The sequence below is a fragment of the Equus asinus genome, chromosome 23 (genome assembly GCF_041296235.1).
Source record: "Equus asinus isolate D_3611 breed Donkey chromosome 23, EquAss-T2T_v2, whole genome shotgun sequence".
NCBI classification, from domain to species: Eukaryota; Metazoa; Chordata; class Mammalia; order Perissodactyla; family Equidae; genus Equus; species Equus asinus.
Genome location: NC_091812.1, coordinates 66,465,319 through 66,536,984, shown reverse-complemented (window position 1 = coordinate 66,536,984; position 71,666 = coordinate 66,465,319). Strand labels below are relative to the sequence as shown.

General features: G+C 49.9%; 1 long non-coding RNA gene across 3 annotated transcripts; it reads right to left on the bottom strand.

The window, feature by feature from the left end:
• Nucleotides 1–37,802: 37,802 nt before the first annotated feature.
• LOC123280177 (uncharacterized) lies at nt 37,803–70,258 on the bottom strand. 3 transcript variants are annotated; one of them, XR_006518846.2, is made up of 7 exons: nt 50,015–70,258; nt 49,513–49,695; nt 41,055–49,406; nt 39,698–39,759; nt 39,202–39,493; nt 38,685–38,829; nt 37,803–38,581 (listed from the first exon to the last, which is right to left on the bottom strand). It is a non-coding gene; the product is annotated as an uncharacterized lncRNA (long non-coding RNA). The 3 variants fall into 3 exon arrangements; XR_006518845.2 differs by having other exon boundaries at nt 49,513–70,258; XR_011497371.1 differs by having other exon boundaries at nt 49,518–70,258.
• Between the last annotated feature and the right edge of the window lie 1,408 nt (nt 70,259–71,666).

Below are 71,666 nucleotides of genomic sequence, written 5' to 3'. Positions count from 1 at the left end.
TGGTTATATACCCCCAAAGAGCATGTTTCACATGTGATTGAAATGTCCCTTTTACAATAGTCACGAGACTGCTCTGTTGGCACAGCAATGGATGGACACAGCAGGTAGCAGGTCTGCTGTCTCAAGCTGGGTGGTCACAGGTGACACAGCCATCGGTTCATAGCCTAAGGAAAGATGCTTATCCTTAAAGAAATGCCAATGTGGGGGAAGATGCCCTTTATCTTAAGGGCATTTGTTCTTGTCTTTGGGACACAGCAAATGCTTAAGCAGATATACAATGCATGCTCAATGGCCGTGTCAGGCCCTTTTGGAAAATACAAAGTCAGGCTGAATTAGGTTTACACCAAATGGCCTCCTCATATACTCCAATATATCCTATTGTTGCCATTTCTATTTGTCAGATCCTAAGTATTTGTTTTAAGCATTATTCGGAGATGGGGTCCTGAAGCAGCTGCCATCAGTGTAGCCTGTATTCCTGGACCTCACCGTCCAATTGGGTGACAGCATCCCATGGAGCCCTGAGAGGCCACTGGCCTGTGAGGACAGATGGGCACAAAGCATGGGACTGAAGCGTCTACCCCCAGGAGCCCCACCCAACCACCGGGCCTGTTGTAGGCGGTCGGCTCCCTCACCTCAGCTCTTGGGTGGGTTTCCCCCAGGACTCACTCCAGTCCTCCCCAGTGGGAGTGGGCTTCACAGCACCCCCGGCTGCCCCTGTCCCTGGTCTGCTTCCCCACCTTGGTGGGTGCTCCCAGCGCCTCCCAAATAAACCACCTGTTCTCCACTTTTTGTCTCTGAGTCCACTTCTGGGAGGACGCAGGCTTAGTGCACGGGCTGCACCAAGCTACAGAGGGGTTTAGGCCCCCAAATAGGTCAAGGACCCCAAGCTGCAGGTCCCCTACCCCTGCCAGTTAGCCTAAAACCCTACCTTCCTCCAGGCAAGTCCCAGGTGCATTTCCCCAATGGGGTGGGGAGGACATAAGCTCAGAGTCACAGGTTCTCCAGAAGGACTTTTAAAATTTATGTCATCATTTAAATGATAACCTTTGAAAAACGTATGTCATACACACATTTTGAATCATTTACTCGGCCCCTTGTAACCTGTCCCATCAGGAGATTTCAGTGCCACATGCATGTGCGTTTATGATAGAGTTGTCACCAAGCAATATTCCTTGAACTATCGCAAGAAAAAAACAGAGACAGATGTAACATGCAAATGATATGTTCTGGCCAAAAGAAGACCAAGTAAAATGTCAGCAGGTTTGGAGAAGTTAAAAAAAATGAATAAAAATGAATAAACGATGGAGCCATCCCATGACCATCACGGCTGAGGTGTGCAGGCTCAAGAGACCGGCGCCGCAGCTGTGTGGACCACAGTGGCTCTAGAGCCAGGGCGAGCCAGAAGAAACATTCTGCCCAGCAAACAAAACTAACATTGTTAATTTACAGCTTACTCTTCTCCTTTGGTTTCTATTCAGTTTGCACATTCTGTAGGGCTTCGTAAGAACTGGAAGCATGAGATGTCCTGTCACACTTGTGTATCTTTGTTCCAGCTGTCAGTGCTGTGTAATGAATCACCTAACACTTGGGGGCCCACAACAACCGTTCTCTTTTGTTCTTGATTCTCCGGGTCAGGAACTCAGGAAAAGCTCAGCTGGGCAGCTTTCGCTGGGAGCTGGAGTCAGCTGAGTGGGACATCCACAGCAGCGCACTCAGGGCACCGGCTGTCAGCTGGGAGTTGACTTGGGGCTGCAAACAGGAACCCCAACAGGTGGCCTTCCCGGCCTGCAGACTCAGGGAGATCTGACGTCACCACATCAGCTTCCCCAGAAACCTGCATCCATGTGGATGGCACCACTTCCACCCACCCAGACTTGAGGGAGAGGCGCAGAGTCCACCACTGACAGGATGAGTATCACAGAGGTCAGAGGCATGTTTGCAAAGCCACAATATTTAATATTATAGTGAAGGGGTTCAGGGCAGGATGCCTCAAGATGCGCCACTCTGGTATATGGACTATTTCTAGCTGAAGACAACTGTAGGGGAGGAAGACATTTCCTCCACCTGCTGTGGGTTCTTCTGGCCAGAGAACAAATTAAATTTGCATGAGACAGAATAACAGGAGAAAATTAAACACAGCTTTATAACATGCATACATGGGAAAGGCTCAGGCAAGCTGAGCAACTCCCCAAAATGGCTGAAGCCGCCACCACCTTAAATATCATCTTCAGCTAAAGACAAAGGAGGATGTTGGGGGTGGGGGAGTCAGTTAGGGGAGGTTACCAGACAAGCACAGTGAACAAGAGTAAGGTTATTAAGCAGATTTAAGTCCTTGCCTTCTGCATTGATAAAGGGCTTCTAGAGATAAGGTCATCCCCTCTTCCTCCTGGTGCAGAGAGGGAGACACCTTTACAGATGGAGATTTCCCTTACAATGTAAATGTCTCTTAACAAAGGGTAAGTAAATTCTACTTTTCAGAATTGCTTTCCTGTCTGCAGTTTTTTAAAGTAACCAGCCCAAAATAATCCTCATGCCAAAGAGGCCTATCTTGGGGTGGCCAATTCCAGTCCCCCACACAATAAAGGCTCAAAGACTCAGGAAGAGCATCCGACCTCCCCCCCAGACTGCCTAAAAGACTTTAACACAGAAGGCCTGTCCCAGGAAGGAGCCCATACCATGCGACAGCTACAGTGCGATGGAAAATAGGTGTGATGAAAGGACACTGACAGGCCCATTTTTTTTGGCCTAGCAAACCCTGTTCCACAAACATTTGCATTCCATCTCTATGTAAATTGTCTTCCTCCCTTTGAAGCACCACATCGCTGTTCCCAATGTCCTCCTTGTCTGTAGCTGAACATTCTTAAACAGGCGGACTCAGCCAGGTGGCTGAGTTACTCAGTTTCTTCTGGGTTTCTCCCATGTATACATGCTATTGAGTTTTGTTTTATTTTCTCTTGCTAACCTGCCTCTTTGATTATTGACCAGCCGTAAGAACCTTAAGGGGACAGGAATCCTGCTGTCTCCCAAACCTGGGTCTCCCCCAGCGCAGTCCAGCTGCAGATCAACGCGAGGACCGCTCCTCCCAGCGGCTCTGCTAACCCTCTTCAACCTGGCAGCATGGACGGAGCAGAGAGGAGCTGTGTGAAAACAAACTGAAGGGACATGGTTCAGAGGAACCACAGACGCCAACAGTTACCTAAAACTCTACAGTTTATGCAACGCTTTCGCTAGATCTGCCTCATCCGGTTGCATGTCATATATGACTAACTGTACCAGCAAAAGCAGGTTAAGATGGGCGTGGAAAGCTCTAGGCAGAAATTTCCTCCCCTCATACGTAAGAAAACCGGGGGGAGGAAAATTAATCAGAAAAAAGAGAAAATTCACCAAGTGGCAAACAAGAAAGTATCGTAACTAATGCACCAACCCTGGGAACCAGAGATCAAGTGGGACTGAAGGATTTGGGCCCCACCAGGACAGAGGCTGGCGAGCACGGTCCGTGAAGGGGCGGACACGAATAGTTCAGGCTCTAGACATTGCCTGCACGGGGGAGTCCTCGAGTCACAGAGCTGGCAGGAATGGGTGCAATCGGTTATTTAAAGGAAGAAAATGCATCGCCCGCCTCCTGCCTGCCATGCACGGGGTGGGGGGCAGCGGTGGGTGGGCGTCCCCTTCTAACCGGGAAGACAGAAGAGGACAAGGTCACAGGAGGTCTGCTGAGGCAGCTACTTCATTCCGAGGGGCTGGAGGCCTGGGAGCTGGGGGATGGGCAGCACTCACGGGCACGTGGGGAGCAGAGCGGGCCTGGGACCGGAGGGGAGATGGCCAAGAATTCCGGGTTTTCTGCCGGGTCAGATAGGGGCTTTGAAGAGAAGGGGGGAATAAAAGACGGCTCCAGTGTTGGTGGCCTCAGCCCTGGAAGGTGGAGGGAACGTTTGCTGAGCAGGGGTTTGCTGGAACCCCTGAGGAGCAGGTGCGGAGTCTGGCGAGGCTGCTGGAGAAGGCTGGGCCCAAAGACCCGGATCTGCCCTCGGGCAGGCTGAGGGGGCACGAGTCAGTCGTCCAAGCTGGATGTCCACCAGGCCCCCTGTGTGCGGCTGAGGGCGCCTGCAGGAGGACGTGGGTGGCCTTGAGGACATGAACTCTGATGAGCTCGCAGGGACAAGTAGGGGCCACAGGGTGGTGGGCACTGAGTCCCAGAGCGCCCACATGGCCTGGAGGCAGGGCCACCAGCAAAACGGGACCAAGGAGGATGATCTCTGATGGAAGTATGAGAGCAAGAGGACGGTGGCTGACGGTCCAGCAGGAGCAGGGCTGCGGCTGCCGTGGCCTCAGCAACGAGGATGTGACCGGGCAGCGTGAGGGGGCGCACAGAGCAGCAGCAGGCCTGGTGGGAGAGAGAGACTGAGAACCAGAGACAGGGAGGAAGATGGGGGCAGCAGCCGGGGGGTCGATCTGGGAAGGAGGGTGAGGGGATGATGATGTGCAAGGGGGCCATTTCAGGAGAAAGGCTCTGGGAAGGCTCGAGGGCTCAGACCCAGCACCCCTGGAGGAGTCAGCCCTGGTGGGGACTTGGAAAGTTCCAGAAGACTAATGGGAGGGGAGGCAGAGGGAGCTGTCTTCCACTGTGCCTGGGTCCTCAGTGAGGCAGAAAGTGAGGTCATGGGCTGGAAGTGAGGAGGGGCGGTGTTGGAGGTTTGAGGAGAGGATAAGGGATGGAACAGGGAGTGAACAGGCTCCTGTATGTAGTGGGGCGCAATAGGGCCATGCAGTTCCTGACCACAACTTTACTGAGGCTGGACGGTGAGCGGTGCGTTTCCTATCTGGGGCGGCAGGATGAGAGCTGGCCAGCCAGGTGGGGGTCTGCAGGAGAGGATGACAAACGAGAGATGAGGGAGAGTGAGGTCAGGACCGAAGGACTCCAGGCTGGGTAGGAGGTGACGTCACAGGCCATGCTCAGTCTCCAAGTCTGGGTGGGGATCAGGAGAGGATGTCAGGCCATCTCTGCAAATTCTGAAACTGCAGGAATCAGGGCAGGAGTGGTCCCGGGATGGGAGAACCACCCAGGGGTCTGAAGACAGCTGCAGCGAGGAGGGGCTGCACCCCATCTTGGTGACGAGATACTCAAACTGGAGGTTTCAGAGAGAAAGGGGAGAGAATGATCTAGAAGCAGCACCGAGGAGCACACCCAACCCCGCATCCAGGCCCGTGACGAGAGCGGAGGGGAGGGGAGACGTGGGGCAGAGCAGCCTTCCTTAGGAGGAGCTGGAGGGGAAGGAGCTCGTCAGAGAAAGGGCAAGGTAGGGTTTGCACTGGCGCTGTAGTAAGTGCATTCAAAGAATTATTATGGTGCTATATAAACCCGGAAAAACGCCTTCACAAATAGGCACTGGTCATGTTGTCTGTTGCTGTGACTGAAAAATAACTTGACCCAGAAATTTCTTTAGGTTTACAATTGGCCGGTGGGATCTAATCAGATCCTGTGTCTTCCCATTCCATTAAATTTGTTGGGTCAGTGCCTGGTTTTATGCTGTGAAGTGTGCTGTCCCGTTGGCCACCACCAGGAGTCGGTCTGCTGTGGAAATTACCGGTCCAAATGAACTAGGCACAGGAGGCAAAAGTCAATAATAAAATACACTTTTTTTCTTTTTTTTTTTTTGAGGAAGATTAGCCCTGAGCTAACATCTGCTGCCACTCCTCCTCTTTTTGCTGAGGAAGACTGGCCCTGAGCTACCATCCGTGCCCATCTTCCTCTACTTTATACATGGGACGCCTACCACAGCATGGCTTGACAAGCGGTGCCATGTCTGCACCCGGGATCCGAACTGGCGAACCCCGCGCCGCTGAAGCAGAATGTGTGCACTTATTCGCTGCACCACCGGGCCGGCCCCTGAAATATACTTTGAAGATGAAGGCGGGCTGGCTTCCAGAAAGCATACTATTTGTGAGACAGTCTTGAAGCAAACAACATTTGTTCTCAAGTTTTGTATTTTGAGTTCGACCAAACATGTTTTTATTGACAAACTATTCCACACCAGCATATAGGTGCAGCTCTGGAGGAATGCGTAGTCACATGTGAAGAATCAAGACACAATGCGATAATTCCAACACTTGGGATATGAACGAAGTGTTGGAGGAACACGGGAGAAGCCAGGAAAGGGGGAGGGCAGAGAACTCCTAAGTCCTTGGAAAGACCTAGAAAGGTGTGCTAGTCAGTTTCGGCTTCACAACAAAGCACCACGGACTGAGTGGTTTAAACAACAAAATTTTATTTTTTCACAGTTCTGGAAGCTGGAAGTCCAAGATCAAGGTGGGAGCAGGGCTGGTTGCTCCTGAGGCTTCTCTCTGTGGCAGGTAGATGGTCATCTTCTCCCTGTGTCCTCACATGGTCGCCCCTCTGTGTGTGTCTGTGTCCTGATTCCTCCTTATGAGAACATCAGTCATCGCGTTAGGACCACCCTGAAGACCTCATTTTACCTTGGTCACCTCTGTAAAGGCCCAGCCTGCAGACATTCTCCTTCCCAGGTGCTGGAGATTAGAGCTTCAACACATGAATTTGGGGAACATAACTCAGCGCATAACAGAGTGTGCCCAGGAAAGGCGACATTAAAGTGAAACACTGACAGTGTTGGTGCTTGCACGTGCCCAGACTTACAGAGAAGCCCAAGTCCAGGGCTTTAGCAGATCACATGAGCTTCTGCTGGACGTGTCCACTGATCTCCACGTGCTAGGAAGGAACACATCGTGGGGGCGGGAGCTTGCTCAAACTGGTACCCACGGAATCGAGCCACTTCCAGTCCCGGCTGTCCGGCTGTTTCTCTTCTATTCCTCAGTGCACAAACCTGGAGCCCTCGCAGTAAGGGCTTCTCGTCAAGGGACACACACAAACCTCCCCAAGTTTCTATCGTGACAAAACTATATTAGCACTCTAAACGATCCCCAGGTGCGAGGAGAGGATCTGCAGCAGGTGAAAGAGAAGGATGGAGACAAATATGTGACCCGGGAGGATGTGGAGAGGCCAGGGGAGAGAGCCACAAAGAAAAGACCTGCCAGCCACCCGTGCACCCAGGACCTGAGCAGACACCCTAGTGAGCATCGTCAGAGGTGTGTGGGACCCATCTCTCCCGAGAACAGGAAACCCTACCCTGACACGAGGAAGGAGCTCTCGGAAAGTGAGACTGCAGCTGCCGACATGTAAAAAATAATAACGAAGGAAGAAAGTTGAAGAATCTTCGAGAACACACGGCCGAAAGGTTAACAGTTGGAAAACTTGAAAAAAGGTTAGATGGAGAGAGGAACAAAATCGAATGGGAACTTCAAGAAAAGACCAGAGAAAATTATTTTTCAAATTAAAAAATAATAAAATAAAAATGAGCAAATAATGAAAATTGTTAAATTAAAATAAATTATTTTAAAACATTTTTAAAGAAAGAAAGCAGAAAATTTGCAACCTCAGCTCAAAAACTCAACTGCATATTTCGCAAATGAGTGGAAGACCTCACTTACAGAAGTGTCTCCATGACGTGTCAGAACAGGAGGGACAGAGAGCAGGCTCCATGTGCCCAGAGAGAGATGAGATGGCAGGAGGTGTGAGCTGGCTGGCTCAGCAACGCTCAGGTCTAGAAAACAGGGTGCAGCGCCTTCAAAGTTCCAAACCCGCTTTGAAGCTAGGATCTGATGTTCAGTGAATTTCCATCATCCAGTGAGGTTAGAAACTGTGCAACAGAGCGGGCAAGTCTCAACAAAACAAGACAAAATGATAAACAAAAGATGCCAGGGGGCTGGCCCCGTGGCTGAGTGGTTAAGTTTGCACGCTCCACTTCGGTGGCCCAGGGTTTTGCCAGTTCGAATCCTGGGCGTGGACATGGCACCACTTGTCAAGCCATGCTGAGGCGGCATCCCACATACCACAACTGGAAGGACCCACAACTGAAAATACACAATTATTTACTGGGGGGCTTTGGGGAGAAAAAGGAAAAATTTAAAAAAATAAAAAAGATGCCAGAGGAGTGTGTCCTGCAGCTTCTGTTTACATGATATGCCAGGAAAGCGGGTCTGCAGTGACAGACGTCATAACGGTGTCTCCCAGGGGGAAGGGGGACTGACTGAGCAAGGTCATGGGGGTTCTGGGGTGAAGGCAATCAGAACACGCTGTCCCAAATAAGCCACTTTGGCATGAGGATTGTTTTGAGCTAAAGGCAGCTGAGAAACAGCAGATACAGGAAGAGCTCTCTGCTCGCCCCATCTGCCTAAAAGCGGGACGTAAATTCCCTTTGTGAGGTGTCCCCTCCCCCCAGCTCCTGCACCAGGAGAAGAAAACAACCATTACCACGGGAGACAGAAGGTCGGGGCCGAGATGGGTCTGCACAACAAACCTTACTAACTAACCCTCACTTTCCGGTAGTTTCTCCACGTATCTACCTCCCCACAGTTTACTGCCCCTAGAAGCCCACACCCTTTCTCCTGTGTCCTGTCATCTCTCCCTGATTTATCACCCTTTGTTAAGATGGTATAAAAGCCCCCGATTCTAACCAGCCTTCTAAATTACTCGTCACTGAGTTCTCCAGTGTGTACATACATTGCACACGTAAATAAATTGTTTTCTCTCCTGTCAGTCTGCCTTTTGTCAGTTTAATTTGCATGCTTTGGTCTCTGAACCTAAGAGGGTAGAAGAAAAAGTGTTTTTTTTATGCCCTCCAGGGTGAAGGTTATGTGCTGTGTCTTAATCTGGGTGGTGGTCACACGGACGTACACGTGTTGAATTCTTCAAGCTCTGCGTTCAAGATTCGTGCACTTTACTCTGGAGGCTGTGCAACTTCACAAAATGGGTGAGGCCAGGATGACAGGCTGCCCCTTTCCCTTCTGACTCTGGCCACATGACAGTCTCTAGTAAGCCCACAGTCTGTGGGGGACCCCTCCTCACTGCTGTGGGGGCATGAATGAGGCCACGGCTGTCACACCTCACACAGGCCTATGCAGGCATCCTATTTTTCAGGGAGGGAAAATGAGGCACAAGCAAACGATACCTGGTGTGTGGTCATGAAGATTATTTACATTAAAGCTGAATTTCCTTGACTCCAGGTCTGAATTCTCTCCATTGCACCCAGCCCCTCCTGTGTAAATGAGATTCTGCCAGCTTGCCACAATCAAATTGCTGTCACTTGAGTGCGGTGGAGCTGGAAATGCCATTCATGAGCTAACGTGCGGGGCAAACACCCGATTTACATCTGCTCAGAGCAGTGGGGCTCCTATGCTGAGAAAACACAAAGACAAGAGAGAGTCCGGCATCCACGGGGGCGCTGGGGCCTCCGGGGCAGCCCTGGTGTCCAGTGCCAGCCAGAACGCCTCCCTCAGTGCCTCCTGTCCGCTTGGTCCTCGGGGCCCAAGGAGGTCTCACCTGAAGGCTCTCGAAGCATCTTGATGTCGTGGAGAGTTAGGAAGCCGTCCCACTGCAACACTGCCTGGGACACGCCCTGGCCAGGAGGGCCGGGCCTGGGGGTGACAGGGACCCAGAGAGAGGTATGAGTGGGGCTATGGCCTGTGGCCAGTGTCCCCGGGGGCTCTGTAAAGGAGGGAGAGGAAGGTGGATGGCCAGGGCCAGCCCAGCACCCCTGGGCGCCTGACTCCACAGCTCCTGTCCCGCCAGCCTTGGTGCCCGGACCTGGCGTCCCGTGTGCTTGTCATCTCCCCGCAGTGTGTGAAGGATCGCCGTACAAGACAACGGGATGGAGGGTAGACATTTTCACCCGAGGTGTCCCTACAACGGGACCCCAGTTTGACCGGTCGTGCAGATGGAGACCCTCAGGGGGCCCTGGACGCGTCCCCCTCGGGCCGCATGGTCACACGTCTCGGTCCCTTCCTACGTTTCCTGAGAGGCAGGCTCACGCGCCCTCTCTGCTTTGGCGACGCGAGCCACAGACTGGAGAACGGGCTCCTCTGTGCCTGGCCGCTGTGCTCTTCTTCCGAGGTCACAGCGCTGCTGGGCGTGGGAAACCCACTCTCGGGCGGGGCTCGGGGACAGTTGCTTTCCTAATGCTGACTCTGCATTTCCTCTCAAAACTGAGCTCTCAGCTGTGAGCAGACCCCCTGAAACCTGATTGGGCGAGCGGGTCCCTGAGGCTCAGGAAGGGGCTGGGGACCTGGCTCGCCTCCCCCATCCTCTGCGGGCGGGTGGACAGTGCTGAGGCCACCGCGCTGGGCTGGTGGGGCCACGGCACAGCCTTTGGACACTAACAGCAAATATGTGCCTCACGGGAAAACATTTTGGAAGCCAGGTTTTAATCAACAGTGTTAAACAAATCATGGATTGTCAAAGGCTGGGGAGTTCCAGTGGCAGCTGGCGAAACTGTCTAGATTTGTTTTAAAAGTTAAAACGTGAGTTTTGCTTGTGAAATGAGATACCCTAAAATGCCAGCATGAAAGACAAAGCAAGTCCAATCTTAATTATAGCAACCACAAAAGGTAAAAATTGTTAAAAATAAATAAAACACTTCATGTTTTCCTTTGGCAAAACTGTATTTTAAAAAAAGCTCCTCTATAACTGCTCAGCATCCTGCCCGGGAAGGTGGGTCTCAGCTCCCAGGACAGCCTCTGGCCGGTGCCACTTGGCCCCTCTCCCGGGACAGCGGCCACGGGAGTGAGAATCGGTCTGCAGAGCAGAGCTCTTGTGGGTCCATGCTGCAGCGTCTTCCCTGTCACAGAGGGCAGCTGCGTCGTCCCCAGCTGTGGAGCTGGGGTGAGGGGCACCATGACATAACCACTTCCCCTCCAAAACCCCCAGTTCTCTGATGGGCGTCAAGTTTGAGCACTAGCACGTGGTCCCAATGCCCCCACGATGCTGTCCCCAGACCCTTACTGGTACATTGTTTTTGTTAATAGACTTTTTTAGAGCAGTTTTAGGTTCACAGCAAAACTGAAGGGAAGTACAGAGATTCCCCATATGGCCCTTCCACCCCGCAGGCACAACCTCCCCCACTATCAACACCCCCACCAGAGGGGATGAACCTACACTGACACGTCATTGTCGCCCAGAGTCCAGAGTCGACACTAGGGTTCATTCTTGTCGTTGGACAGTCTATGAGTTTGGACAAATGTAGAATGACATGGTGGTGGTGGTGGTGCCATTGAGTTGATTCTGACTCCTAGTGACCCTGTGGACAGCAGAGCGGAACCCTGCCCGGTCTCTCTGCACCATCATCTCACCTTCTGGCGGCTGCTCTTCCTAGGGTCTTCATGGCCACTTTTTTTTGGAAGTGAGTGGCCAGGTCCTTCTTCCTAGCCTGCCCTCGTCTGGAAGCCCTGCTGAGACCTGCCCACCGTGGGTGGCCGGGCTGGTATTTGGAACACTGGTGGCACAGCTTTCAGCATCACAGCAGTGGGCCACAGCATGGCACCCAACAAACGTAATGACACGCATTCATCCTTATAGTATCACACAGAGCAGTTTCACTGCCCTAAACATCCTCTGTGCTCCACCTTTTCATCCCCTCTTCCCCCCGACCTCTAGCAACCACTGAACTACTGTCCCGGTGGTTGTGCCTTTTCCGGAACGTCATAGGGTTGGAATCATAGCCTTCTCAGACTGGCTTCTTTCACTCAGTAATAGGTGCATTGCTTTTTTCAGTCCATATTTCTATCTCCTGGTTAAAGAGGAGGACGAGCCGTGCAATTTGTGTGGCCCGGGGCAAGGTGAAAATGCAGGTCCCCTTGTTCCAATTATTAAGAATTTCAGCAGCAGGGCTGTCATCCAGGCGTGGGGCCCCGTGAAACTGTGCAGGCTCCCGCCCGTGGAGCCGGCCCCGTTGAACAGCAAGGATGTGAAGTACATGCCCAGTGCGTGAGTGAGTCTTGGTCTTATTCAGATTCCAAAAGCTGGCGAATGTAAACAAGAGTTTTCACAACGCTTCCTCAGTCGCCCGTGTCCTCGATGTGCCAATGCTTTCTCCAGCTACACAGCTCAAAGGACGAGAGGGATGAGGCAGGGTCCACAGTTTCCTTTCTCAACCTCGTCAAAATGACTCAGGTGTCAACAACTGGCTCATCAGAATGGAGCCCACGGTGGCACTGGGCCCCCTCCATGCCCATTAACTGTCAAGAGACCATTTTTACTGGTACAAAGAAAACAGGCACCCATTTGACGACAGCATCCTGAAGTGTCTGATGGATGACCGGGCAGGCTCATGCACTTCCCGGCAGCCTGGCGTTAAGTTAGAGATACTGCAGCTGAGTGGGTGGCACGGGCGGTGAGCCAGTCTCCTGCTCACACAAATGAAGCTTTCCAGGAGACAGGGGAACAAGGGCCGAGGGAGACACGCTGCAGCCTGGGGATGAATTGCTCCATCTAGGAGCAGACGTTTGTGCTGATTCCACATTATTATTGTAAAAATGAAATGCCAGCGCTGTAAAACTCAAGCAGCGGCGCAGAAGCCTGAGGCAGAAGGTTCCGTCTCAGCAGTGCTGGCCAGAACCGGTGCATCTGCCTGGGGCAGGTGAGGGCTGTAGACAGGGCAAGGAGACTAAACAAAGTGTCTGCAGGTGGCTCTGCAGTCAACAGGGTACATGGACGCAACGTGTGTCAGTCAGCTCGGGCTGCATAACAAACATCACAGACTGGTGGCTCAAACAACAGGAATTTCCTGTCCCAGCCCTGGAGCCTGGAGTCCAAGATTAAGGGGTGGGCAGGGCTGCTTTCCTCCGAATCCTCTCTCCTGGGCGTGTAGTCAGCCGTCCCCTCCCTGTGTCCTCACACGGTCATCCCTCTGTGTGTGTCTGTGCCCACTCCCTTCTTCTTATAGGGACCCCAGTCCTGTTGGATTAGGGCCCTACCATTTTAACTTAATTACTTCTTTAAAGACCTCTCTCTTCCAATCAGCCACATTTTGAGGATCTGGGAGTGAGGACTCCAATATAGGAATTTTGGGGAAAGGACACAATTCAGCCCATAATGGTTGGAAGGGCAGCCTCTGGTAAGACCTGCTCCAGGCCAATAGGACCCAGATAGAGGCCACTTCCTTACACGAGGAACTGTTTGTCTATTGTGGAAAAAGATCTCCTAAATGAGGATGTGGAAGGCTGCTTCTTCAGGGCTTGCTGTGCGATGTTACCCTAAGAACTAGCAAAAATGCATCTAGATATTCTCCTGCTGATTTTTAAAAAATGCAACACACAATCTTCTTCTTGAACAATTTTAAATCTCTGTAACAGTCTATAAATTTAATACAACTTCACGAGGACATTTTATGAAGCTCGACAAGATAATTCTAAATTTCATTAGGAAAAGAAAATGCAAGGAAGTAGCCAAGAAAGTTTTCAAAAGAAGAAATGAAGGAGAAAATGTTCCTGCCAGATAGAAAAGCATGAATAACCATGCACACATTACATGATACGTTACACGCTTCCCAGCAGTTCCAACACTGGCGCCGAGCTGGACTCAGGAGACAATGGAATGAAATCGAGGATCCTGGCCCTGTTACAAGGGGAAGTCAGATCCTTATCTCACGTTGGACAGGAATAAATTCCTCGTGGAGTGAACGCGTAGACTTAGAGAAAATATTTTAAAGGTACAGAAGCACAATTTACAGAACTGGGGTAGAAAGACCTTCTTGAGAAAAATATAAAGCACAAAAATGACAGGAGTATGACACTGACCACATAAAAACTGAAACTTCCATCCAATGAAAGACTATAAACAAAGTAAAAAGATGAGAGAATAAATATACGCATAAATCTGTAAAGGGTTTATACGCAGAGTATGTATTTAACTCCTATAAGCCAATTTTTAAAGACAAACAAACAACACAACAGGTAATTAGACAAAGGTACGGACAGTCACACACATGACCTCTAAACATAAAAACGTTTTTACCTTCACTAATAATCACAGGAATTAGTTCAAACTATGATGTCACACGTTATCTTTCTCAGGTTGACTTTCTCTGTTTGATAATACATTACGGAAAAGAGAGTAAATCAGTGCAGCCTCTTTCAAAGGGCATTTTCGTGAGCATCTCTTGCTGTTTTAATTGCAAAGCTGGAGTAGAATGCACTGTCGCTTGTCAGCATTCCCCCCGACTTTCTGTAATAGGAGCCTCTTGTCTGTCCACTGCCACAAGACTTCCAGGCCCTTCCCTCAGGCAAACAGTACATCCTGTATTGCAAGGTCTGACATTTCAAGTGCTGCCTTGACATCTTTGAGCCTCACAGGGCCCCAAAGGCTAACGGTGAGTTCCTCTGCTCTCACCAGATGAGGCCCCAACCAGCAGGAAAGGGCCTCGACTCGACTAGTTGCACTATCAGCCAGAGCAGGTGCAACACCCCCCCACCCCGGGGGCTCAGCCTGATGGGTTTCACTTCCCTGCCAGCCCATGGAATTATTTAAACAAGCCAGTCACATCACTGCCCTCCTGGTTTACTCTGCTCCCACGCGCACCCCCATGTGGCCCTGCAGAGCGTGTGGTGTTTTCCCTCCTCCAGCTATGAGTACATGTGACCCGTGAACCCCTGTCCATCTCATCTGTCCAGATTGGGCACTGTGGGCTTGGCCACCTGAGACTCCTTAGGGTGGGGGAATCCCTCCTTCAGGAACAAGGTGAACAGGAGGCGATCAGAACACATCCCAGACCCAAAGGCGTTGGGCTGGGCCATCGGTGTTCGTCACATCCAAGCAGGGGAATGCGCTTTGCCCTCACCCGGTATCCTGATAGGTCAGAGGTTTTACACAAGAAGAAGAAAGCCAAGAAGACCAGCCCAGTGCCTGATCACACAGCAGGGGGTCAGCCTGAGAGAAGTGGGCTGCTGATCCAGCCACAAGGTCCAGAATGGGGCCTCAGAGGGACTTCCTGGAGCAGAGGTATGCTATGAGTAGAGGACTCTGTAACTGTCCCCAAGGGGACAGACCTTATTTAGGAAAGTGCATGGGGTGGGGGCTGGCCCCATGGGATAATGGTTAAGTTTGGTGTGTTCTGCTTTGGCAACCCAGGTTTGAGGTTCATTTCCTGGGTGCAGACCTACACCACTTGTCAGTGGCCGTGCTGAGGCAGCGTCCCACATACAAAGTAAAGGAAGATCAGCACAGATGTTAGCTCAGGGTGAAACTTGCTCAAGCAAAAAAAAAAAACAAAAAGAAAGAAAGAAAAGCACATGGGAAGGTTCAAGCATCAAGGCACCGTGAAAAAAGGAGAATGTGGTGGTAAGCAGTTACGAGGAGACTGGGACCTCTAAGTAGCAGTGAGTGAAATTACACTCAGTGCTGTTAGGAGTTTAACAAAGAGAACAAGGAAAGAGACAGCTGAGAACTGTCCTGGGTCTGAACGAGCTTTAAAGACTGGCCCCAAGACCACTCCTTTGAAGAGGCCTAACTTTAACTGGATCAGACTGTGGAGCAATTTATGCCTCAGGGTGTTGCTGAAAACAACACAGCAGGGGCCGGCCCTGTGGCCCAGCCGTTAAGTTCGCACACTCCGCTTCGGCAGCCCAGGATTTCACCAGTTTGGATCCTGGGTGCAGACACGGCACTGCTTATCAGGCCATGCTGAGGCAGAGTCCACATGGCACAACCAGAGGTACTCACAAGTAGAATATACAACCATGTCCTGGGGGGCTTTGGGGGAAGAAGAAGAAGAAGAAAAAACAACAACAATACAGCACTCAGCTTGTCAGTGGAGACAAACAGCTGGTCCCCACAGCATGCCTGGCTTAATGACAAGGATGCATTCTGAACATCTAGGCTGTGTGGTCCTAATGTTATGGGACCGCCATTGTATCTGCAGTCTGCTGTTGACAGCAAAGTCGTCGTGCAGCACATGACTGTGGTGATCCCAGTAAAGGCAGACCAGCCAGCAGCTTAAAAGTGGGATCACAGAAAGAGACAAAGAGAGCCAGCTAAAGCCACTGCCCCTGCGGGGCGGTGTGACTGTGAGCGTGAGGAGCCAGGTCACAGGACGCACACTGCAGGGCATGCACTGCACTGAACTGGTCCAGCCAGATCACCGAACACACCGACAAGCAAGCAAACAACAGGCTTGGGGGCGGGCGTGGGGATCAGTACGCAGAGCCGCTGGAATATGTTATCTAAACTGTCCAGGTTTCAACAAAAAATTATGAGACATGCAAGGACACAGGAAAATGTGACCTGTACACAGACAAAAGGGGAGGTTCCAGAAATTGCCTTCGAGAGGGCAAGCTTGGGTCCCAGCAGACAAAGACCTCAATGCAGCTACTGCAAATACTTTTGTAAGATGAATTGTGCTCCCCAAAAATTCATGTTAAATGTCAATGCCCAGTAAATCAGAATATGACCATATTTGGAGATAGGATCTTTACAGAGGTGATTAAGGTAAAAGGAGGTCGTTAGGGTGGTCCCCAATCCAATAGGACTGGTGTCCTTATCGGAAGGGGAGATTGAGACACACAGAGGGAAGTCAACATGAAGACACAGGGAGAAGATAGCCAACAGCAAGCCAAGGAGAGCGGCCTGGAACAGATGCCTGCCTCGTGCCCCTCAGAGTGCGTGAGGGGCACATGGAATTCTCTGTATTATTTTTGCAATTTATCTGTAAATCTAAAATCATTACAAAATAAAAGTTTATCTTTTAAAAAGTGAATGGATTAAATAATTCTAATCAAGAGGCAGAGATTATCAGACTGGATAAAAAGCAAGATCCAATAATATGCTGTCTACAGGAGACACACTTTAATTCAAAGATAAAAATAAGCTGATGGGGCTGGCCCGGTGGTGCAGCAGTTAAGTTCACACGTTCCGATTCTCGGCAGCCCGGGATTCGCCAGTTCGGATCCCGGGTGTGGACATGGTACCACTTGGCAAAAGTCATGCTGTGGTGGGTGTCGCATATATAAAGTAGAGGAAGATGGGCATGGATGTTAGCTCAGGGCTAGTCTTCCTCAGCAAAAAGAGGAAGATTGGCAGCAGTTAGCTCAGGGCTAATCTTCCTCAAAAAAAAAAAAAGCTGAAAGATGACGTGGTCTTGTCTATAGAAAATCCTGATGGATCCATTAAAAAATTATTAGAACTATAAATGAATATAGCAAATTTGCAGGCTATAGATCCATATTAAAAAAGCCTATTGTATTTCTGTTTAGGAACAATGAGCATACAGAAAACGATGTTAAGAAAACACTCCCATTTACAATAGCATTAATCTTTTACAATAGCATTAATTAATTAATTAATTAATTAAAGTAATTAATCTTTACAATAGCAAAATCTTTAGGAATAAATTTAACCAAAAAACGCAAAATTTGTATTCTTACAACTACAAAACATTGCTGAGAGAAATTAAAGAAGACCTAAATAAATGGAAAGATGTCCCATGTTCATGGATTGAAAGACTTAATATTGTTAAGATGGCAATATCCTCCAAACTGATTGGCAGATTTAACATGATTGCTATCAAATCCCAGCTGAGGGGCCGGCCCAGTGGCGCAGGGGTTAAGTGCGCACATTCCACTTTGGCCACCCGGGGTTCGCCAGTTCGGATCCGTGTGCGGATGTGGCACCGCTTGGCAAGCTGTGCTGTGGTAGGCGTCCCACATATAAAGTAGTGGAAGATGGGCACGAGTGTTAGCTCAGGACCAGTTTTCCTCAGCAAAAAGAGGAGGATTGGCAGCAGATGTTAGCTCAGGGCTGAGCTTCCTCAAAAAAAAAAAAAAAAAAAAAAATCCCAGCTGACTTCTTTGCAGAAATTAACAAACTGATACTAAAACTTACCTGGAAATTCAAAGGACCCAAAATACGCAAGGCAGGCTCTTGAAAAAGAAGAGCAACATTGGAGGACTCACACTTCACAATTTCGGACTTACCACACACCTGCAGCAATCAGGACAGTGTTATGCTGGAGAAAGGGTGGACACGCAGGTCAACAGAGGAGCACTGAGAAACGGAAATAAATCCTCACAATCACAGTCTGTTGACTTTCAATAAGGGGCCGAGATGACTCAGCGGGGAAGAAATAGTCTTTCTAACAACTAGACGTCCACGTGCAAAAGAGTGAGGTTGGACCCTTACCTCATACTATATACAAAAATTAACTCAAAATAGATCAAAGATCACAATGCAAGACCTAAAACTGTGAAACTCTTAGAAGACAACGTAGAGGTAAATCTTTATGGACTTGGATTAGGAACCAAAACTACACGCGAAAAGGGGAAATGGACAAACAGGGCATCATCGAAATGAAAAACTTGTGTGTTTCGAAGGACACTATTAAGAAAGTAAAAAGACGACTCATAGAATAAAGGAAAACTGCAAATAATGCATCTGATAAAGGATTTTTACCTAGATTATACGAAGAACCCCTACAACTCAATAATAAAAAGACAAAAAACCCAAAAGATGTTTCTCCAAAGGTGATATAAAAGTGGCCAAAAAGTGGAGAAATTGGAACCCTCAGGCACTGCTGGTGGGAATGGAAGATGGTGCAGCTGCCTTGGAAAACCATCTCGTAGTTCCACGAAAGATTAAATGGGAGTTACCACAACCCAGCCACTCCACTCCTAGCCAGACACGTGGGAGAGAGGAAAACAAGACCACACAAACACCTGCACGCGTATGTGCTGGGCCGTTTCAAGGGGTCCACGAGGTCACGACTGTTTTCACAGTAATAGGAAGGTGTTACGTGCCTTTTACACAGCGTCAATATTCCACTGACGGTGCAAAAGCAGGGCAGGGTCAAACCGCAGGTGGTCCTCACGAACGAAGGCCCCAGCCTGAGTCTCCCGCCGTCACGGTACTTCTCAGTGCCACAGCTCACAGGAGAAGTGCCATCGTCACCTAAGGATAACTTTAATAAACTGGCAAAACTATCACTTTGTTACATCTCAGCCTTCAAGCACCTGTCTTCAGGATCCTGGCAGGTGAGCCAGGAGCGGCGCCCGGCACCTGCGGTGGCCTTGAGGACGGGCGGCTCCCACTCGGGAGAGCCCGGGACTTCCGACCTGGGCATCTGACAGACATTTCTCGGAAATTAGAGTGAGCTTGCCATGGGCGTGAAGAAAACGGACAGTATTTGTTACCAAACATAAAAATTCAAGCTTTCAGGCAAATCTTAGAATTTTGAAAAACCTGTATCTGCCACTGTGAGCCTGGCAGCTTCCCAAAACTTAAAGACTTTTCTGGTGAGAGATGGGTGGTGGTGTTAACCAATGGGACTTTTTTTCATGTGGCGTAATGAAATGTGTCAACCTCTGGAAGATCTGCTGACCTCAGGAAGCCATATTTTCCACATGCCTGATGCACACATTATAAAATCCTGCCTGGAAAAAGCTCCTTCAGGTGCAAGACGCCCCGGGGATTTCTTGGGTGGAGCTGCACAGCCCGGTTTGGGGGCCCTGTTCTCTGCCTAAACTGTGTCATCCTGAGCTTGTTACTGAGCATTTGACCACCTCAGCGTCCCCATCCGTACCCCGGGAACGTCAACAGGCCCACCCCGCGGGGTGGCTGTGCGGCTTGATGAGCTGACGTAGGTCAGCGCACCCAGACCAGGGCCCGGACGCGGCTGGCGCCACAGAAGCGTCAGCCACTGGGGTCAGCACCATTCTCAAAACTCTCAGAAGTTCTCCCACGAGGATTGGCTTTTGAAGAACAGAACTACTTATTGAAATGATCAGGATTATTTAGTTGAAAATCTAAATCCCTGAATCAGTAAATTAATTTAGATATAAACAAGTTTTGGGAGGGTTACACTAAAAAAATGCAATTTTACAGTAGTTGAGATTAAGGTGTTTTCCTATTATTAATTTATTTTTGATAGGCAATACTTGTACACAGTACAAAGTTCAAATGGAACAAAGAATAAAAGTAAGCGTCCCTCTGCCCCCTGGGGCCAGGCACCCACTTCCTCTCCGGGTCAGCAACCACTGTTACGGGGGTCTCTTTCCTCCTTAGCCATTCACAGCAGTAACATTTAATAAGAGAACTAGGGGTCCATCAAGGCCATTCCTCATTCCTGGTGACAAAAACACAAAAGCACATCAACCATCAAATGAGCATGAGTTCTGACGATCAGTCGAGGCAGGAGAAACCCCACCTCGCTGAGTGAAAACGGCAGCACCGCTGCAGCCAGGGTCCCTGTGTGTGGGTCCACACCGCCGGCACCTGCAGTCCCAGAGAGCACTGCTCTTTCCGCATGCTCATGGCAGAGTCAGGAGGCAAGTCTGCATAGACATCTCTGCTGAATGTCTCTGTTTGGCTCAGCAGCTCAAGCCACAGCCTGTTCCTGACCGTGGAGTCTGAAGTTGTAAGGGCAATCAAAGCAATGCACCATTTTATATATTTTTTGACACTTGAATGTGACAACAGTCAAAAGTTCCAAATGTCTGAGATTCACCTGCTGCTTGGGCCGTTTTGACCAGACGCCCTGACCGGGAGGCTGTCGGGGAGGTGACTTCAGAATAGGGTGACCACATAATCCATCATCCAAGCTTGGGCACCAGCCAGATGAGATGCAGGGCCAAGATGCAGAGCGCTCCTCCTGGGTCCAGGGCATCTGTGTGGCTGGATGTAGAGGAAACGTTAGGAAATGGGAGAGCTCTGCCGAGAGCTGTGGAGGGGCTCCTGTTCACAAGTTTGTATTAGTTTTCTAGTGCCACGTAACAAGCCACCATAAATTTGTGACGTCAAACCCCACCCGTGTATCAGCTCGCGGTTCTTTGGGTCAGAGTCTGGCACAGCGTGACTGGGTTCTCCGTTCAGGCTCCCACAAGGTTAACATCGTGTTGACTGACGGCTCTCTTACCTGCAGCTCAGGGTCCTCTTCCAAGCTCTCATGGTTGTAGCAGAATCCGGTTCCTGGTGGGTACAGGATGGAGGTCACCATTTCCTTGCTGGCTGTCAGCCAGGGCCACTCAGCTCCTAGAGGTCACTCATTCCCTGGCACAGGGTCCCTTCCATCCTCAAAGCCAGCAGTGGAGAACCTTCCACTCACTGAGTCCCCCTCACCCTTCAAATCTCATTCTCCAAGAAGAGTCCTGTCCCTTTCAAGGGCTTGCCTGATGAGATCAGGCCCACCAAGGACAATCTCCTTCTTAGGGTCATCGATTCGGGACCTTAACTGTATCTGAAAAATCCATTCATACTTAGGTTAGTGTTTGATCGAATAACTGAAAGGTGGCACATGTCCACCAGGGGCCGGGAATCCCAATGGGCGTTTCGGACTCTTCCTACCACACAGTTAATTAGGGTAAAAAATGGGTACAAAATTGGCACTCACTAGAAGACCAGGCTTTGAAGAATCTGACTACGAGAAATTCCTTATCTGGTATTCCCCTGAAGCAAAGTCTTCATTCAGACCAGATGTTACTCATTACTTAGGGGCCTCACCACTAGGTGCTTATCACGATTGCGTCATCTCAAAACTCCGTTCTGTTGGAAGCCTAAGGAAGCTTAAACCCCGGGCTCAGGGCGTCCCCCCGGACCACAGCACCGAGGAGGCAGGCTGGTTAGCCTGGTTAGCCTGGCCACCCTTCGTCTGCCCCAGACTGAGCCTCAGGGAAGCCCAGCCCACACCGGCACCACCGGGGCTCCCTCGCCTGCTGGCTTCCAGCTGGGCTCAGCCAGGGAAAGGCCTGGGGTGGGAAGACGGAGCCAGCGAGTTCTCGCTCTCACCTCTCTCCTCCCCTGCAATCCACCCGGATTGTGCTCTGTGTGGCCCCTTGTCACCGTTCCATGTCCTCTCCGGGCTCTGTCATCAGCACACATTCTTGGTCCTTCAGGCCAGGGGGCAACTCTCGCTGGTCGCTGGTGCCTCCACCCCTTGTTGGTTTCTTTACCCAGATCGGCAAAGAGTCTCTTCATTAAGCTCTTTTCAGATAAACAGTCTCGAGTGTGTCCTGCCAGGACCCTGACAGCTGTAGCTGGACAAGGACACTCCACTGCTCTCCCTCTGTCTTTGGATTCCTGGATGTCATTTACGTTTACATTTTCTTTTTCTTTTTCTTTTTTTGAGGAAGATTAGCCCTGAGCTAACTACTGCCAATCTCCCTCTTTGTGCCGAGGAAGACTGGCCCTGAGCTAACATCCATGCCCATCTTCCTCCACTCTATATGTGGGACGCCTACCACAGCATGGCTTTTGCCAAGCGGTGCCATGTCTGCACCCGGGATCCGAACCGGCAGACCCCGGGCCACCGAGAAGCGGAACGTGCGAACCGCTGTGCCACTGGTCCCGCCCTGCCATTTACATTTTCATGTGTTAAGAACAAACATACAAACATACACATACACAAAGAGCCTTAAAATTCAAACAACAGGACTGGCCCCGTGGCTGAGTGGTTAAGTTGCGCACCCCGCTTTGGCAGCCCAGGGTTTGCTGGTTCAGATCCTGGGCATGGACATGGCGCTGCTTGTCAGGCCAAGCTGAGGCTGCGTTCCACATGCCACAACTAGAAGGACGCACAATTAGGATATACAACTATGTACTGGGGGGATTTGGGGAGAAAAAGCAGAAAAGAAAAAAAAAAGACTGGCAACAGATGTTGGCTTAGGTGCCAATCTTAAAAACAAACCTCAAAAAACAAAATGACCTGACCCAAAGGCCCAGGGTCTTGCTGGGGCATTCTAGAAGGTTTAGAAACCAGACACACTGAGGTTGATGCTGGGGAGGAACATGAGCCTGCAGCTCCTCTTTGGTGCTCTCTCGTGCCCGGTCTCTAACACACCCGGAAAGGAGAGTGTCTGAGAAGCTACGCACAGATGCCCCCAGTTCCCTGCAGCTGTATGACAAACCTCGCCACACTCAGAGATCTCAAAGGACAGCCAGCATTCATCCGGCTCACGAATCTGCAGTGTGGCAGGCTTGCTGGGGCCGGCGCGTCGCTGCTCCACGTGGGCGTCCGGGACAGCTGCTCCAGCGGAACCAGATCCCTCAACGGTGGCTCAGGGCTCCCAGGGCAGGGGTCCCGAGAGAGGCCCAGGCGGAGGCCGGGTCACCTTTCCTGACCCAGCCTCATCGACCACACAGGTCACTCCTGCAGCAGTCACAAGCTCTCCAGGTCCAAGGGGAGAGGAGAGAGATACAACTTCTTGGTGGGCAGGGACCAGGCTCTGGAAGAGCCCGTGGGACCAGAATGCAGCTGTGGTCAGCATGAGGAAACAGACTGTGTGACCGAGACATGAAGGAACTGGAGAGAGAAGTGAGAGCATCAACACTGCCCCCCGGATTGCCTCGTGTGATGGCATAGGCCGCCTCCCCACCCAGCCCCGCAGCAGCAGCTAGAAGGCGACCTCATGCCCAAGGCGCCTTTGAGACCTAGTCACCTTTGGGCTGTCACATGAAGGCATTTCTGCGTCATCCCGCACTAAACCCCGGATGTCACATAAATCACTGACGACCACCTGTTGAATTGCTTCTCGAAGAACGCTACTCAGAGCTTCCTTGTTTTTCTTTGTTGGCTGCAAATAATTTTCCTTTGAACCCTGCTTTGAAATATGGTATTTCATTTTCAAAACCTTACAGAGCAATAAAAAAAACCAAATGAATAAAGGCAGGATTCCCAGCATCCATGTCCTGGAGGCTGGCTCTGCATTCAATTTCATAGTTTCCAGGATTCAGATGTGCTCATGAATACACATGAGATCCCATGTGACTGTCACTCTAAGGGCATCTTCCTCCTCTGATTCTGTGAGTCTTCACCAGACAAGCGTTTCTGGAGTAACCTCTTCTCCATTCGTTCAGGAGCGCCCCTGGAGGGCATGCCGACCTGCAAGCAGTGGTGAGCAAGGCAGAGGGTGCTGGCAGCGGCCTGCCCGGAGCCGAGAGTCGCAGGCCCAGCAGATCCACCCCTGTTGGACAGGAAGGCCGTCCATCCTCACCCCTCTTTCATACTCAGACTTCCCTCCGAGTTGCCGCCCTCCCCTCAGGGCCCCTCTGGGGTTCCCAGCTCCTTGACTCTTGATGGGCACACGTGGTAGGTCATCTCTCCCCTGTACAGTTCAGCCCCACTAAGTGGCCCTGCCGGGTGTCTCCTACTCCTTCCTGTGCCCTCTGCTGCCGTCGTTCCTTCTAGTCACCTCTGTATTCTCTCTGATCTATTCATGGACAAACAAATCTCCATTGTCTGGACGGGGAAAGAAAAACTCTTCCCAAGTCCTCCTGTAGGGGAAGAAAAAACTTTTTCTTCTACCCATCTTAGGTTCCTTGCCTGGGGCCTGCAAATTAACTGACCAAAGACAGATCAGCAAGAGAAGCAACCAGATTTTGTTAACGCACACAGTGCACACTCACGGGAAAACTCGTGATGAGTTACCCAAAGGGGTGGTTCCAATGTGGGGGCTTCCATAGCATCTTAACAGAAGAACACAGATTGTAGAGAAGTGACAAGACAAAGCAGAAGGGTGTGGCTATGGCAGGGTAAATCTATGGGGGCACGAAGGGAGGAAGGTCTGTTTGTGCAGGCCCATCTTCCCGTCTTTATGGGCATAAGGCTTCCTCGGGAGAGGAGATTTATGGCACTCTCATTTCTCAGAAGTTTCTGGTTTTATTCAGATAAGAAAAGCTCCGGGAAGGCGTCTTTCTGCATCTGTTGATTCTCATTTGTCTCCAGCTCAAAACAATCCTTATGCTACATGGCACATTTGGAGTGATGAGCTCCAGTCCCCTAAACTCCTATGATGCAAACTGGTTTCCTTAACCCTGCCCCTAACCTGGACGCCATCTCTAAGAGACCACCACCTCCCCCACCCCTCATCAGCCATGGGCCAGGAAGGGCCATCCCATCCTTCTGTCCACTGTCACCTCTACTCAGATGATCTTGCCTCCTCTTGGAAGTCCTGTGTCGTTACTGACGCCACCTCCTGGCCATGTGCCCTCCACCTCCCTTTGGACTCACCCCAGACATTGGTGCTTTGAGCGTTCTCAATGATAATCCTTCTGAAAGCTTGTATCAAAAAAGCCCTTTCCTCCTCTTGGGGGCCCTTCCGGGCCTGTTGGGCAGGTATCAGGTAGCTATGACTGACCCATTTAGGGGACACATCTGACATCATCAGAGGTCCCTCCAGCTCTGCTCCCAAACCACTGCCTTTGCAGTGCCTCCATCTCTGCTCCACGATGCTGTGGAAATCTCCTCCACCACTTGGTGAAACCCTAATGGTCCACTCACTTGTACTGGCACTTATACTGAAGTTTGTTCTCGTTGACAAGAATAAATTCTATGGGCTGACCCAGTTGGCACAGTGGTTGAGTTCGCACATTCCGCTTCAGCGGCCCGGGGTTCGCTGGTTTGGATCCCGGGTGTAGACATGGCACTGCTCGGCGGGCCATGCTGTGGTAGGCGTCCCACATATAAAGTAGAGGAAGATGGGCACGGATGTTAGCTCAGGACCAGTCTTCCTCAGCAAGAAGAGGAGGATTGGCGGCAGATGTTAGCTCAGGGCTGATCTTCCCCCAAAAAAGAAAAAATAAAATAAATTTTAGTGCGTGGTTTTCACACACAGCATCGTTTTGCCTCTGCGAGATGATAACAGAGAAGAGCACTTGCTAAAAATGTTCTGCATAAATTGGGGGCTGGGAAGGAGGCAAGAGGAGTCAGCAGCTGAGACTGGTCGTAAGCAATGCCTCTGAGGACCGAGGGACCTTGTTACTTGAAGTGGCTGCTCCTGGGAGCTTGCTAGAAATGCAGAGTTTCAGGCCCCACCCTGCTCTGCTGGATCAAAACCTCCACTTGCAACAAGACCCCCAGGCGGTCTGCGCAGACGTTCCTGTCTGAGGAGGGCTGAGCTGCATAAAGGAGAAGGTGAGTGGGGGACCCACGGAGGAGGGAGCGTCTGCTGTCTGGAGGGCTGCAAGTCGTGCCTGCACTGAGTCCTCTGAGGGGCGCCCACCTGTCCACCCACCCTCACACAGGCTGAGGAAAGCTGTGGGGACCTGAGCGGGGTCTCCCTCACAATGCTTCTGACGTCAGATGCGTGGTGTCCTTTCCATCTCTCTCACCCCAGCGGGGCTTCCTGGAGTTGGTGCACACCCTGCAGGTTAAGGGCTCAGCCCCACAGGACTGCTCCCACTTCTGACACCAGTTGCAAGTCCCAGGTTGTCACCTGTACTGACCAACTGGCTATAGATTCACGGGGTTCCCACAATCCCCTGCCTCAGGTTCAATAATTTGCTAGAAAGACTCCCAGAACTCAGGAAAGTGCTTTCCCTACTGTTTCTAGTTTATTATAAAGGAAACAACTCAGGAACAGCCAGACGGAAGGGAGGCCGAGGACAAGGCCTTCTCTGGGTGCCCCCGCCCGCACCGCCTTTGAAGACAGCTGTTCTGACAGGTGTGGGGGGGCATCTCCTGTGGACTGACTTTCACTTCCCTGATGATCAGCGATGCTGAGCACCTTTCGGGCACCTGTCGGCCACCTGCATGTCTTCTTTAGAAAAATCTCTTTTCAGATCCTCCACCTGTTTTTTAATTGGATTATTAGGTTTCTGCTTTTCAGTTGAAGGAGTCTATGTATTTTGGATATTAACCTCTTATCAGTTACAGGATTTGCAAATATTTTTTTCCCATTCGGCAGCTGCCTTTTCATTTTGTGGACGATTTCCTTTGACGTGGAGAAGCTTTTTAGTTGGATATAGTCCCACTTGTTTATTTTTGCTTTTGCTGCCTAAGAATATCTTAAAAGTCCCTTTTTTTTTTTTTTTTGGCTTGAGGAACTTTTCCAAATATAACCCCTCAGTCAATCCTGCACATTCAGATGTGATGTGTGATTAACAGGGCCACCAAAGCAAGTTGTAAAACTTGGTTGTGAAATCACTGAAACCTCCTACGCTCTATACTATTGTCCTAAGCTCTTTGACTCTAAGCATATGTGTTATAAGGATTCGTTCTGGAGCTTCGCATGTGCACGAACCTTAACGTGATAATTAATGATAGTAACCAGGTGCTTTTGCGCGTGGCTGGCTGCTCTAGTCTGGGACAAACGTTTACTCCTAAGTGCGTCTTTGGCATCCTTTCATCTCTCTTTCGGGAACTGGTGCCCTTCCTGGGAAGAGGCGAGGATCTGCGGCCTGGGACCCCCCCACGCTGCCTCTTTCCCTTCAGGACGCCCTGGCAGGCTTCCTCCAACGGCCACACTACCCACCAGACCACACGCACTTCCACGACCTGACCTGACCGTCCCTGCGGGAGAGCGCTGGCCTATCTCTGCTCCCCCTGGACAGGCAGTTGGCCCAGGACATTCCTGGTTTTAGCGGGGAAAGTCCCACACCCAGCAAATGGCCCTAGGGTGGTCGGTCACCAGACCCTGAACCCGGGTGGGTTTGAGACAGTTTCAACCCAAAAAGCGTGCTGAAAGAGACCCGGTTTGAGCCCCAAATGAGATCATAAAGGAGACGGGGCTTCATCCAGACTCTCCTGTGGGTTCATTGTGGTTTTTATTTTCTGTGTCTTAGGGCGTTTTGGCAGCTTAAACAGCTTGCTGACCAGGGAGAGGTTACCCCCCAGGACTAGCCCGTTCCTAGAGACAGCAGAAGATTCCGCCGGGAGCACGCCCTTCTCATGCACGCCTACCAGTCCTGAGTCTGTACCCCCATGGCCTCTTTCTCTGACTCTCACACACCTAGCCAATCTTCCCTGGGGCCTGAATCACCCCGGGGCCAGGTACCCCTGCAGCCCTGTGCGGAATTATTCCAACTGGCCACTCCTGAGCTGTTTCCTCTGCCCAGCCCTGCCTTCCCGTGGAAACCCCAACAGAGGCCATGGCCCAAGCTCTCCCCTCGCTCCTGCTCCTGCCTCCTGACCCTGCGGCCCTGCGTGGCATGCCCGGCGTGGCCTGCTCCCTCCTCTTGGGAAATGCGCATAATAAATTCTTCTTTCAGCGGCACTGGGCTCTCTGTGTCATCGCTTGGTCACCTCCATAAATTAAAATCCCTCAGGTTCAAATGAGACATCCTGGGACAATAGACCCGAGAAAGGCGGCCACCATGTAAGATGGCCCCGAAACCACCATGCTGAAGAGACTGTCGGCACCGCAGGTGACAGTGCTGCCGGGTCCCAGCCTCCACGTCCCCGCTGAGGCACAGACACGGGAGGGGAGAGATTGTGCATCCTCCAGACCAGCCAACCTGCCAGCCAAGCCCCACTGAGCGAACTCCACTGAGGAAGCGCGAGAACTGCCGTGCGGAGCCCGGACCGACTCCCGCCCGCCGACCTGTGAGTGGCCCTGGTGAGGCGGGCTCTCGGGAGGTTGGCCACAGGCAGCAGCAATGGGAGCAACGTGCAGCCGGGGCATCTGGAGAAGCCAATTCTGCTCACACCGTCCCGGGGTTTCAGGTTCCACTTTCTTGGGCACTGGTCCTTCTTCTGGCACTCAGGGCCACGCAGGTGGGAAGTGGGGGAAGCACCTGTCCCTCGCGCACCTCCCCCTGCAGCCATGACGGCTGTGTTTTTCAGCCATTAGTGATTGCTCTTCCAGAACAATTTTCTCAGGAGCAACAAGATTCTCTGGGTTCTGAGTGTTCTTAAGCTTAACAAAGCTGGGATACCCCTCAGCTTACAGAGGAGTAAACCGAGGCCCAGAGAGAGGAGGTACCAAGATGATGTGGTTGGCAGCGACTGGGCACCCCGCTGGGTAACCCCCCCTTGCAGTTCTGGTTCTCTCTCTCTCCTGCGGCCTATCTTATCCACAGACCAAGAGAAGGAGTGAGCTTCCTCCCGCTCGTGTCCTTTCCTCCCACACCTAAATTTAGCGCCTGAGGTTGGCAACGAGGTGCGTTCGGCGGTCTCTAAGCAGTCTGCCCGGGGTTTCTCACCACGTCGTTCATCTCCATGGTTTCGACACTTCCCAACGTTTAGAACCAATTTCATTATCACGTCTAATGACTTCAGTGAGCTAAAAAACAAGCAGGATGTTCACACTTAAATTCATAGCATTCAGAATCTAATTTACCCTTATCATATGCTGTCTTTCCCAAACAAAAGGGGCGTCTGAATCTGTGGTGACGGGCCCTTATGAGATAAGACGTCACACTCGAAGCTGGTGGTGGTGAGGCTAGAGCCATCAGTGGGGGAAGGCTCAAAAATACTTCAAAATAGCAAGTTGCTCAGGTGACTGAGGCATGCCCATTCGGAAATGTTAACAACAACTCCTGTTGAAAGTCAGTATGTTCCAAGCAGAGAATCTAAGAAGATGACACACCTGGTGCAGCGTTTGGCGCAGAAATAGTCACGAAATAAGTGAGTCCTTGTGTTAAATGTAACCTAGTCTTTTGGCTCCACGTCTGGGTCACCCTTGTGAACAGCAGTGGCTTTGCGGTCACACAGCAAGGTTCTCGGAGACAGTGGAGGTGTGTGTGCCACCTGTATCTCATGGTGGGGGACATGAGGTTAGTTGGAAGAGGATATACGGTGATCTGAACGTGCAGAGATGGTGCCTGGACCCAAACAGAGAGAGAGTCCGCCTGGACACCACGGATAATTCACATGCAGGTTGTATGACCTTCGATAAACAGATGGCAGGTGTTGTTCTCTGCCTGTCTCTCTGGAGCCTGGTCCTCCTCTGCCTCGCACGGGGCACAGGAGTCTCGTGATGCCTTTGTGCAACAGGATATGTGTGTAGACGGGGCCTGACCCCTGGAGCAGCCCTGGCTGGTGGTCAGGTGGCCTTCGAGAGGAGAAACCAGGCTGGCATCTCTCGGCCACTGGGCAGAGGGGGGCTGTCCCTCGGTACTGGGTCTCCCCGTGTCTCAGTTTCATCCTTTTCCTTCCTCACCACCCTTGTGACCACAGGCCGTAGGCCCAGCACTACACGTGTTTGGACATCATCATTGTCCTTATTCTCAGAACCCTGCGGTTTCACATCGCCGTAGAGTACACGTTTGAACTGCACCTGAAAATGATTTCAGCTTTACATTTTAGCTTGTTTTTGTTGAGTCTTTGGGTTCCACAGTGTAGGGGCATTAGCCGGCGTGCCCCTTTAACGGTCATGTGTCCTTGAGGCTTCTTGTCTGGGCTACATGCCAACAGTCATGATGATAGCAGTACTGGGCTTGGCCGACCCAGCTGCTTTCTCGTGGGATAATGGGCACCAAGACCCTCAAGGTCTAGAGGAGGGAGGAGGGGGGTCTCTGGTCCTTGGAATGCAGGTCACACAGGGACGATCCCCCTTGGCAAGCAGGCAGCCTTTGCTCTTCTGCCTGCTTAAGCAAGCTTCTCCCAGGGGCGGTAGCCTGCACAAATTTATGTCCAGCCGGCCGCCACCAGACACTCTCCCTGAAAGTCAGTCCCAATGAACCTCTATGTCTCGTTCACAGCTTCCAGGTTGTTTCTTCGGGCTCTCGGCACGATACCCGGCTGCCCTAGCCCAGCTGGGCTTGCGGCCTTACACACGGGGATAGTCGGCCTTGTCTTAACTCTGGATCTAGAAGCCGGAATTGCTGTGACTCTGCAGGCTTATTGATCAGACCCCAGATCTGTCTTTTCTGTTTTTTTCTTTTTCCCTTTTTCATAGCATCTGTCAGGACTAGCATTTCAAAGATTCAAGGAACACGAGTCAGAAACACTGGCTCAGAGCAGACGCCTCGGGTCACCTCTGAGTCCCCAGAACCCCTCAGAACCCTCCCAGGTCACCGTTTCCCTGGCTCCAGCCCTGCCCCCAGGCTCCTCCGGATGCCCCGGGCAGACTGAGCCTGAATTCAGTCCTCCCTGAGGAATCCTGTAGCTCCCGTTCTCTTGCTCCCCTCTGTCCTGCACTGTGATGGAGTGATGGAGTGCAATAAATATCAGCTAACTGACTGGTCCCATGAGGTCTCTGCACTTAGAAAAAGTAGAAAAAACAAAACTTGATTAATGCGTCCGCCTGTTCACCACCATCCCTTACTCCTCCAGCGCTTCGAGGTCCCTCACTGGGCTGAGTCCAATCTCGTCACCCTCTGATGGGAGTGATGAACTTGGCCTCCAATCCGGCTGCTGGAGGCAGTTTCAGTATCACAACCAGAGTCGGCCCCCTCGGCGTTTGCTGTGGGCGTCCCTGCGCCTCCCTTGCACGATGGAGAGCGCGATGCCTCTGCTCCCGGCTCTTTGCGGGACTTCGCCTTACACTGCCCTTCCTTAGCCTGATTTGGCTCCCATATGTCGTCACGCCTTCCATCGCCTGTCCCTTCTCCTTATAAATGGTATAAACGGGGAGAGTCAGCCTTCTCCTGTGTCCTCAACGCCCTCTCCCAGTCGAGAAAGAACAGCCACAGCCTCCGGTGCGGTTAGTTCACCTAACAGACCTGCTCATCGAGGCTGGCGCCCAACTCTCTTGAGTGATGGTGGGTTTGGGGTTCGTGCCCAAGTCTCTGATGACCTGCTGGGCCTAACTCCAGCCCACCGGCCAGTGTCCACCCAGCTGCTTTACGTAAATCTCAGACGTAAAGCCCCTTCTGCCATCCCCAGGTCCTGCCCCAGAGAACTCACTGTCTGCAGCGTTTTCCCTTTGTAGTTCCTTCGGCTTAACTCATGGGAACAAGAAGTTCATCAGGATGTAAGTCATCTGCAGACTTAGCCTGTTCCCCGAGGCTGAAGTGTCCTCAGATGCCGACACGTCCTAGATCCTTTACTTTGTGGAAAACCCGCCCAAATCATTTCCTGAAGGCTCTGCAGCTGCTATGTTATCTCTTTGGGAAAGAATCTGTCTTCTGTCTTGGCTGAGGCCGGGGAGCAGGGATGGGGGTAGGCTTGCCTGCCTAGTACCCCATCCAAAGGGGCAGACCCCCGCCCCAAGGCATCCCCAGTGGGGAATCTCCCCTCCACCTTGCTGGCTCACCCAGCGTCATACTTGCCTCTAGCCACTTTATGTAGAGAATAAAATATTTTTTCTGCGCATATTTGGGCTTTTTGGGGAGGGTGGGTACGTTTCTGGTTGTAACAAGTGACTTTATTTCTTGTTTGCCCATCTCTGTCTGAAGTCCCCTGAAACCTCCAGTCTGGGAGGATAGATGCCTGATTGCCCACTTTGTATCTCACACGATGTCTGAACATGTTCCACGGGAATTTCACTGAGCTCATATCCAGGAGAAGCAAACAGCAGTGAACCTGATAGTGAATTTTGGGGCACAATCCCAGGCAAAGTGCTCACCAAGACAAAACCTTTGCAGGAACCACTCTCCTCTATGAGGAAAAAAGGTAAGGACACCTGTCCAAACGTTTGTTTGATGATTCCAGAGGCGTTTCTCTGTCTTAGGACTTGGCGAGGCACAGCCACCTTGCTCATCCTGGGAGTGACCCAGGCCGACAGCTGGGCTCGCCCACTGGTCACTGAGCCCAGTGGGGAGGGGCCATCCCTGGGGAAAGTTGATGTGGGGTCAGGCGGTAGACTGTGTCCCAAAGAAGGCCGCCCCTATATCTCCCAGCCCGTCACTCTCCTGTGGCGTGACCTGCCGCTCGTCCATTGGGAGGCGGAGTGGAGTCCCTCCCTTTGCGTCTGGCTGGCCCTGGACGGGCTTTGACCCTGAGAAGGCAGGAGAAGTGTGACCAAGACGGGGCTGTGCGGGAGCTGAGCTCCTCTTCCTCCTCCGGAGCCCTGACACCATATAAAGAGCCAGTGGGGAGAGACAGATCCTGCCAGGCCCCAGGCCTCAGCCACCCTGGGGGGCTAGGTCTGCAGGTACCAGCCCCGGGCCCCAGCCTCCAACCGATTTACCATCCAATACCACGTGGAGAAGGGCTCCCAGCTGAATCGCCCCAGTGCCTGACCTACAGAGTTTTGTACAAACAGAATGATTGTTGTTATCTTAAGCCACCCAGTCTCTGGGTGGTTTGTCATCCAGTGAAACAATCTAGTGACTGGATGTTGCTGGGGTCCCAGGAGCCTGGCAGTGAATGGTGTCAGGGGATCCAGGCACAGTGAGAGATGAAGCAGGAACCACTGGGCCACGAGCCACACAAGTGCATTGTCTGCTATCACAAACCCATATCCCAGAGGGGCACCAAAGCAGTCACTGCAATCCTAGGGCCTCAGCCACAGAGGCCAGCTTCTGTAATAGGCAGAGACACAGTGAGCAGAACCCAGGCCTAGAGTCAGAGATGCCAGCAGACACAGATTCGACTCCACAGAGTGGGAGGAAAGGAACTCTGATCCCTACATAGGATCAGAATGTGCCTTAGCAACATGGGTCTGTGTACAGATGCAACAGACAGGCCCAGCCCCTATAGACCAGCCAGGCACCACGAGGGGTTGGGAACAAAACCTCACATTTATAGTCAAATGATTCTTATAAGGGTTCCAAGAGCATTCAATGTGGAAAGAATACTCTTTTCAACAAATGATGCTGGGACAACGGATGTCCACATGTGATAAAATGAAGTTAGACGCTTACCTCACACCATATACAAAAATTAACTCAAAATGATTCATAGACCTAAATGTCAGAGTGAAAACTATAAAACCCTTAGAAGAAAACTTCAGAGGACATCTTCATGACTTTGTTTTAGGCAATGGCTTCCTATATATGACACTGAAAAGCACAAGCAGCAAGGGAGAAAATAGACAAAACAGATCGCATCAAAATTAAAAACTTTCATGCTGCAAATGGTATCATCAAGCAAGCGAAAAAGACAACTCAGCGAATGGGGGGAAATTTTAACAAATCATACGTCTGATAACAGACTTGTATCTAGAACAGATAACAAACTCCTACAAGTCAATAAGAAAAAGACAAGTAACCCAATTTAAAAATGGGCACAGGATCTGAATGGACAGTTCTCCAAAGAAGATACAGAAATAGCCAACAAGCTCATGGAAGGATGCTCAACCTCATTAGTCTTCAGGGAACTGCAAATCAAATCCACGGTGAGGACCACTTCACTCACACTCGCCAGAGGGGATGCAATCAAAGACGTTGAACGAGAGTTGGCAAGAGAGTGGAGAAACTGGAACCTCATACGTTGCTGGTAGGAACGTCAAATAGCTCCTCAGGCTGGGCTGGGGGAGAATGGGAGTCCAATACTGATAGATATGGAGCTTCTTGGGGGTGGGGGTGGGGGGCAAAAAATGTTCTGAAATTAGATTGTGGCGATGGTTGCCCAACTCTATGAATGTACTAAAAACATCGGATTACGTACTTTAAGTGGGTGAGCTGTAAAGTGAAGGGGGTGGGAACTTGCTGCCCCAAATACACCACTTTGGCATAAGGATTCTTTTGAGCTGAAAGCAGCTGAGAAGCAGCAGATACAAGGAAAGCTCTGCCTTCCCCATCTGCCTAAAAGCAGGACATCACCTGGTGAAGCCGTCCCCTCCTCCCCTGTCCACCAGGCAGGGTAGAAGTTGATCCCAGACGGCCCCAGACCCGTGTCAGCCCTGAGACGCAGCAGAGGAGTCTGCATTGCAAGTGGCTCTGATCTTCCATTAGTTTCCCCATGCGTCTACCTTCCCACAATTTGCCCCCTAGAGACTCAAAGTCCTTGCTTTGTCTTGTCACCTCTCTACAAACGTGTTGCTGTTTGTGGGGATGCTGGATAAGCCCGAGGTACCCATCTGAGTGACTCATCTCAGCGGGCTCCTGCGAGATGGAACTTCTGTTTTTCTCCTGTTAATCTGTCTTTCGTTAGTCTAACTCAGAGTCCCGGCCAATGAACCTAAGATGAGTAGAGGGAAAACGTCTTGCTCCCCTCAAAGGCGTGTGCGTTAGATCTCAGTAAAGCTGCTACAAACACAGATACGGCCTGGCTGAGAGGAGGTGGAAGGAGCTGGGGAGGAATCTGCTCGGTTCCCACCCTGCCCCCCGTCCCATGACCGTGAGAAAGGACAGTCACCTGGGATCCTCAGTAGACAACATGCGCGACTTAACAGAATGCTTTTAATATAATAAAAGAAATGAAGGATTTAGATAAAAAAACTTTAACAATGTGCTTTTAGTGAAGTATTTTATCTATGTTTCAAAAAATTGATCACCCAATAATGATAGGTAAGACATATAGGTACAATTACCGTTTGCCTGAGGGTCTAAGATTTTAGTAAATGTGGCAGGGAAAATATATCTAAATTCAAACTGCAGAAGTCAATGTGAACTCACAAAAACAAAGCAAAGGCATCTTTCCTGTTCGAAAAACTAACTAAACAGCCACCGTGGCCTCTCTGCCCACCGTTTCTCATGTGCTCCCCAAACACTCGCCCCTCGGTTTCCAACTCTCTCCTCCCCCGAAGGGACCCAGGGCGTCTGGGAGAATCTCTGGTCCACGTCTCAAGGCAGAGGAAACTCGCAGGGGGCCCGAATTCCTGAGGTTGCCAGGAAGCCAGGACGCTTTCAAGGACATCGGAAGGAGGCCGAGGGACGGAGGAACTAGCTTATGTGGACTCCCAGGGACCACACGTGATGCTTTGAGTGTCTAAAAGCTCTTCCCTTTATTTTATTATTATTTTTTTAAAGATTGGCACCTGGGCTAACAACTGTTGCCAATCTATTTTTTTTTTTCTGCTTTATCTCCCCAAGCCCCCCTGTACACAGTTGTATTTCTTAGTTGCATGTCCTTCTAGTTGTGGGATGTGGGACGCCCTCTCAACGTGGCCTGATGAGCGGTGCCATGTCCGTGCCCAGGATCCGAACCCTGGGCCGCGGCAGCAGAGCTCTCGAACTTAACCACTCGGCCACAGAGCTGGCCCCCAAAGCTCTTCCCTTTAATTGAATGCAATCGAGTTATAAAAAGCAGTATAGCGAGCAGCCCTTTACCCAGAAGCTGGGCAGGTACTGTGCGATCAAACTCCCAGGCTTCCTCAGTCGGATCGGTGAAAATGGTATTGCATTGTAATTTTAATTCGCATTTTTCTCATTATGAAGGAGAATTTTTTATATGTTTAAAAGCCACTTCATATGTTTATGGCCAGCCCAGTGGTGGAGTGGTTAAGTTCGCACGCTCTGTTTCCGTGGCCCAGGCTGGGGGTTTGGATCCCGCATGTGGACTCATACCGCTTGTCAGTCATGCTGTGGTGGCAACTCACATGTAAGGGAAGACTGGCACAGATGTTAGCTCAGGGCTTATCTTCCTTAAGCAAAAAAAAAAAACGAAGATTGGCAACAGATGTTAACTCAAGACGAATCTTCCTCAGGACAAAAGAAAAAGCCATCAGCTATGGTCTGAATGTGTCCCCCAAAGTCGTATGTTGAATCCTAACCCCCACAGATGATAAAATGAGAAGGGCCTTTGGGAGGGGCTTAGGTTGTGAGGGTGGAGCCCCCGTTAGTAAATGGGATTAGTGCTCTTGTCTATAAGAGACCCCACAGAGCCCCCTCTGCCCTTCCCCACTGTAAGAACTTGGGGAGAAGGCGCCAGTCATGAACCAGGAGGCAGCTCTCGCAGAGGCGACCATGCCGGCGTCCTGGTCTGACGTCCAGCCTCCAGAGCAGAGAGGTAAATGTCTGGTGTTGATGAGCCCCCCAGGATTTTGTTGAAGTCGCCCAAACGGACCGACCATCCGTAAGACACTGTCTGTCTCCCCCTCACTGTGAATCGCCTATTCAAATTATTTGACGATCTTTCTACCAGATTTTCTATTAGATTCTGTGGGTATTCTCTTATTGGCTTCAAGGATCTCTTTATATGTTAAACACATTGCCCTTTTGTGTGTGTGACAGTTTGAAAACATAGCCCCTGTATTAGTTTTCTATGCTGAGTAACGAATTACAAGAAGTTTGGCAGCTTAAAGCCGTTGAAATCCCGTGGGTCAGAAGTCCAGCATGTTTCCACGGGATCCTCCGCTTGGGAGCTCTCAAGACCGAACCCAAGGGCAGGCCGGCTGCATCCTCATCTGGAGGGTCAGCTAGAGAAAGATTGGCCTCCACGCTCCCCCAGGATGCTGGCCAAATGCACTTCTCTGGGGTTCTATCCCTGAGGAACCTAGCTGTCACCTGGACCGCTCTCAGCCCCTAGAGGCCACTCCCAGGTCCTGTCACAGGGCCCTTTCCACAACATGGCAGGCTGCTCCTTCAAGGCCAGCAGGGGAGCATCTCTCTGACACTTCGGTGTCTTTTAAAAGACTCACCTGATTAGGTCAGGCCCACCCAGGATAATCTCTTTTTTCATTAATTCAAAGTCAGTTGATTGATAACATAATCATGAGAGTGATGTTTCATCATAACCTCTGGTCCTGCCCACACCCTAGGAGAGGAGATTATACAGGATGTGTATACCAGGGGCCAGGAGACTTGGGGCGCATCTTAGAATTCTGCCTACCACAGCCTCTGAATTCTGTGACCCTCAGTCCATTGAGAGATGGGTTCTTTGTGCCTTCCCCTCCAACCTGGGCCCTGTGGCTATTTGACCGATAAACTGCAGCAGAGGGGATACTGTGCCAGCGTCCAGGCCCAGGCCACAGCTCCTTTTCTGGAGCTCAGGACCGTGGTCTCAGGACCATGAGGAGCTGGGTTCACGAAGCGGCCATGCAGGGGCCTCAGAGAAAGAAGTGGACGCCTCACCTCCACGGCCTCTGCCGGGCTCCCGGCTGACGGCCAACCCCACCCTCTGGCCATGGCGGGCCACCTTGAAAATAGTCCCCTATCCCCCACAACTGACAATCGTCTGGTCACCTCGGCTGGCAGCGCGTGAAGCAGGGGCTCCCTCCCACCACCCAACCCCGTCCCAATGGCAGGGCTGTGGGCAAGCGCACGGTGAAGCCAGCGTGTGTGGGGCACAGTCATTGAAACGGGAAGTTACGGGTTGCAAAACTTTTCTCAACCCATAAAGGGAAACGTCATTTGCCTTAAGACTTCACTTATGGTGCGGGTTTTTTTTATTTTGATTTTTGCTTTTTGGGGGGGGGTGGGTTTTGGCCACGAAATATTTTTAGGCGTCAGATTTTTAAGTTAATTTAATAGGCAGGGGAGTATTTCGGATGCTTAGTTTCTTCTGTGACACATTTATTAAGCACGAGGCTGAACTCTGCCCTATTTATGTAAGAAAAAGAATGAATACCAGCAACTACGTGTGAGCCAATATATTAGTTTCCTGTTTCTGCTCTAACAAATTGCCACAAACTTAGTGGCTTAAAACCGTATGAGTTCATTGTCTTCCATCCCACAGGTCAGGGTCTGGGCTAAAGTCAGGTCAGGGCTGGCCTGCCGAGACCCTGGGGCAGGGTCTGCTTCCTCGCCTCTCCAGGTTCTAGGGGCCGCCTGCATTCGGTGGCTCGTGGTCCCTGCCTCCATCTTCAGAGGCAGCAGCGTAGCATCGTCTCTCTTCCCCAACCTCTGCTTCTGTCTTTATATCTTCTCTCTCCAACTCCGACTGGACAATCCACGACCATCTCCTCGTCTTCACCAGCCTTTCACCATTTCAGATGATGTTCACAGTTTCCGGGGTTGGGACATGGGCCTCTCTGGGAGATTTATATTCAGTTGATCCCAGCCAAGATGTCCCAGAACCACAGACACAGCACAGAGAAAGGAAAGAGTGGTCAGCCCCCGCAGTCTCACACGACGACCAAGGAGAGGACATCAGCACAGTGCTCCCCGTGACGGATTCACACAGAAAAGGGTGTGAACGTGGAAGACCCCATCCTTTCCTTCCAAGAGGCAAGACTCTTTAAAACAATGCTAACTACGGTGACGTGTCAATAAGATGAGCATAAGAATGCTGATGGGCCAAGCCACTGCACGTCCCACACAGCAGATCTGAAAGAACACAGCATTTTGGAGAAAGGCAGCACGGGCCGAAAGTGGAATAAGCATTTTACATAGAGAGAGAGATAGATGACAGACAGATAGAAATACAGACCTAGGTATGTAGGTCTGGCTGTAGAGGCTCTGAGAGGGACTCGTGAGAATACATGGAAGTCTTCGGGTAGCTGAGTCTGAAGGCACCTTGGAGAGCACAGCCACGCTCCCTCTGTCCCACCCGGGGGTCACAACGCCACTGACACCTGCAGGGGCCAGCAGGAGGATCAGAGAGGAACACGTCCTGGGCCCCCGCTGTGTGGAGCGCCTCTCCTCCCGGATGACCTCGGAGGAGCCGAGTGACTGCAGAGCTCGCGCACTTCCTTGGCAGCCATCAGTCTGTCCGCTAGCCCGTACCTGTCCCCGCGGCTCCCTCCCACCTGTCCGTGGTCGGTGTCCTGCTTTAGCGCCTGCCCCGTTCCCCTGCCCAAGAGCCTGCTCCCCAGTCCTCACCACCCTCCCTCCACCATCTGTTCCTTTCTTCCGCATCCTCCCCAGTAGGCTGCCACCAAGTTAGCAAAGCTCCCCAATGAAAACAACTCCCTGGCCCCATCTCTGTCCCCTAAAACGTGGTTTACCCGCACTGTCTCGACTCCCTCATCTCCTGGCTGCCCCTCGGCACCCTCCAGGCAGGCTGCGTCCCCATCGTGCCAAGGAAGCCCCAGCGTCCCCAGGAAGCCCGTCTGACGGCCGGGTCTCGGCTGTGGCCCTCTCCACACAGGTCGCTCCTTCTCACGCCCTCGCCGGCTCCTCCTCCCAATCTGTAAATTCGGGCACCCTCAGGCTCCGTCCTCAGATCTCTTCGTTGGCTTGTCGACACTTGCTCCCCAAGCAGTGAGTGTCGTCCGGTTCTGTGGACTCGACCGCCATCTGTGCACAGGAACACCGGAACCACACCTACGCCCCCGCCCCTCCTCACACCCCCAGTTCCCACCTGACACCTCCACGAGGACCACGGACAGAGGAAAAGTCCTCCCTCCTTCCCTCCCAGGTCTGCGGCTGGTCTAATAACTAGACTGACACAAGACAGATCAACAGGAGAAAAACAAGTGTGACTTTGTGCGTGCACGGTACCTCTGAGAGCCCCGCAGAGATGTGAGCCTCAAGGAAGGGACCGGAGCAGGCAGCTTCCGTACCTTTTAGACAAAGAAAGAGTGAAGTTGTGAAGAACGGACAAGACGAAGCATTCAGGGCTCGAGTGGGAATGGTGAGCAGGCAACGAGGCTTGTCAACACAGGCCTCCAGGCCCTCGATTCCCTAGCTCTGGTGACAAGGACACCCTCCCTCCTCTGGGGACAGGGAGGGGACATTTATCTCCTGCTGTCAGGGGGCAAAGGAGGCTCAGAGCATCCTTCTTGCACCGGCTCTTTCTCAAGTGACTTTAATTCAATATGCCAATAATCCATACCAATAATCAATATTCCAGAGTGGCACATTTTGGGGTGACACATTCAGAACCCCAACAATGGTTAGAGGCTTCTCCAATGTAGCATGTCAAGGAGTCCCTGAGTTTGCCCCATTCCTGCCTCTCTCCCCCTCCTTCATCTCTGTTAATGGCCATGCCATTCACTAAAACCTTTTCTCTCCTTGTCTCAAATTTAGACCCATTCCACCAGCATTCAAATGTCCAAACCTGTGATGTGTTAGACGTGTGCCTTTGCAGGCAGCACTGGCCCCGGAGCCTCTTGCTTCACCTGGGCTCACCGGGGTCCTGGGTTCCTCGTGTCTGTGTGGCGTGGGCCGGGGCTCCCCTTGGGGCACCATGGGGGAGTGTGGAAGTGAGGGGAAAGGGACAAGTGTGAATAGACGCCAACAGCAGACACTGAGCATGAGCGATGCTGATGTGTGGGCACGCACAGAGGAGGGATCACAGCCCATTTCTGAACCCTGAACGCAGACAGGGGAGCGTTGATAAAGGAAATAGCAAAGGAAACCACAGCGAGACTCTGCGCCTCAGTGGGAGGTGGGCGGGGAGCGTGGAAGAGACGGCTCTGCTGGGGAAGGCGGCGGCCTGGCTCGGCGGGCGGGGCGAAGAGGAGGACGCGGCTGAAAAGCAGCCACTGTCTGAAGATGTGTGCAGAACGGTCCACACCACCCACCCCCACCCCGTGCACAGAGCTGCCAGGGCCGTCGGCCAGGCAGTCACCACCGGGGCGGAGTGAGGTGCCCAGGCAGGGGAGGACTTGGCAGCTGGCGTGCAGGCCAAGAGCGAAGGCCGCCTGTGCAGGAATGCAGTTGTGGGGGCGGAGCCCCAGCTTAGCATCTGCTCGCTTCCTGGCCCACCCCTGCTGAGGGCTTTCCCAGGCAGCAGGCCCTGCTCAGGCCCTGGCGCTTCCACCAGCCTCTGCAGCCGGCCAGAGCTTCGAGAAATCCTGCCCATGGAAGAAGGCAACCAGGATGCCAGAGAGAGAAGGACAGAGGAGGAACTTACCTCGGAGGAAACAGGGAACTCAGAGAACACCCGACAGCAAACCAAGAGCATTGGCTCAGCATCCTCAGAGGCGCTAGGAAACGGGGCATCTGTAGAGCAAGAGCATGGCATCATGCAAGCGAGCCGTGTGAGCCTCTGGAAACCAAAGCGAGGCTTCACAGGGGGCAAACAGCAAATATGGACTGGCAGGGATGTTGAGGAAATCTCAGAGAACACAGAGAGGAGGAGGACAGAGCTCATGACGGAAACAATAAGAGACACAGGTGGTTAAAGCAGCCCAGGCCCATGGCCTAACCCGCAGGAGCTCCAGGAGAAGAGAGACAGGGACAGAGCGAGAGGGACAGAGACAGAGAGGGACAGAGAGACAGAGAGAGAGAAGGAAAGAAAAAGAACATAAAATGGAAGGTAGGAAATTATCAAAGAAACAATAGAAATTTTTCCAAGAGCTGAGGGGGACACAATCCCCGCATTGGAAGAGCGTGAAGAATACAAATGCCACTCTGAAGAGAGACTTGACAGAAATTGCTGTCCCAGTGATGTCCTTTGCAGGCCCGTCCTCTAGTGCAGAGCATCCAGATGGAGCCCCCGATGTGCCCGAGGCAGATATGCACATGCTGAGTTTGACCTTTGACTCGTCCTTGGTTGGCTGAGCGGGGCCGGGGCAGGGCCTCCGCCAGGAACAGCGCCCTCCTGCTCTGACTCTAGTCCCCATGCCACAGCACCTGGTCCGGCATGCGACACGACACAGGAAGGTTGGGAGTCACTTGTCCCCGAATAGGAGACCTGGACAGCTTAGGGTGGCACTCTTTGTGGGAGCAAAACAAATGGGAATAGCTTAAATGTCTACCAATGGGAAAACGGACTAAAAAACAACACAGAGAACATTACACAAAATAAGGACACACACAGGACTCACAAGTCCTCACGGATAGAGTGTGAAAACAAATGTTAGTGAAAAAGCAGGCTGCAAACCATTTATATAAGATCTATAATACCATTCACATAAAGTTAAAAACCAAACCCAGTGGGTTGTACGTATAAAAATAAGTTTTCAGACTACAGTTTATGATTTTTTTTTTTTTTAAATGCCAGTAAGCCTTGAGACGTAGTATCTTCGCTGAGATGTTTGGTGATGTCCTGCTCCACCGCCAGGGGACACGAGCCTCCATTATTTTATGTCTTCAGGACCTGATGTCATTGCCAAAGATAGGTGTGTTAGACGCAGGGAGGGAAATGCCTCCCCAGAGAGCGAATGAGGCAATCGATGAGTTACACATCAATAAGCAACTAGACAAACCGAGAATTCTTAGGAAACTCAAGAATGTGGCGGATCCATTCACTCCCTCCACCAGATCTGGACGGATACGGCCTGAGGCACTTTGCCAGAGCTGGGGGCACACCTGATCCACGCCCCACATGGCTTCCATTCTGACAGAAGGTCTTGTGTCACCACCTGCAAACGCACGTGAAGTAGAAAGAGCTGTGGGCACCCCCGGGGAGATGGGACCAGCCCAGGCGTCAGGAAGAGCCGCCTTGATGAAGCAATGTGTAAGCTGAGAGCTGTAGGACCAAAGGAGCTGACAAGGTAAAGAAGCACAAAAGAACATTCCAGATTAAGGGAGCTCAGGTATGGAACCAGTTGAGAAGTTATGACTAAAATGAGAAATCTGTGATTACAAATAGTAATGCTGTCACCTAAGAACTACCATGCCGTTTCTGCGCACAAAAGGGGTTCCATCACAGATTCCCGGGAACGGCATGCTGAGTGAGATTCGTCTTCACAGTGAGCAATCTAGTGGATTCCACCGTTCTTCTGTTCTGAAGGTTACACGTTTCCTCTAAGACTGGTGCTTTTTGCAATTGCAAAAACATAATATTCAACTGCTTTTGCATGGCTATGTAGCTTCATACAAGACAAATGTCCTATATCCCAATATAGGCACTGATTTTTCTATCTTAGGAAAATAGTTTTGCCCCTGAGTTGCTGTGGATTCTTTTTTCAGAATTTAGAATGTAGAACATGGGGGAGGGGGCTGGAAGCCTTTAACTTCCAAGGACAAATTTCATAACGTTCTAGATTTGAGCGTGTAATTTCATTAGTGATGTGTTCTCTTTGTTTTTGCTATTTGCAGTGACTATTTCAGGAGTTCAAAATTACAAATTTTATTTTGAAGAGCTTATAAAAAGTAAAATTGTCTACTTTATAGTATTGAATTTTCAAACAAAATAAGAATACGTAGTAGTTAGGGCCTTGCCAATGGAATAAGATAAGGGGGAAAAAACTAGGAAATATGAATAATGTAATGATGGTTGTCTTATACACAAATTCAAAGTGATCAGTGGGAAAACTAGCAGAAGTCATAGAAGAGCCCCGTTAGGGGGGCAGTGGGCAGATACGGTTCCAGCAACAATACTGATGAGAATGGAGCCTGCCCCAGGGAGAGAGTCCAAGGCGTCCTGCCCTATAGACCGACCTGTATCAGCCTCCGGGAAGCGTAGGACGTCCTGACCTGATCCCACCTGATTTCTATCCAAAGTTATAGGACCACCCAATACCCAGACCTCACCTGCACTGATACCATTTTAACAATTTTTTGCATGATCTTTCCTTTGTCTTGTAAAGAAATAACTCACATACCTGTGCCTTGTAAATTTAACTCTAACCCTCCACACATTGCGGCTCTTAGTGCCCATGGGTCCCGTCCCCATGCTATTATCTGAATAAAAGAAAACTGCTGCCAGGGCTGCCCCCATGGCCCAGTGGTTAAGTTTGCGCGCTCCACTTTGGTGGCCCAGGCTTTCGCCGGTTCGGATCCTGGGCGCAGACATGGACCCGCTCATCAGGCCATGCTGAGGCGGCGTCCCACATGTCACAGCTAGAAGGACCCACAACTAAAAATATACAGCTATGTACCCGGGGGACTTTGAGGAGAAAAAGGAAAAATAAAACCTTGAAAAAAAAAGGAAGGCAAAAGATAAAAATATTTTTTTAAAAAAAGAAGAAAGCTACTGCCAGACCTTGAGAGTCCAAGAAATCTTTCTTTTGACTCCTCAACTCACCAAGCCCGCATCAATAACCACTAGGTTTTCTATAGACAAGGAATATCCAGTTAGAAAAGGTAATGAAAAATAATCCCCCCAAAACTATAAAACAGGTACCAAAACTGATCAGTAAATGCATCCAATCCTAAGCCTAATGGAACTTGAAAGGTGAACCCTAATATTCTTTTAAAAGAGAAAATAAAGAAAATATGGCAAGAAAATTTTAAAGGTGGGAGATAACGAGTGCACTGTCGTATCGCACGCAGATCTCCCGGGCTCTGGAATGAGGACAGCGTGGCTGTGCACCCCTACAGGCACCCTGATCGGGGGAACTGAGCACGTGACAAAGGTCGTAGTTCAAACAGATAGGAGAAGAAGGGATTATTTTCTAAGTGGTGTTGAGACAACTGTCTGTCCATTTGGAGAAACTGGGATGTCTTCCATATATCACACATTCTTAAAAATTTTTGTATTGATTAAGGACCCAAATGTAAAAAAAAAATAAAATTATAAAAGTACTGGAAGAAACAAGGGAGAATATTTTTATGATTATTGGGTGGGAAAGGACTGTTACAGACTGAATGTTTCCCCGAAATTCATACGTTGAAATCTTAACCCCGATGTGACAGACCTGGGATGGGGAGGAAGACCTACTCTCATACATTTTTGGTAGGAAATTGGTACAGGATTTTTAGAAGAACTAGGTGGAAGTATCTATCAAAATTTAAAGTGTACGTATTGTAGGGGAGGAAGACAAATCCTCTACCCTCTAGGTCCTTCTGGCTGGGCTATGAATTAAATTGACATGAGACAGAATAACAGGAAAAAATTAAACAAAGCTTTATAACACGGATACATGGGAGAGACCCAGGAAAACTGAGCACACAGCCAGAATGGCCCAGCTGCCACCTTAAATATCATCCTCTGGGGCTGGCCCGGTGGCTCAGTGGTTAAGTGTGCACATTTTGCTTTGGCAGCCCGGGGTTCACCAGTTCAGATCCCAGGTGCAGACATGGCACCGCTCGGCAAGCCATGCTGTGGTAGGCATCCCACATGTAAAGTAGAGGAAGATGGGCACGGATGTTAGCTCAGGGCCAGTCTTCCTCAGCAAAAAGAGGAGGATTGGCAGCAGATGTTAGCTCAGGGCTAATCTTCCTCAAAAAAAAAAAAAAATCCTCAAAGGAGGACGTTGGGGGTAGTGGTTTGAGATTTCAGAGGGGAGGCAAACAATTTACATAAAGGTGGAAATGCAAATGTTTTTTAAACAAGTTTTGCTGGGCAAAAAATGGGCTTGTTGGTGCCTTTCTATCACGTCTGTTTTACATTATCCTATAGCCGTCAGCTGTTGTATGGTGCGAGCTCCTTCCAGGAAGGGGCCTTCCGGGTTAAAGTCTTTCAGGCAGTTTGGGGGAAGCTCAAATGTTCTTCCTGAGTCTTTTGAGCCTTTATTGTCTTCAGCTCGAAATAATCCGCATACCAGAGTGGTGCATCTTGGGGCAGCCAGCCCTGAACCCCATCAGGAGGAAGGCAATTCACATGGAGATGGGAAAGCACATGTGTGGTAGACAGAACTCTGATGAGTGGGCTCAGCCAGGACCCTCCCCGTCTGCCACGCCCAGAGTTATCTATGGTGATGGCCTGTCCTGGGGACACGCCTTCTATCTTAAATTCTTTCAGGCAGTTAGGGAGAAGGTCACAGTTTCTTTCAGAGTCTTTTATTCTTAAAAATAATCAAGGCAAAGGGACACTTTGGGGTGGCCAATTCTGATGCCTCACAGTATACTTTATGATAGCGATTACATTTCTAAAAAGCTGTCCTACAGAAATACTCACGCATGTGTAAGTGGATGTTTATAAAAGTATCGTTCATCAGAATAAAAACTGGAAACACCCTAAATGTCCATCAGAAGGGGACTTTAAATAAACTGTGTCACTTTAATACTAAAGAAAACTATTTAGTGGTTATAAAGAATATAAGAAATTCCAGTTTGGGACAGCCGACCAATGACACCTGCTACCCTCCAGCTCTCTGAAACCTCATGCCTGGAGCAATGCCTCCTTTGACCAGGGCTCCCTGCCCACCCCCTACAGTGAAGTCGGCCTGTCAGCGGTGGTCTCCTGAGCTCCTAGTCAGAGCTCACTGGAAACTTCCCTGGGGGTACACGACTTCTGTTCAAAACAACACTGCCAAATTCCAGTGGCCGCTGAGACCCCCTGTAACGCACATCCCCAGATCACCATGAAGAAGAAAAGAACAGATAGTTTACAAGAGACATACTTATATAAACAAGCAGCTGGGCAGAGGGAGAAAAAAGTAATTTGGGGAACAACTTATAAGTTAGAAACTCTCTAACATACTTAGAAAGATTTATGGGGCTGGGCTGGTGGCACAGCGATTAAGTTGGCACATTCTGCTTCAGTGGCCCGGGGTTCACAGGTTCGGATGCTGGGTGTGGACATGGCACAGCTTGTCAAGCCATGCTGTGGGAGGCATCCCACGTGTAAAGTAGAGGAAGATGGGCACGGATGCTAGCTCAGGGCCAGTCTTCCTCAGCAAAAAGAGGAGGAGTGGCAGCAGATGTTAGCTCAGGGCTAATCTTCCTCAAAAAAAAAAAAAAAGAAAGAAAGAAAGATTTAAGGACATTTTTCACTATAAAATAAAACCTGGACAAATAGAGAATTAGTATTCAACAGGCAGAGAGTTTCAGTTTTGCAAGATGAACAGAGTTGTGGAGATGACTGCACAATAATATGAATGTGCTTAACGCCACTAAACCACTCTAAAAATGGTTAAGATGGTAAGTTTTATGTTATCTGTATTTTACCCAAATTAAAAAAATAAACCAGGATATTATGAAAAGTGACTAACCAAAGACGGAGGATGCCTTCTGGCTATTCCTTGGCGGTGTTCTCCCTGCAGCTGGTGGTAACAAAGGAGATGGGAACAGGAGCTGCTCGGCTGGCCATCTGGAGAAGCGCCTGGACAGGGCCACCCACCCTGGGCTGTGCGTGCGGCAGACCCACAGCCATCTTGGGACCAGAGGGGAGGCAGGCGGGAGGCAGAGGGGCCTCAAACACGGCGTGCAGCTGCGGCTCTCCACCAGCCTCCAGCCCCGACTCTGCTTTCTCATAAGCCCTGGTGATTTGAGCCACTATTTTTGGGTTCTGTGCAGCCAGATGCAACCCCCAACTGATGCATTCCTGTTATACCACACGCCTGTCCTGTGTCCCCAGCAGCACCTGGCAGAGAGCTGTGCAGAGCAGCCTCTTCACAAATACTTGTGGAATGATAGGAATAGCCCCCTGACTGTTATAACTTATATCCACCAGAGCACAGCGCCCCCAAAGGGATCGCTACCTTGAAGACCTAAAAGGAAAACAGCAACCTTCCCTGGGGAGGAGCTGAGGACTAGCGACACTGCCCCCAAGGCACCCTCCCTGGGTGTGAGGATGACGCCCCAGCCGATGAGGGAATAAGCCAGAACCCCACTGTGGATTTCCGAGCTCCAGCCCCTCAGGAACTCAGCTCCCTGAAGCCAGTCAACTTGTGGCATTAGTGCCAGGGAGCAGGTGAGGAACCCTCGAACTCATTACAGCTGGAGCCAGAGCGCCTCGGCTGGGGGGTGGGGTGGGGGGGGGCGTGTTAACCCCTCCCCATGGTTCCCATCACGGGCCCTTCCTGAAAACCGGAGGAGACAGATTTCCCTTTCTTCCTGGCAGTCAGCAGCAGTCACTTACTCAATGGACACAGGACGAAAGAATTCTTAGCCGTCCTCATTAGAAAGGCTGCTAAACCGTAAATGGCACAGGTTGTGGAACACAGAACAAACACTCGAGCTGCTGGCCCTCCTCTGTCGTTTCTGAGATCAGAAACCTGGACCTGGAAAAGCTAATATTTATCACTAATTTAGCAACTAATTTGGGAACTTAAATCCACACTTGACAGTGTAGGGGAGGAAAAATAATTTTCCCTTTACAATGAGTTCTTGACTGAGATCCTCCAGTAATGAAAGACAGATTGATAAGGGAAAACGACGGAAGGTTAGTGTTATGTATACTCATGTATACATGGGAGAGACCAGGGAAACTGAGAAGCTCCCCAGACGGCCCAAGCCACCACCTTAAATACCATTGTAGGGGAGGACGAAATAGTCCTCTCCCCTCTGGGTTTTTCCTGGCAGGTCTAAGAATTAAATTGCCCTGAGACAGAATAACAAGAGGAAATCTCCAGGTATACGTGGGAGAAAGCCAGGAAAACTAAGTGACTCGCCAAAATGGCCAAAACTACCACCTTAAATATCACCTTCAACTAAAGACGAAGGACGAGGTTGGGGTCGTGGTTTAGGGTTTTGAAGGATAGGAAGGCAACTTGCATGGAGGTGGAAAAGCCAACATTCATTAGGTAAACAAATCTTTCCGTGCCTTGTAGAGACAATGACACATGGAGGGGACTTTGATCAAAGCAGCCCTGCTCAGTTCCTCCCCACGCACCACACCTGGTTCACATCATACTGTAGTTACCTATGGCGACAGCTCCTTCCTGGAACAGGCCTTCCATCTGACATTCTTTTAGGCAGTTCAGGGGAAGGTTTCTTCCCCCAAATTTTTTCAGAATTTTCCCCAAAATTTCTTTCTGAGTCTTTTGTTCTTAAAAATAATCAAACCAGGGGCTGGCCCCGTGGCTGAGTGGTTAAGTTCACACACTATGCTGTGGCGGCCCAGGGTTTCGTCAGTTCCGATCCTGGGTGTGGACATGGCACCACATGTCAGGCCATGTTGAGGCGGCATCCCACATGTGACAACTAGAAGGACCTGCAACTAAGGTATACAACTATGTACGGTGGGGGGTGGGGGGAATTGGGGAGAAAAAGCAGAAAAAAAAAGATTGGCAACAGATGTTAGCTCAGGTGCCAATCTTTAAAACAATAATAATAATAATCAAGCCAGAGACACATTTTGGGGCAGCCAATTCTGACCCCCCACACTGTTTACAGTTAAAAGAGAGATGTTGGGGTGGGGAGGCCAGTTTGCGGGGGTGACTAGGAAGAGCAAGATAAACAGGGGACATTGAAGTCGGTGCTCTTCCCAGGATCAGATTCTCCTGTGGTTCCGAGCCGGCCTCCTCTTCCTGGTGCAGAGGGAAACCTATAGATGGAGATTCCCTTTGTAGATGTGAACGTCCCCCCCAAACGGCAGCTTCTGCTGTGTTTCACAGCTTCTCCTGCCTCAGCTGTTTCTCCAAATAATCGTTGTGCCAAAGAGACGCATCTGGGGAGGCACATTCTGCTAGCCTTCAGCAAGCTCTAACATCTAGAAGAAAAGGGATAGTCTTGATATTTTCCCCAAATACTGCATATTCACTGTCACTCAGGAAAAAAATACTCTAGAGGCTTGACTGTATTTTGTTGAGTTTTACCTGACCTGGTGTTTTCTGCTCCGCCTCCCTGGTGAGGCCTGTGGTGCTCGAGGCCACCGCCCACCCCATGCACCGCCACCTCACCATCTCTTCTTCGTCTTCCTTGGCAGGTGGGCCCTCATCTCTAGTCTCCAGTGGAAAGAAATCACACTCCAGGAAGATGATCTTCAGCACACATTACGTCTTAAACGTGAAAACAGGCGAGATAGATAGAAAGATCTTGTAATGTCCACGTGTGAGCTACAGGGACACGGGGACACGTGCAGACAGCCCCCTGAGGTGGCCCCTGCTTTGGGGCTCCCCACCCGCTCCCTCCAGCTCCCCGAGGCTGATGGACAGGCACGGATCCTCCTTCAGTTCTGAGAATGAAGAAGTCCACGTTCCACCCACCCCGTGGCGAACACCGCCTCGCCCCTCCCAAGCGTCGCTTCCCTCATATCTTGTTCTGTGGTCAGGGAGCAAAGAAGGAAGGAATCTGAGGACATGTCCACTCTTCACTTACCAAACACAGAAACTGACAGCTCTCTCCCCTGAGTCCCGCCGGCCCCGCTCCCGTCACATGAAGAACAGAACAAGAAGCAACAACTAGTCTCCTTCGGGCTTCCTTCTCAAATGAGCTAAAGAAATTATTCCGACACTTGTTCAAACGGTAAGGAAGACCTTGTTCAAGACTATGGGAGTGAGGCTCCGCTCCGAACGCAGCAAAGATGGCTGAATATAGCAAAGATGGTGCAGGCTTACAGCCCACGCGCAGAGGGAGAGGTCGGTGGGTGGATGCAAAGCCACCAAGGAGACATCCAGGGTCGGGGTGCTGGCTACGCTGACTCAGCAGGTTCCTGCTGAAGCAGTGAGGGCCATCAGACCCCGGGCAGGGGTGAGGACCTTGCCCAGGCATCTGGAGTAGGGAATCTGGCTAAGCTGACTCGGCAGGATTCTGTGCTGAGATGGTCTTCCAAAGGCCGAGGACAAGGAGCCTGTCTGAAGCCTGGTCAAGGGGAGGCTCTTTGTGAACCACCAGAGTTAAACTGGGGCAACTTGTGTGTGTGTTTGCACACCTGCACATAGCGTGTGTGTGCACAGACGTGTGTTTAATTATGGAAATGGAAGATGCAGAAGCAAGAGTATTTTTAGTTGAGACAAGTTGCTCCCTCAGGCCCAGTTAACTCCAGGCTGCGTGGGGATCTTCCCCCGCCCACATCTAGAGATGTGAACCAGCAGGGGTTTGCTCCATCACTTATCTGGAATAAAGATTAAAATTAAGATTAGTGGTCATCTGCTCTCAGGAACAAGCCAGCCAGGGAAATTTACAGGAAATGAGACAAGAGTCTGGGGGAGTGGCCCACACGCACTGTTGTGCATCCCGCCCACACTTAGCCCTAGGGGACAACTCAGCCCTCAGTCCTCAGACACTTATTGAACACCTGCTCTGAGCCCAGCCCTGAGAAGGTGCTGAGGATCCAGTCCCCACTCCTGAGGGGCCTGTGGTCCAGGAGGGGAGGCGGAGGGTCCCCACTCCTGAGGGGCCTGTGGCTAGGAGGGGAGGAGGAGGGTCCCCACTCCTGAGGGGCCTGTGGCTAGGAGGGGAGGAGGAGGGTCCCCACTCCTGAGGGGCCTGTGGCTAGGAGGGAAGGAGGAGGGTCCCCACTCCTGAGGGGGCTGTGGTCCAGGAGGGGAGGAGGATCCCCACTCCTGAGGGGGCTGTGGCTAGGAGGGGAGGAGGAGGGTCCCCACTCCTGAGGGGCCTGTGGCTAGGAGGGGAGGAGGAGGGTCCCCACTCCTGAGGGGGCTGTGGTCCAGGATGGGAGGAGGAGGGTCCCCACTCCTGAGGGGGCTGTGGCTAGGAGGGGAGGCTGAGGGTCCCCACTCCTGAGGGGGCTGTGGCTAGGAGGAGAGGCTGAGGGTCCCCACTCCTGAGGGGCCTGTGGCTAGGAGGGGAGGAGGAGGGTCCCCACTCCTGAGGGGCCTGTGGCTAGGAGGGGAGGAGGAGGGTCCCCACTCCTGAGGGGGCTGTGGTCCAGGATGGGAGGAGGAGGGTCCCCACTCCTGAGGGGGCTGTGGCTAGGAGGGGAGGCTGAGGGTCCCCACTCCTGAGGGGGCTGTGGCTAGGAGGGGAGGCTGAGGGTCCCCACTCCTGAGGGGCCTGTGGCTAGGAGGGGAGGAGGAGGGTCCCCACTCCTGAGGGGGCTGTGGCTAGGAGGGGAGGAGGAGGGTCCCCACTCCTGAGGGGGCTGTGGCTAGGAGGGGAGGAGGAGGGTCCCCACTCCTGAGGGGGCTGTGGCTAGGAGGGGAGGAGGAGGGTCCCCACTCCTGAGGGGGCTGTGGGCTAGGAGGGGAGGTGGAGATGCAAACACTCCAAGGCACCTAGGGAGCCAGGCGCAGCGTGGGAGGAGGAAGCAGGAACAGGGAGGAGGAGAGGTCAGGGAATCCTCCCTCCCCCCCTCCCCCCCCCCCGCCCGCCCCCCACTTCCTCCTCCCTCCTCCCTGACCCTAGGAGGATTGTTCGGTTTAATCCCAGTCTTTTCACAGTGCCTAGCAGACTGCTTGGCTCACAGGTGCTCAGAAAGAAGACGTCTTTGAATGAACAAACGCCGTTCTTCCTCTCAGAATGTGGAAGGAAGGCCTCACTTTGGGGGCTATGAGCTTTCGGCTGGCGTGACAAGGCTGCATCCTCTTTGCTGCTGCTCTGTAGTGTTTTAGGTCACCAAGCGGGTCCCCAAGACACTGATGAGCCTGTCCAACCCCACTATGAGGAAAGGTACTAGGTCTGCAGGGGAGGAAGAGTCCCTCTTCCCTCCCAGACCCTCCAGCTGGGGCTGACAAGAGACAGAGCAGGAAGAGAACTGACGTTATTCCTGTGGGCAGCACAGGGATGTGGGGAAACTCCCCGTCAAGTGGCTCAAAGGGGCCCCTGGTAGCAGGTGGTGGGTGAGCCTGTCTCACAGGGCACCGCCCGCGTGTGGCCCAGCGCGGCCACAAAGAGGCTCTGGCTGGCACAGGTGCACCTGAAAGGAGACGTTTATCGTTCCCAGTGAAAGCACGGAGACACTGCCGCCTTTCCCTTATCTTTCCGAATTTCTTTGTCCTTTTCAAATGCAGGTAAGTCTTTTTAAAGCATTGCAAAGTAAGCCTCCAGCCAGTCTTACGACTCAGGAATGTTTCCTAAGGGCCTGGGCGTGCATCTCTTTGAAACATTGTCTTTGGGGTAGAGAAGCCCCAACCCCAGGGCCCTGCGAGGAGGTGGGCCGACTTGTCACCTGACTCCCCATGGCGAAGCCCACCTAAGATGACAGGTTGTTTCCACTTGGCTGTGTCAGAGAGATTTCTTTCTGTCTTGGCAATCCCTTTAGCGGGTGGGGTTCCTGGGGTGGGCATCCCATTCTGGCTTGATGCTTATTGGATAACAACGTTGTTTTCTCTCTCTTCTACCTCTGTGGAGCGGTTCTCTGGGGTGGGGGAAGATGGCAATTACGTGTCCCCACACGGGCGGAGAGCAGCCCCCAGCGCACCTGCCCCAGAGCGCCTGCAGGTGGGTGCAGACTCCCGGGCTGCAGCAGGAGCTCCTCTTCCTCGGCACCTAGAGCATCCCCCACCCCTGGGGTTTCCGGAAAAGACCAAGCTCGGCAGGAGCCCAGGCCAATTACCATCAATCAGAATTTCTGGGGTAGGCCTGGGAAACCCACATGCTGTTTTTCAAACATCCCCGGCACAGCTGGGGTTGGCAGCTCCAAGACCCAACAAACCCACGTCGTCGCCGGAACTGGAGCCTCAAGCAAGCCATCAAGGGGTGGAAAAAGGCCGAGTTCCCCATGAAGAGACACCCCATCTCCGCCTGCTCCGGGCCGCATGGGCTAGCTCCTTGTCCTTTCTAAACTGAGTCTCTAGCCTTTCCTTTCACTTTGGGAACAATAGGTTGCCATCAATTTCATTTCACCTGTTTGCTCACAATGAAAAAACCCAAAACAGCCACGCTAGGGAAGGGCGGGGGAGGGGAAAGGTGTCCGACCACTCAGGGTCCCTGGCTGGGTCTGAAAATTAAGCTCAAAGACAGATTAACAGGAGAAAAGCACGCAAATTTATTTAACATGAGTTTTACATGACACGGGAGCCTTCATAAGGAACAGTTAAACCTGTGTGTTTTCATGCCAGGTTGGCTGCCGCATGGATGGCCGTGGAGGAACCTGATGGGACAAGGTGTGACGTCAGTGAAGGGAACGGGAAACAGCAGGACTGTGGGTTCAGACTCTTCTCAGCCTCACTCCTTCCCGGGTGTAGGGAGGGCCCCTCTTACACGAGTGACTTAGGACCTGCTTCAGGGGGAGGGGGAGATCAGAGAACCCTTCCAGCACCTGCCATTTCTCAAAGTCCTTTGGCTTAAAATATTCAAGATGCCAAGATGTCCTGAACCGCATCAGAAAGAATAACTAAGCTTTATCCTGAAAAATCTAACCATGAGTTAGATGTTTTTCTAACCTCTCAAAGCTTAGAAAATCCAACTTGAACTTCTTAAGACAGTGACCCCAATAAAGAAAACATTATTCTGACACTTGTTAAAACAATAAGGAACACTTTACTCAGGACTGTGGCGATAGGTGTCCAGAGGATGGGGTGAGAGGTGGGGCCCAACCCCAAATGTAGCAAAGATGGGCAGAGTTTATACATGACAAGAGATTTTCACATATTGGGGTATGTGGGGTAGCTATTCCAGCCTGAACTACAGCCTGACCCATTGCCTATCAAACGTACATTGTACATCTGCTTTAACCATTAAAGTAAATGATGAGGATTATTTTGGGCTGGTTACTTTTAAAAACTGCAGATGGGAAGGAGGCTCTGAGGAATAGAATTTGCTTGCCCTTTGACGAGAGACATTTGCGTTTGTGAAGGAAGTCTCCATCTGTGGGGGTGTCTCCTTCTCTGCCCCAGGAGGAAAAGGGGATGGCCTTATCTCTAGAAACTCTTAATGGGGACGGCAAGGACTTAAGTTTTATTTATTGTGCTTGTCTGGTAACCTCATGTAGCTGACTCCCACCCCCCCCACCCCCCCCACCCCCCCCCCCGCTGCAACATCCTCCTTTGTCTTTAGCTGAAGATAATATTTAAGGTGGTGGCTTCATCCATTTACTTACTCTGATCTGATTCATATCTAAAAGTTATAGGACCACCCAATAACCAGACCCTACCTGCACTGATACCATTTAATGACTTTTTTTTTTAACATATTCTCTCTTTTTGTCTTATAAAGAGATAATTCACATATCTATGCCTTAAATTTAGCCCTACCCTCAACCCAGGCAGCAGCTTTTTACTGCCCATGGGTCCTGTCCCCATGCTATTCCATGCTATTCTCTAAATAAAAGAGCACTGCTGCCAGACCTTGAGAGTCCAAGAAATCTTTCTTTCGACTCCTCAGCTCACCGACCCCGCATCACGTGGGTGGAAAACCAGAAAGAGGAGACACAGAGGTGGGGGAGGGGAGATTCCTGCTGAAGGCAGGCTGGGAGGGTTGGACATCCAGGGTCAGGGATGAGGAATTTGATCAGACGTGCAGGGTGAGCAGACGTTGAAGGAGTTCAGGACAGGCCACCCCAAAATATGCCACTTTGGCATGTTGATTACCCTAAGCTGAAGTCACTTGAAAAACAGCAGCTGCAGGGGGAAGCTTTCTCTGAACCCCCTCATCCACCTGAAGACAGACCCTCCAAAAGGAACTGGGTGGTCATCTCACCCACCGGGAGGGGACTAGAAGTGGACACCACGCCCAGATGAATTTTGTCCCAAACTCTCACACCTGCATCTGCTCCTCTAAGGGCCCAGTCATCTTCCCCAAGAATCATTGCCTCTCTCCTCGGAGGCCACACCCTGTCCCCCTTCCCCAGTGAGATGGGCTCTAAGGTGCGTTTTTGGGTATTCACTTTTTTCCCTGTGATACCTCCATGCACACAGTATTAAATTTTAATAAGTTTGTACACCGTTTCTCCTGCCAATCTGCCTGTTGGTGTATTTCATAGAGCAGTCAGTCTTTCCTCCCCTGCACTGTCATGGGTGGGGAATTCTCTCTAAACTCACTCAGCAGGATTTGGGCTGCAGCTGGACAGGTCCAGCTGAAAAGAGGCCTCCAGTTTGGTCTCGTCTCCATCGCTGCCGCTTCTCATCCCTCACTCCACGCTCCAGCCACAGCCGGCTGCACCCGCGCGCATACACTCCATGCATTCACCATGCCATTTTCTATGCTTGAAATGTTTGTCCATCTTTTGGTCTGTAACCCACATTCAAAAGTTAAATAAGCTCAGGGACCGGCCCCGTGGCCGAGTGGTTAAGTTCGTGTGCTCCGCCTTGGCAGGCCAGGGTTTTGCCAGTTCAGATCCTGGGCGCAGACATAGCATCGCTTGTCAGGCCACGCTGAGGGGCATCCCACATCCCACAACTAGAAGGACCCACAACTAGAATATACAACTATGTACCGGGGGGGAGGGGTTGGGAAGAAAAAGAAAATAATAATAAGAAGAAGATTGGCAACAATTGTTAGCTCAGCTGCCAATCTTTAAAAAAAAACGTTAAATAAGCTCAGAGAAATTCTTTGAAAAATACAATTAGCAAATATGACACAAGAACATCTAAAAGCCCCAAATCTATAAAGAACTTTAGTTCATAATCAAAAATCTTCCCTCTATGGAAAGGCCCAGGCCTAGAAGGCTTTCCTGGTGAATTCTATCAAACATTTAAGGAGGAGATATTATCAATACTATACAAACCCTTTCCGAAAACGAGGAGGAGGGAACACTTCACCACCAGTTTCATGAGATCTCTGTGGCCCCCACACCAAAACTTGAGTAAGACGTTGCAAGTAAAGAAAATTACAGATAGAAGCAAAATTCCTTAACAGAATATTAGCAAATCTATTCGAGTGATATGTAAAGATGTGGGGCATATCATGGTCAACTGGGGCTTATCCTAGAAGGATGATTTGACGCGCGAAGATCCGTTAATGTTATTCTCTACATCACCCTGAAAAAAGAAGAAATCCAAGTGATTATTTAATTAATGTAGGAAAAAAAATTGATAGAATTCAACACGCATTCATGATGAAAATCTCGAGACGAGGAACAGAGGGGAACATTCTCAATTTGATGAAGAGCATCTGCAAAAAATCTAGAATTAATGTACCAAAAAGAACCCAACTCAGACAATACTTGCAATCGGGGCTCAGAGCCTCCATCGACTCCCATAGCCCCATGTGTCTATCCCCAACCAGCATTCATTGCTGTGCAGTGACGATACATGTTTCTGTGTACCAGCCATGGTTCTAGTTTCTGTCCACTTGAGCTTTAACATCTGCCCGTATGCCAGACACTGTAAGTGAACATAAGTGAGCCTATCTTGTTACACTAAATGACCCTTTCTAGTTAAGATCCTTCCAGCATGTGATCATTGTAAATTGCTATGCGCTTTCATAATTTTCTGGCCCTGATGCTGTGCACACACCCCTGCCAAGGTACCCTGACAGCTTTGTTCTTAACAACCTTCAATTTTCTCAAAGGACAAGAAGGTCTCCAGGAAGGAGGAACACCTGTAGGATGTTCATCATCACTGACAGAAGGAAAGAACAACGAGGGACCCTGGAGTCCGTCACGCCCGAAGGCCGACATCTCCACACGCCTCCTTGCTGCCCAGTTTCCCTGTAGAACTATGTCGAGGTCTGTAATTATGTAAGACGGCTTTTGAGACGTTAGTCCGCCATCTCCTGACTGTGCTGGCTGATGGAGTAAAAGCTTCCTTTCTCCATCTCTCACTCGAGGTTGATTGCCTCAGATGGCAGCCAGCAGAGCGAGCCCCTTGCTTGGTAGCAACACGGTACCTGGGTCACCCGGCCTTGGCCTCCTGCCCCACTCAGGAGTCCTCCTCCCGTGAATGTGCTTCTCATTGCAAACTGACCCCTCCAGAGCCCCCCGCCCCGACTCCTTCTATCGGCTCTCACACTCTAGGCTGCCGGTCCTCTGTCCGCATCCCCCCAGCGCTGGGTGACAGACAACCAGGGACAGCCGGTCTGCCCCACAGCCCACTGAAACTGCTCAAACTAACCAGTCCTGGGCTTACTCACCCCGCCTTGTCCATTTCTCCTCTCAGAAACCATGGTAAATGTTGTTGCCCACAGTTCCCCCTCCCTCTGCCTCCTGACCCACCGGGGTGCTGCCCCATGCGGCCCCCGTGGCGTGGCGTGTCCCCTCCTCTTGAGAATTGTGAAAAAACTTTCTTTTCAATGGCAGTCGTCTCCTGATCTATGGGCCTTCCTATACTCCAAATTCTCTATTAATCCTCTATATTTTTATACATGATGTAACTGTTTCTACGACTAGATGGTAAACTACTCAGGAGAAGAGGAGTTTGTATAGTGTCAACACCCAGCATGGTGCCTGACCCCAGAGGAGTTACTCACACATGGTTAAACTGAACACAAAGATATACATTTTTTGGAAATAACATAATCGCAAAAGGGAAAAAAGAGAATTAAGTAAATTTAGACTAGAATTGGTTGATTAGGAGGCAAAAACAAAACCCAGGGGAACTCACCACCAAGGCTTTCCTTGGGTCTCGAGGTCCCTCCCAGTCGGCCTTCTTTCCACCTTGCAGAGTCTTGTGACATCTTCATCCAACAGCTTCGCATGTAATATCCAGAGGCCTGGATTGTATTTAGCAGGAGGAATGGGGAAACTACCACAACTCGCCCGTTTTGAAGTAGATAATTCAGATAGCTGCATTACTGTTAAACAGACATCCCACGTTCATGGATCAGAAGACTCGACATAGTAAAAAGGGCCATTTTCCCCAAATCGATACACAGGTTTAAGGCAATTCCTATCAAAACTCCAGCAAGATAATTTGTACATATAGACAGGCTCACTCTAAAATTTATGTGGAAAGGCAAAGGAGCTGGAATGGCTGAAGCAATTTTGGAAAAGAATAACATAGGAAAATCAGTTTACTCGCCTCCGAGACTCATCATGTAGCTACAGCAATCAAGAACGTGTGGGATTGGCAGAGGGACAGACACACAGACCTACAGAGCATCACAGAGAACCCAAAACATTCACACAAATCTGCCCAACGGACTTTTCACAAAAGTACAAAGCAGTTCAATGGAGCGCAGAAAACCTCTTCAACGGATGGTGCTGGAGCACGTGCACGCCCATGAGCAAAAGGATGAATCTGAACCCAAGTGTCACACCTTACACAAACATGCACTCCAAATGGACCACAGACCTAATAGAAAGCGCAAAACTATAAAACTTTCAGTAAAAGATCATAAGAGAAAATCTGTGGGATCTAGGACAAGGCAAGAGTTCTTAGAATTAACACAAAAGCACAATCCATTTCAGAAAAAGCTGATTAATTGGTGTGTGTGTTTCATAGGGCTGCCACAACAAGTTACCACAATCTGTGTGGCTTAAAACCAAAGAAACGTATTCTCTCAGAGTCCTGGAGTCTAGAAATCTAAAATCAAGGGGTTTGTAGGGCCTGGTTCTTCTGACGGCTCCAGGAAACAGTGCTTCCTTGTTTCTTCCAGTTTCCCGTGATTGCCGTCAATCCTTGGCTGGAAGACCCACCACTCCATTCTGGGCCTCTTTCTTCACTTGCTGGCCTCCCCTGTATGTGTCTCCCACCTCTGTGTCTCTCGCCTTATTAGGACACCAGTCCTTGGATTTAGGGTCCACCCTAACCTCTTATGACCCCATCTTAACTTGATGACATCTGCAAAGACTGTGTTTCCAAGTAAGATCATCGCTTTCTCAAGCAGCAGGACTTCAATGTGCCTCTTGTGGGGATGCAATTCAATTCGTGCAATTAGACCTCATCGAAATGAAAAATTCTTGTTTTGTTAAAGACTCTGTTAAGAGGATTAAAAGACAAGCCACAGAGTGGGAGAAAATATTTGCAAACCACATATTCAACAAAAGGCTAATAACTAGAATATAAAAAGAACTCTCAAAACAACAATAAATAAACAATCTACCTCGAAAGCAGATAAAGTCATCAAGGGACATTTCACCAAAGAGGATGTGCAGATGAACAGAAGATGCTGTAATGATTCAGTTTGTGGGTCAGCTTGGCGAGGCCACGTTACAGGCGGAATTCTGTTCACCCCAAATTGACACGGTGAAGTCTTGCTCCCTGGTACCTTAGAATGTGACTGCACTTGGAGATAAGGCCTTTACAGAGGCAGCTAGGGTAAAGTGAGACCGTTAGGGTGAGTCCTAGTCCACCCCGACCGGTGACCTTATAAGAGGAGGAAACTTGCACACACACAGACACTAGAGGCGCGTGCACACGGAAGAACCCCATGTGAGGACACAGGGAGAAGGCGGCCACCTGCCAGCCAAGAAGAGAGGCCTCAGAAGAAACCAAACTGTCTAACACCTTGATCTTGGACATCTAACCCCCAAAACCATGAGGAAATAAGTTTCTGTTGCTTAAACCACCAGCTCTGTGGCATTTGTTATCACAGCCCTAGCAAACGAATACACCATCATACCCAGCTATTTGGTCAAATACCAGTCCAGACGTTGCTGTGAAGGTGTCTCTTACATGGGACTAATATTTAAATCGGTAGACTTTGAGTAAGTCAGATTATCCTCCATAATATTGGTGGGCCTCATCCAATCAGTTGAAGGTCTTAAGATAAACAGACTGAGGTCCCCCAAGGAGGAGGGAATTCTGTCCCCAGGCAGCCTTTGGACTCAACTTGCAACACTGACTCTTGTCTGGGTCACCAGCTTGCCCTGCAGAGTTCGGATCTGCCAGCCCCACGATCGCAGGAGCCAATTCCTTAAATTACAGATCTCTTTATACATACATACACATCTTATTGGTTCTGTTTCTGTGGAGAACACTGATTAATACATGTCTTCAACATCATTAACCATTAGGAAAATGCAGATTAAAGCCACAGTGAGACATCACTACATACCTGTCGGAATGGCTATAATAAAAGTAGCAGGGGGTCGGCCCAGTGGCACAGCAGTTAAGTGCTCATGTTCTACTTTGGAGGCCCGGGGTTTGCCGGTTCGGATCCCGGGTGCGGACATAGCACTGCTCATCAAGCCATGCTGTGGTAGGTGTCCCACATATAAAGTAGAGGAAGATGGGCAAGGATGTTAGCTTAGGGCCAGTCTTCCTCAGCAAAAAGAGGAGGATTGGCGGCAGATGTTAGCTCAGGGCTGATCTTCTTCTTCAAAAAAAAATAGCAACAATGTCTAATGCTGGTGAGAACGTTGAGGAACAGGATCACTCATACACTGCTGGTGGGATGCAAAGTGAGAAGGCCACTCTGGAAAACTTTCTGGCAGTTTCTTAAAAAATTAAACGTGCAGCTATTATACAGCCCAACATTTGCACTCTTGGGCATTTATCCCAGAGAAATGAAAACTTATGTCACTCAGAAACCTGTGCATGAATGTTTATAGCAATTTTTCTCTGACAAAAACTGGAAACAACGCAGATGTCCTTCACTAGGCAATGGTTAAACAGAACTGTGGGCCATCCATACCTTGGAATACTACTCAGCAATGAAAAGGAACCAAGTATTGACACACTCAGCAACCCAGATGAAACTCCAGGGAATTGGGCTGAGCAAAATAGGCATTCAATACCAAAATGTTATGTCCTGTACTATTGCATTCGTATAACATTCTTGAAATGACAAAATTGCAGAAATGGAGAACAGATTGGTGATTGCCTGAGGTTCAGAAGGGGCTGAGGGTGGGAGGGAAGCAGGTGTGGCTACAAGAAGGTATTCAGAGGGACCCTTGTGGGGATGGAAATGTTCTGAATCTTGACTCTACCAACGTCAATATCCTCATTTTGATATTATACTATGGTTTGTAAGATGTTACATTTGGGAGAAATGAGATCTTTCCGTATTATTTCTTACAACGGCATTTGAATCTAAAATTGTCTCAAACGGCCAAGTAGCCCATGAAAAAATACTCAACATCGTTAGCCATCAGGGGAAAGCACACCAAAACTGTGAGGCACCACCTCACACCCACTAGGACGGCCATGATGAAAGAGACAGAGAGCATAAAAAGCGTTGGGGCGGGGGATGAAATTGGCGTTCTCACACGCTGCTGGTGAGAAGCTAGAATGTTGAGTCACATTGGAAAAGTTTGGCAGTTCCTCAAAATGATAAACACAGTGTTACTATGTAACACAGCAACTTCACTCCTAGGCATCTACTCAGGGAAAATAAACATGTATGACCACACCAAAACTTGTACACAAATGTTTATAGCAGCATTTTTCATAATGGCCCCAAAACAGAACAACTCAAATGTTCATCAACTGATGAATGGATAAATAAAATGTGGTATATACATATAGCAGAATATTATTCTACTATAACAAGGGTTGAATACTGATCCATGCTACAACACAACAAGGATCAACCTTGAAAACAAGAAAAAGAAGCCAGTCACAGAAAACCACATGTGGTCTGATTCCCTTTACAGGAAATGTCCACATAGGTGAAAGACAGAAAGTAAATTAGCGGTTACCTAGGGCTGTGGAAGGAGAGAATGGAGAGCGATTGCTAAAGGGCGTGGGGTCTTTTAGGGTTATAAGTGTATTTTAAACTGATTGTGGTGATGGTTGCACAACTCTGTGAATAAAGTAAGACCATCTAATTGTACAATTTAAATGTGTAAATTGCATGCTATGTGAATTATATCTCAATAATTTTTTTTCCATGGGTGCTACACAGACCTGTAAGGATGTCCTGAAATGTCTCATGTTCCAAAGGCCAGCCCTCCTAACTTAAAAAGGCAGTGAAATCTCTTTAGAAAAGCGTTCAATCAGATTTATGTAAACCTTGACAAACAAGAAGGACGCGTCGTCTGCGCGGCGCTGGGTTTGTGTACGACGCACGTGCTCCAGGGACTTGCTCTGGGTTTTACGCGGTTTCCTGCCTCGAGGCTCACGTGACTGACCCGCGTGGCCTTGTCACTTGTCTCAATGCGCAGATGTTCTGGTGCCAAAGGATGCAACTACTGCCCATGTTTCATTCACGGAAATCATTTATAGGAAATGTCCAGGAGAGGGAAAGCTTTTTCTTTGTGTTGTTGTATTTCACTTTTTTCAGTCATTATTCACGTCTCATTAAGGATGATATCCTTGGCACCTAACAGTGCCTGAAAACTCAGGACGCACCCGCTTAATAGCTGCTAAGTGAATAAGGGTGGGAGGGCAGGGCAGTGTGGGAGACTGGAATTGGCTGCCCCAAGATATGTCTCTTTGGCATGAGGATTATTTGGGGCTGGTTACTTTTAAAAACTGCAGACAGGAAAGAAACTCTGAAAAGTAGAACGAACTTACCCTTTGTTAAGAGATAGTCATATTTGTAAAGGAAATCTCCATCTGTAAATGTGTCTCCCTCTCTGTACCAGGAAGAAGGGGGGATGACCTTCTCTCTAAAAACTCTTATCAACACAGAAGGCAAGGACTTAAATCTGCATAATAACCTTGTTTACTGTGCTCTTTTGATAACCTTCCATAACTGACTCGCCCCACCCCAACATCCTCTTTTGTCTTTACCTGAGGGTGGCATTTAAGGGAAGAGTTTCAGCCATTTTGGGTGGTTGCTCAGTTTGCCTGACCGTCTCCCATGTACACATGTTATAAAGCTTTGTTTAATTTTCTCCTGTTATTCTGTCTCATGTGAACTTAATTCACTCCCTGGCCAGAAGGACCCAAGATGGGTAGAGGAAATGTCTTCCTCTCCTACAGTGGAAAGCCTGGTGTTTGTAACTGTAAGTGGCAGACCCTGTTATTTCTACACCTTTGGCATAAAAGACTACCAAAAAAAAAAAAAAAAAGGCTGCATATTGTAGGCATCTCCGTGCCAGGGGGTCATGTTGTTTAATTTTAGTAGATTTTTTTTTTTTACTTTTTTTTGAGTCTTGTTAGTATTTTGGTGTTATTGCATGCTGGGATGGTTTCAGAGTAGGATTTGCCAGAATGGTGTTCACCCCATTAAAGAACTCTCTTACCACTGTTCCTTCGTCTGAGCACAATCTTGTTCTCCATCTCCAGATACACTGAACGCAAATATATAAATTACACAGAATAGTTTCCTAACAGCATTACTAAAAACATTTAAAATGCTTTGTGAACAAGCCTTTTACAGTTATCGTTATAAATTTGTGACGTAACGTTCCTCGCTATAGTGTGGAAACTTGGGGTACATTATTGAGTGTTTTATTAAACCTAGAAGCTCATTAGCTTTGAGGAGCTTTCTCTTGCATCTGGACGGCCACCATCTTACCTGGTCATTGTCACTAGTTCTGTGCCTCTGACTCTGAATTCACTGGGTGCAAGGTGTAAATTTATCAGAATAAACCCCCATTGGGCACAATGTAGATGCTCAACGAATACATAAAAACCCCACCCTAATGGTGTAACTGTGGTCCAAAGAATTGGATCACCTGAAATGTGGGGGTCCCATTTCTGAATGAGCGGGATAGTACCAGAAGGATTACTGCATTTAGGAAATGGACGAATTAACAATTAAAATGGACATATGGTGACCTGCGAGCATGTATGCACTCTTCCTGTGTTGACATTATTTTGCACTTAGTAAGATGCTCTGAAAGATGAGAGCTGCAGCTGCTTACGTACACAACAGCACCCCCACTGCTGGAACACGCTCAAGGGAAATTTCTCTCTTACCGCATCTCTTTGTTCACTTGACAGCCGGGTATGAGAAACCAGATAATTTTACATCGCCCAAAAATGAACTCCCTATTGGCTCAGTTAAAATGCCCTGTGAGTAACTGACACATTGTCATATGTTACCCTGGCCCGGTGTGAAGTGAGCTCTCTGGCTGCAGACACCGTCCGCCGTAACTGCAGTGACCGGAGTGACGTCCGAGGCTCAGCGTGGGGTTCACTCTAGATTAAAACAGCTTCCCAAGGGAGGGCAGCTTCATGTTAAAACCAAAATGAGACCAAGAAAGAGGGGGATCTTTGGCAAAATTGATTAAAACGAATATGTGATCAAGGATCCCTGTGGTATTGATAATTTCGCAGTAATTGTTCCAGACCCGGGGCAAGCTAAATTCAGCACTCTCATGTCCTGTATAGATGGGGTTGTTGTTTAACTCGAATTCCACTGCTTTTTGATGTGTTATTTCAACTAGAATGTGGATTTTATCACTCTTGAGTTTGTTTCCTGGGACAGCACACAACTTGTGCATGAAGCCGCAGGAGAGACGGCTAAAAGGAAGAATGTGACTCACAGGGCGGGTGGCTCTCCCGGGGCTGAGGTGGCCCAGGAGCCCCACACTGTTAAGTATGGAGGTCCTAGAGGACAGGCCATTCAGAGATCACGCAGGGAGTGACTCTCCTTCCAGTAAGAGTGGAGCAACGGGGGCAGAATTTACCTCCCACCCACCTAAGAAACAGACCAGATACAGGAAACAACAGCGCCAGCCATTGGATAATAGGCAGGCAGGGCAGTGGCCCCTGGATTGCTGCCTGGAGAGTTTGCTGGCCACAGAGCAGGGAGGGGTGCCTGGGGTACCCTGGTGGCAGTGGGCTCCCTGATTAAGGAGACAGGGCTCAGAGATGGGGGTGGCCAAGGAGGCTAGACTTCACGGGCAGAGAGCCCCAGAGGAGAGATCTCCACAGAGGACTGGAATCTGTCTGCATATTCTACTAAAACTTCTTAAAGCGAGTGATGGAGGAAAATCTCCCCAGGAACAGAGAGATGAGGATGGCAGTGGGAGGAGTGGCCAGTGGGGCTGGGGCCCTCTGCCTGGGTGCTTGCCCCTCCTCCACTCCTCCTCCTCGGCCAGCCTCACAGGCCAGCTCCTGTGGGGAGGGGAAGGGGACACTGCAGACTCCTTATTGCCAAGGTCCATTTTACTGAGGTGGCAGCGAAGAGGGATGTGGCCTTCTCCCCTCACTCTATGTGCCTTTCTCTCCAAACTGTCTTTCAAGAGGTTTGTGCCTAGAAGCAGGAGGGGAGGAAAGACTTTCCCTCTGCCCTCCTGGGTCCCACGGCTGGTCTATGAGATACTCTGACAACAGGCAGAGAAACAGAACAAAGTTGTGCAAATTTGATTTTTAATATTACGTGAATGAGGCATCACAGGGAAAACAAGTGAACACCCAAAAAGGGGGTGAGATCTGAGAGCTTCCGTCCCCTCTGGATGGGGAAGGGAGAGGCAGTGTGGCCTCTTAGGAGAGAGGACGTGGTTCCTAGGGAAGGTCACCCGGCCCTTAGAGGAGCAGATGGGAGGTATGATGTTGGGGACAAAGTCTGTCTGGGTGTGGTGGTGACTCTCCTCTCCTCTCCTGTGATAAGAGTCAATCTTCCCAGGTGGGTGAAACTCCCTCAGGGGACTGATGACAGTTGTGCTCTGTTTGGAACATTTGTCTCACAAATAGAAATGGCAAGCAATAGGATATATTGGAGTATATGAGGAAGCCATTTGGTGTAAACCTAATTTGGCCTGACTTCGTTTTTTCCAAAAGGGCCTGACTGTGGCCGTTGAGCACGCATTGCATATCTGCTGTAAACATTTACTAAGGCAAGAACAAATGGCCTTAAGATAAAGGTGCAACTTCCCCCCACATTGGCATTTCCTTAGGGAGAAGCATCTTTCCTTAGGCTAGGAACTGATTGCTGAGCTCACCTGTGACCACCCAGCTCACCTGTGACCACCCAGCTGGAGACAACAGACCTGCCACCCTGCTGTGTCCACCGAGACAGCAGACCTACCTGCTGCGTCTATCAATCGCTGTGCCGACAGAGCAGTCTCGCAACTATTGTAAAAGGGACATTTCAATCCTATGTGAAACATCCTCTCTGGGGGTACATAACCACTCTGTGCACCCCACTTCTTTGGTGCCCGTTCTTCCTTTGGGAAGAAAGGCCCCGGGCCACAGTCCTCACGTTTTAGCTCAGAATAAACTCATCCAAATTTTCATTTATAGATTGGTTATGGATTATTTTCGTCCACATGTCTATAGGCAGATAAGGAGAGTTCAGAGGAAGCCTCTCCCAGCGTTCACTTTTTTCAAGTGCCTTCTGATGAGGATTTTTAGGCTGCTTAATTTTAAAATGGTTTATGATGAGGATTTTTAGGCTGGTTACTTTTAAAACTGCAGATGAGAAGCAGGCTCCGAGGACTGGAATTTTGCTTGCCCTTTTGAGAGACATTTGCGTTTGTGAAGGAAGGGGGGATGACCTTGTAGGGACCTGAAATTGGCCACCCCAGGATATGTCTCTTTGGCATCGGGATTGTTTTGGGCTGATTGTTTTCGATAAACTGGGACAGGGAAGGAGGCTCTGGGGAATGGAACTTGCCCTTGTTGGGACACATTTACACTTGTAAGGTAAATCTCTATCTGTAAAGGTGCCTCCCTCTCTGCACCAAGAAGAAGAAGAGAGATGACCTTATCCCTAGAAACTCTTAATGGGGAAGGCAAGAACTTAAGTTGGTTGCTGTCTGGCAATCTCATGTAACTGATTTAGGGTGGTGGCTTCTGACCTTCACTTAATCCGATTTGATTCTTGTCTAAAAGTCATGGGATCACCCAATGACCAGATCCCACCTGCACTGATACCATTTTAACTTTTTTTTCATGTTCTTTCCTTTGTCTTGTAAAGAGATGAATCATATACCTATGCCTCAAATTTAGACCTAACCCTCAACTCGGGGCAGCAGCAGGAGCTCTGACTGCCCGTGTGTCTTGTCCCCACGCACCAGCTCTGCCTGCCCATGGGTCCTGTCCCCATGCCAGCGGGGGCAGCAGCAGTGGCTCTGCCTGCCCGTGGGTCCTGTCCCCATGCTACACTATTCTCTAAATAAAAGAGCACTACTGCCAAATCTTAAGAGTCTAAGAAATCTTTCTTTCGACTCCTCGGCTCACCGACCCCGCATCACCTTCTGCTCAAAATAATCAGTATACCAAAGAGGCATATTTTTGGGTGGCATGTTCTGAACTCCTTCAAAAGAAGTTAGAATTTGTGGGTGCAGAGTCAGACAGAGCCTCAGGAAATACAGAGTCCAAGTAATGTCACTTAAATAGCTTAGGGGCCAAAAAAGGCAAAATCCCAAATGCGAGGAGGTTAGCCGCTGTCTTAAAGGGGAGACCTCAGACTCAACAGACGGGAGAATTTGGTCACGCACGGCCTGAGTCATTGGAACGTGGGCTGGGAGACGCTTTGTCCCAGAAACGTGTCTCCCTTGTTTTGAGAAGGATCTCCTGGGTTTTCTGGAGCCCAGGAAATAACACTGCTCCGGAAGATGCCCTCACCCCCATCCCAGTGAGGAGGGGTCACAGGAGCGTGTCTTTGTTGTGTAAATGTCTTCCAATCCAGTGAGGTTTAAAAATAGGCGTAGACCTGATGACATAGTATTACTATTACTATTAATTAATAGTAAATATTATTACTTTGTGCATACTTGATATTTTCAGCATTTTTTAAAGTTCGAGAGATTTTGGGCCCAACAGTCTTGTGAGTTCAGTTTAAAACGTATAATTTAATAACCGATTAGATTTTTTTAAATTTTAAAATGAACTCTTTCTCTTTGTAAACATTATCAGACTGTGGGGACCTGGAAATGGCCACCCCAAGATATGTCTCTTTGGCATCAGGATTATTTGAGGCTGATTGCTTTTGATAAACTGGGACAGGCAAGGAGGCTCTGAGGAGTGGAACTTGCCCTTGTTAGGACACGTTTACATTTGTAAGGTAAATCTCTATCTGTAAAGATATCTCCCTCTCTGTACCAGGAAGAAGAAAGGAGATGACCTTCTCTCTAAAAACTCTTAATCAATACCAAAGACAGGGACTTAAAATCTGCATTTTATTGTGCTAGTCTGGTAACCTCCTGTAACTGACTTCCCTCCCCCTCCCAACGTTGGCATTCCTTAAGGATTAAGCATCTTTCCTTAGGCTAGGAACCAATTGCTGCTGCGCTCACCTGTGACCACCCAGCTCCAGACATAGACTTGCCTCCTGCTACGCCCACCGAGATAGCAGACCACTACCTGCTGTGTCCATCAAGCACTGTGCCGACAGGGCAATCTTGTGACTATTGTGGGAGGGACGTTTCAACCACATGTGAAACACCCCGTTTGGGGGCTATATAACCACTGTCTGCACCCCACTTCTTCGGTGCCCTTTCTTCCTTCGGGAAGAAAGGCCCCGGGCCATGGTTCCTCATAAAGCTTTGTTTAATTTTCTCTTACTATTCTGTCTCATGTGAATTTAATTCGTTCTCCAGCCAGACGAACCCCCATTTGGGGAGAGGAAATGTCCTCTTCCCCTACAAGACCATTTAAAAGAACTGAAAATTTACAAATGTGTGAAGGTTGGCTGACGACATGGGAAAATTCTGTTCACTAATCAAATAACTCAAGCTCTTACAAAGGAAATCAAACACGTAAAATGTTTAAGGGAACTTAAGTTGTATAAAAGCCCCTCCTTAAAACTGATTTAAAGATTTGTTACATATATAAATAGAAAAATAAGAATTATAAGTTTCACTTAAATAAAGATGAGGCTTTTACATTTTCAGAATTCATTGACTTTAAACTTATAACTTTGATAAAGCAAATATTGACTTAAAAAATAAAGTTTGCCCCACAAAGCAGCTTGAGTGTTTTCGACGCAAAATAACCGGTAACCATTCTGTAGATAAGAGAGACAAGCTGAGCTTTCCTTCAGCCAGAGGGAGGTTCCACAAGGGAGGAAAGCTTTCTGGACAAGCATGGGTTTCAGCACAGTCTGAGACCTCTTGGAACAAAGACCACACATTAAACACACCCAGGATACATATTCCTCAGTTTCACAGAGGTGTTCAGTTACAAATTAGCAGGTCAACATGACCCTGATGTCCGGGAGGGAGTAATCCGGCATTACCAACAGAGCGTAGGAGGGGCAGTCTGCATTCTTCCCTGAAGACAGGCACTCCCCACGTTAACGGTCGAGCAGGCGCACAAAAGTGTGTTTGATACGTCAGGCTGCTTTAGTTCAAGTCCCCTCAGCTGTGCACCGGAATAGTTACCCCATGAAGCTTGATGTGCGAAAGTCTGTTGTCAGTGTGTACAAAGAGCTGCTCTCAAGGATATCCCAAACTGTGCTTTGAAAAGAGCAAACTTTTCTATCAAAATGAGTACTCTGTAGGTCAACAGGAGCTGTCCTGAGCGGTGAGGCCGGCGGGGGCGGGGGGGGGGGCTCCTTTTATATATTTCTGGCATGGTTTGCATCTTTTTCAGCAAGTATGCGTCACCATGCTAATAAGAAAGTGTTTTAACAAAACCAAATCCTTCGTCTCCTTTTTTCTGAGGATGACCTACCGCTCAGGAGTCCAGCTGTTCCTCCTCAGTCGTGGGGTGGCGTCCCGGGCAGCTTTCCCCAGAGGAGCCCGCTGCTTGCCCGGAGCGCAGGGGGTGACTAGGGCGATTACGGAAAGATTGGCCTTTTACTGCTCCAAGAGCTCGGAGGAGCCGGTGCACACTTGTCCTTGAGAAGCAGAATTCCTCTCTCCCGGAAGTCCTGAAAACTCTTTCTCTCATGCTCCACCTGCCCCTGGCCCCACCTCCTTGGCAGTCGCTGCAGGCACCCCAGCTGGGCTCCTTCTACTGAATTTCATTGATATCCAAGGCAGAAGAAAAAGAGCTAAGCTTTGCCAGCTTCTCGTGTGTGGATTAGCAGCAGTGTATATGGACGCACACGGGAAGCGCATGCACACGTGGGGGGGCAGGCTCAAAAGGGTTCTAACTGCCAGATCAAACATGTCTGGAATTCATCTGTTCAGAACATTCCAACTCTCCTGCCTCCAAAGAGGGTTGATCAGAAGACTGAAGATAACAAAATTCTTGGCTTTCCATTTACAAAGCCGGCTTCTGATGTCTCAAGGCAGGGATTTTAGTTTGAGACCAAAAGTTGTGAAGTCTACAAAGTGGGTTTGAGACTCCCATGGCGAATCCCTGGGACCACACAGATTTGGGGCTGGAGGCCACAGGAAGGACAGCTGAGACTAGCTCGCCTCCTCCCAGGCGGGCGAAGACCTGGAGATGCTCTGAGAGGCAGAGGGCCTTCCGGTCAGCACTTGGGACAGGTCATTCCTGGTCCTCGGCTGCCAGTGCCTGGACCTGGCATCTTAGCCGAGTTCTCCATTGGTGTAGGTCCCATCTTGACCTCAAGCTGAGCCTCACCTTTCCCTCGGGAATGCTGATGCAGGCAGCCTCTCTGAGTCATCCTCACACCCAGAGAGGGTGTGGTGAGGCCCAGCACCACCCTTGACTGAAGCTGGTGGATGACTCTGTCCTGAAGGCAAATTGTGAAAGTAATCACCCTCCAGGGTCATTGTCAGCAGGCATTGTGGCTTGTAGATTTAATCTCTTCCATTATAGGATGATTACTTCTAGTTTTCAAATTAAAGAAGTGAGCTTTCATGCCTGTGTGCCCTTAAGGCACGTCTGGCCAGCGGACGAGGGGGTGGGCTCTTCACCACTGCCCTCTAAGCAAGGTGTGCACCCCAGGATCAGGGAAAGCCACACACACACAGGGACAGACACTCACAAACACAGATACACATCGGAACCGGTGACCCTCTGCAAAGCTTGTCTTTCTTTCTACGGAAGTCTTCTGGGGACGGCAGACTAATATTTAAATGTGATAGAAAATGTAAGTAGAAGACTTTGACTATGGCACAATGTAAGCCACATTAGAAATAGGGGAAAATGTTTAAAGACAAAGTCAAAATTAATCTTTTCCAGTGCTTAAAGTTATAGTCTATACTTTTAAGGTTTAAAAAAAAAAACAAAAATGTTTCTGAAAATAACAGAAAAAAAATTCGTTATCCCAGTATAGGGAAGACGTTTCTAAACATGGTAAGGAATGAAGAAGCAACAAAGGAAAAGAGTGACAAATTTGTTTACATAAAATTCTTAAACCTTTACAGCAAAAAAATACCACAAACAAAATAAAAAGCCTAATGAGGAATTGAGTAAAAATTTTGCTATATGTATGACAAAAAAACTAATATTCTTCAACATGTCAACCTACAAAAACAGAAACCGGTTGGAGAGGCAGAGCGTTGACTGGGGGTCGAAGGGTTACAGCTGGGGGAGCACAGATTCAG